The following is a 72,089-nucleotide window of genomic DNA, read 5'->3' as shown; positions in this document are numbered from 1 at the left end:
TTTCTGTTCCTCGGTGGCCTGAGGTAAAACTTGCCTAATTACTCTTAATTTCCTAAGAAAATAAGCATCTATAGGTTCATTTTCCCCTTGCTGAACCTGGAAAATTTCAAATTCCGCCTTATACGCTGGAAGTTTTGGTCTGCTCAAATCTATAGGTAAATCAAATCTATTAATTTGCCTTTCAATTGATCATAATTTAGTGTGTCCAATTGATTTTGAGCTTTTAATTGCAAAACTAAATCCAGAGCGACATCCTGTAAATACATAGGTAACAGTTCTTTTTTCTTCTGTTCGTTCCACGAATGTAATAATGCCAGATGGTCAAAGAGCATAAAGAACCTATCGGGATCCTCCGTCACGTGACCTGAGTATTTAGTAAGATGCGGTACATTAAAGGAAAGACGCGAATTCTGCTCCATATTAAAAGTGTTTTCTGGAAAAGTGTTTTTACCAGTTCTAGTTTGAGGCATAAACAAATTCAGTTCACTAAAAGCACTAACACTTAAAAATTCACATACCTTCCAAAGAAAAAAAGTCCACTTCCGATTAATAAAAATACTGTCCGGTAGGGGAGTATTCAGAGCTTATTCTGAGTCGGTCAAGCCTCTACCATGTAAAACTTTGTGTAATTTCGTCTCATATAAGGAAGAGGTAGAGCAGTTAATAAAAAGAGTGTCCGGAATCGACTCCCACTACCAGTTTTTATTATAAAAATCCACTATATAAGAGTATTTGTACAAAATACTATACAATTTGTTCTCTATTTTAAAAGGGTAAGTAAAAGGTAGTCTTTGACCGAAAGGTCGCAGACTGGATCTCCAACAGAGCCCCGAAGCAGGCAAAGTGGAGTGGAGTTAGGTTCCCAAAGCTCCGAAGCAAGCAGTGGGTAGGTTAGATGGCCAACAGAGCCCCGAAGCAGGCAAAGTGGCTGAGGTTTGGATTCCCAGACAGAGCCCCGAAGCAGGCAATGCCAGGAGAAAGGATAGGCGTAGTCCCGTAGCAGACTAGAGGCCCTGGGATAGGTTACTCCCAAAGTCCCGAAGCAGACAGTAGGAGGGTCACCAGAAAACTGGTACTGAGCTGGATTCTTCTGCCCAATTTATAGCGTCCCTTGGGTGGCGGTGGCGCTTCTGCTTCGATTTCGTCTTCTGCTCCGTGGGAGGGACTAAGTGTCGTCTGCTGGTGATTGCAGGTCCCCCTGGTGGAAGTTCCTCGTGATGAAGCACGTGGTGTTGTTTATAAACACTTTTTTTTTTGATGCATGTATTTGTTTTTAAACAACTTCACATGGGATATTACAATATAATTGATTTACAATTTAAGAATATAAATGATTACTTACTATAAATAATTATGTCCAATACACTGAATTTTTAGCAAATTCTAAAATATGTTTTATCAATGCCTTTATTTATTTCGTTACTAATTTGGAAGCAAAGAAATCGCACTACATATATATATTAAGGGTAAGCTATATTTCACTTAAATTTGTTCTGATTGGTGAAAATTACTATCTCATTTAAAGTAAAATTACTATAAGATTTCAAGACAAGATCATCTTTCCAAGAAATTTCATGTCAAGTATTCCATCCTTCGTGTGAGACATCTTTTCTTCTAACGTCTTCATTCGTTCATAGAAGGAGCTGCAAAGAAGGAATTTTGATTATGAAGAAAGAAGCAATCAAGTATTGTCTCCCGTGTAATAAATCTGTTCTATATTCCCGTCCGAACCTCAGAAAGTTACTTCCATTCCAACGCCAATACTACAGCTGTTTTATCAAAATTATAATTTAACATTTTAGAAGAAGAAGAAAAATATGGAAAATAATGTTGTTAATTAGATAGTTAGAAAGAGGAATACAAAATGTCGAAAGATAATTGATTCAGAAAAAATATGATGTAAGATTTAGTTTGTTGATTTAAAAGTCATGATTTATGTCTCAAAAGCTTGCTGAATTTTGAAAGATGAGAATAGTACATATGTTAGCAGCTAACTTATTAAGCATAAACGAACATAGGTAAATCAAATTAAAACCTATTCACTGTAATCAAATGTTAGCAAGATTTCTAACGAATGTTTTAAATTTGTTATTTGTATCTTTGAGTCCAGCGACAAGTAAAATATAATTATTTCACTCCAGAAAATTAGATTATCTCATTAATATTGATAATTTATCTGTTGGTGAGTAACATGGTTAAAACTGTTTGCGTAAATCAAGTTCGGAGCCATCTTGATGTAACGTAAACCTCTTGTTTATTTTTATGTTTGCCTTTAAGTAAGGATTTAGAACCTTTATATATATATAGAACCCTTATATATATATATATATATATATATATATATATATATATATATATATAACCCTTATATATACAATTAGGATATAGTATACAACAGTTCCTCATCATTTCCCGAGGACTCACGAAGTTCAGTCTTTTACGGATTATTCATTGAGGATCTAGGAACTTGAAAATGGGGTAACAAATTACTTTCATTTACTTGGATTGAGTATAGCCCGCTCCCCCCAGTGATTTTTAACGAATCATAGTGATTCTAACGATTCATATTAGTTCATAATGAATCGGAATCGCATTATAAAGATTTAAGCTATAAATCTTGTGGTAAGGAAGCTTTAGTATAAGTAGTAGTAGGGGTAGTAGTAGTAGTAGTAGCGGTAGTAGCAGTAGTAGTAGTTAGTAGCAATAGTAGTAGTAGTACTAGTAGTAGTAGTAGGAATAGGTTAGAAGCCCCGCAGGGGTTGGTTGGGTTCTGTTCTCGATATAAGTAGTAGTAAGTACTTAGTACTAGTGACTCTCTTCCAGTTCCGGTGACAAAGAACTGGGGGGAGCGGGCTATACACAAGCCATTTACTTATCGACTGAAACTTGTACATGACATACCACCATTTCTGTTCGTGGTGCAAGAGTTAGAACTATCCTCGAGTACGGTGCACTTTATGTGCGCCTCTGTAGTACCCTTGTACTTTATATTTCACTATGTGTGTGTGTGGGGGGGGGGGGGGCTTGAACGCATATTGCATGTCTTGTGCTCGTGGATAGTTCTTACTGTTACATTACGTACAAACGTGATGGTATTTCATGTAGAAGTTGTAATAGCACACATAAGAAACGCAGATCACGGTGTACTCATACTGCATATTCCAGTGTGAGTACAACATGATCTGTGTTTCTTATGTGTTCTATTACCATTTGTACATGACATACCACCATTTCTGTATGTGGTGCAAGAGTAAGAACTATCCTCGAGTACGGAACACGATGAGGAACTGTTGTATACTATTACCATTTAAAAGTCATTAGTAAATAATATGCATTTATCAGACTCTTCATACGATGACGTTATTATTGAATTCTATTATCTCAATATTTCTGGAGAATTGAGGAACTGAAAGTATTAAAAGTAGCATCTGACACTACCCAGGCTGATGTAGATATTAGTTCAAGGATTCCGCCTTGAAGAGTATGAGTTCGAGCTAAATGAACGACGAACCTTTTAGATTTGAAAGTGGCGTTTGAATCTTTGTTAAGAAATTACGTTAATGGCCCAAGTTATTGCCGTCGCCTATATCGTTAGTGATAACAGATGTCCTTATATATGTGTGCGTATTTTTTCTCCATGTGTTAGAGTTTCTTCTACTAAATCTACCTTGTCCACAGTTTCTTATAAAGACGCACAAAATAATAGAGTACATCACCAGGAGGCAACACATACAGGCAACACATACAGGAGACAACACCAGGAGGATCTGGAAACGTGATATCCCGAACCTTAAAAAATAAAATAAGGGTTAAGTTCCAAAGTTGGCCGTCCGTCTCTAGCAAAATTTTGAAAAATTTACTGGAAAGAAATGAATAATTTGCTCGTTTGTGTGCTTGATAATGTATAAGGAGAGCGAACGTTGTGTTTATTTTCTTATATGAGCGGTTCTAAACATGGAACTATTTGGCAAGCGGAGGGAACTACTAGGCGCAAGGTTACTTCATGGTAGGATTATGGGAATGTAACGAGCATTTGTTTTGTAAACCTGGCTGGTGATGTTCAGGAAAATCTATTAAAAGTAAGCAGAAGTAGGTTTAATAAGTCTAAAAATAAATTGTAGAAAATGCGGTAAGCAAATAACTGAAAAGAAACGTGGAGAAAGTTATACTTTTCAATGTAACGGTAAGTAATGTAACGAACATGGATGCAAGGTTCTAGAACGCAGGTGCGCCTTCCCATTTAGCTGTAATAAAGACAGAAAACAACGTGCCCTGCGGGGCCGTAACTCGCCTTCACTCGCTAAGGGTCGCTCGGTAATACTATGTGAATTAAATATTAAACTTTTGTACACAAAGGAACCAATTATTACGCTTTTAGCAAAAAACTAGGCTGGCGACCAACTGCGGAATAAATACCTAAAATAAAGTCTACAGTTCAATCATTGTTTGAAGAAGATTAAGATGACGCTGTGTGTGGTGACTGTGACAAATGTTTTGGCGGGGATTCTTGCGGGTCACCTACTTGGGCCAGTATTTCTGCCACAGCGTCTCAATGGACAGGCTTATCTGGATTTTCTGCGGAACACTCTGACTATGGAACTTGACGTTGTGCCACTCCAAGTACGACAGTGTGGTGATGCATGATGGAGTTGCAGCCCACTTCCGACGTCCCGTCCGCCAATATCAAAACACCACATTCCCCAGCAGATTGGTCGCAGAGACCCTGTTGCATGGCCTACCTGGTCACCTGACCTGAACCCCCTCGACTTCTACTTGTGGAAACACGTGAAAAGTCTCGTGTATGCCGAGTCCCTTCCTGATCTCCAGACTCATCAACAGCATATCCGTATAGCATTTGACGAACTTCGGTTGCAAGATGGACGAATGGAGCGGGTTCGACAATCCATGATGCGACGATTTGCTGGATGCATTGACGAGCAGGGAGGGCGCTTCCAACATCTATAAAGTTTCCAGACCTAAGAACAACAGCTGTGGCATGCAATAAGGTATTGTACGAATGCATGTTTCAATACAAATGTTTGTTTTATGTAGTAGTCTTTCACATTGGATAGTTTCAACTTCTTACACACTATTTTCATCTGTTACGACTAACTTCCATGTTTACGCATTGTAGTTGTTTACATAATATGCTACTTTCTGTTCATTTCATATGACTCCACCTCTCAGGTCTGGTCACTCAAAAACATATTCTTGTTATTACGTAACACCTGCCTGCGGTTAGTTATGCAACCCCACATAGCAAATGTAAATTCCTGCGCCATATGGATAATGTTGGCGATATGACATTTCCGTCAAGAAATCATTGGTTGCTATTCGTCTACCAGTCGAACCACTCAAATTGGAACCCATATTTCGGCAGAAACATGACGGGGATTCCTCACTTACTTTGGGGACTCCATTGCGCACGAATGTCACGCTTGCAGCATAGGCATTTTTGGATAGAGCAGGTTCAGTTTCTTTGACATGACCTTGCCGCCTTAGCTCTGCATTCAGGATAGTGGAGATATGGGGCTTTCAGGCGAGGTGATTCAGTATATATGCTCAGTGATTTTTACACTGAAGACACAAAAGTGAGAAAAATGGTCTTTTTCAGGAAATTTTCCAATTTCTCCCGAATGTACGGATCCAGATTCGATTTCCAGTGGGAGTTCATGTAGTTGGGATCTCACTTTAAGCTGTAGGTAAACACAAACTTTAAATCAACCAGCATGTGTATCACATAATTTGAAAGCCTGTTTCGTTCTAAATACAATGAGTTAAGACCCATAGGCCAAAGATAATTCGGGTTTGAGCGGGAGGCTTCTGAATACTTTTTTTTTAAAAAATACTTGATTAATTTGTTTATTTTGATTTTTCAAAAATGTCTCAGAGGAGTGCGGTGCATCAGTGGTAGAGCGTCACCTCCGATGCCTGGGGTCCATGGTTCGATTCCAGCTCATGCCGTGTGGACTTTCTAGTGGACAAACACCGTGCTCGTGGATTTTACGATTATAATTTCTGACATATCAATAAAAAGACAATTCTTACCATTACTATTTGGGAGCTCGGAGAGTTCCATTGGCGACTAGTCCTGGAAAACATATCTGCGCTCTGCAGAGTCGTAGGTAAATGTCTCCCGTAGATCTACCACCAAATTTTCTAGAACGGTAAATAATAATTTGTGAGCACTTGTAATGTAAATTTGAAATACGATTTCAAACAGCTGTTCACTTATATTGTTATACTAAACAGTTAGTTGTGGTTAAAATAATTATATTAAATTTGCAAGAGCCAGTCTAAAGTTGTTATTTAAGATGTTTACTCAGATAAAAACATATCACAATAAACAGTTCGGGAGATATCATAAACGTTATATACTATACTAACAACATACTTTTCCTAAGAACTAAAAATATCTACAAACAGTGTGTGTACGAAGGGTAATTTTACTTTTTGATATACTCAATTTTGATTTTGAGTTAAACTAAAGTGTTAATTCCTGTATGATAGCACAATTACTTCCAGAGTTAAAAACCTAGTCCTTCGCAGCTTATTGCGGTATGAGATACTGCTCTATACATACCCATGCAAGACATGTGGGTTTGAGATGTTATTTTCCTTTTTAATCTCCTTTTTTCCCTATCACTAATGAAAGATAGATTCTGCCTTTCGTGTTAATGCAAGTAAATATATAGAAATAGAAACAAAATATTTTATCGTATACTACCGCATCAATATTATAAACCTTAGAGTACCAAGCCTAAAATGTTACGTAGAGTACTAGGCTTCGGTCATTTTGACCCAGGCGTGTTTTTGTTACAAAAAAAACATCAAATTTGATTCAGGGAGTTAAAATTTCCAACATCAATGAAAATGGCAATGTGCCTAATTGTTCTTTATATTACAATAAATTTTATACGCTGTATACACTGTCAGTGGCGGCTCGTGACACTTTCAAACAATACCTGAATTATAGTACTGTAACATTAGAAATGTATACATAGAAATATGCTGTATTTGTTAGAAGTAATTCCTGTCACACATGGTATTTTGATTACACGTGACAGCCCTTGCAGAGCGGTTCACTGGTGCAATGTGCTTTGTATACAAACTTGTGGCAGATCACAATTTTGAGGGGTGAAGAATCATGTGGCTTGCTAAAAATAAAACCAGATGTTGTAGGGAACAATGTAGCAATTGCTGAGAAAGAAAGGTACAGCATTAAGTGTAGATAGGGGAAGGGAAGTGTGGGAGAAAACAGCTTGCAAAAATAAAACTTTCTATTACTCTCACCCCAATCAAAGCTCGGTAGAACGAAGAAGTGATTGTTGCAGGTAAAAGAAAAAAATTACCGTTTCAATCAGCAAACTAATAATAATAATAATAATAATAATAATAATAAAATATTTTATTTTTGTGTGCCGTGTTATGGAATACCAAGGCTGGGTCAGATTGACCAAGCTACACCTTCTGCCACATTTTTGGGCATTTTGTGTTTATTTTATATATGAATTAAACTAAAATGGTTTAAAAAAGTAAAAATGGATGTTAATGGAGGAATACCTAAAATATTAGCTTACTACTTCTCTTTGAAATTATAACATTTCTTTATAAAAGATCATCTGGTTCAAATTGACCCAATCTTGGTACTCGAAGGGTTAATATTTCAGTGTTATACACTATATTTTTATTGCTTTGTTCTATCCATAGCAAGAAAGTATGCAAATAATTATTGTCACATTTACTTTAATTTCATGCATAAATTATAAATAAAATATATTTTAAATAAATAAAAATATACATCACTTTAAACTATTAATATTAACGAATTCTGTTTTTATTTAATTGTAATAATAAATTTAAATATTCCTTATCAGTTAAAAATATTTGTGAAGACAGTGTTCCGTGCACTCAGAATAATAACACTAGTTAACAAATTTAAACTTTTTGTTTGTTACATGAGAAAAATCAGCTGATCTTAAAGGAACTTTTTGCGCTGAATTCGAATATGCACTCGGTTTCTCTCCATCACGTACAGTTTTCCCGTAACAGAGGGATTTTCGGGAAATTCCCTCAAAAATTTCCCTTTTTCAGATTTTTTATTCTCCTAGCTCCTGTCCCCTTACATATAGTAACATAGAAATTATACCTAAGTATACCTTGATTTATATTTAGTAAACCCTAAAAGTTTCGTAAAAATCGCTTTGTTCTTTCTAGAGAAATAAATATATTTGTATGTATACTGTGTGCACTGTTTATTGCACCTGATAGTAATGCTTTCAGATCTCCTGAGTTGGGGTAAAAACGATTTGCTTTATTACTACAAACACAGACATAAAAATGAATATTTACAATAGTCAACAACACACTTGTATTGCTCTCTGTAAATTAGAAACGTGTATAAAAATAGAATGTACTACCAACGTTTATATTTTTTAAACGTACAGTATATGTATATCTTAATACATATATATACAATTCTCCAAGTTTTTTCGTTTTGTTCATGAAATGGTTATCAATATTTGTTATCAAATGTAACAGAATGCAAAAGAAAGAAAGAATGGAATACAGACTCATTGTTGACAACAATGAACTAATGCAGTCTGAATTTTCCACTACGGTATCGTTTCCCCCCCTCCCCCCGCGCATTTCTTTCTTTCTTGTGTTCTTGACACCTGGTGAGGGAGTTTTGTACATTTTTATATTGACGTGTGGTTTAACACTACTTCACTTTCAAAGTTGTCTTTGCTGCTAAGAGTGCTTTCATGTTTGATCTTAACGGCATTATACCCAACTAAGACCAGAAGTTTAGTTTGTGATCAGTACAATGGCGTCAAGAGGACGGCGTTCGTGTGTTAACTCACCAAATAGTTTTTGTTATGTGTGTGGCCAGTTTGTAGTTAAAGGACAGTGTAGATCCATTACGCCATCGGTGAAACTAGCATATTATATATATTTCGGATGTCGTGTGGGAGATCAGGACAAAACTTGGTCACCCAACATAATTTGTGCGTCGTGCTACGTCACTTTACTTGCATGGGCCAAAGGGAAACGGAGGTTCATGAAATTTGCTGTACCAATGGTGTGGAGAGAACCCACCAACCATCTGGATGATTGTTATTTTTGTCTCACAGTAGTTAAGGGACATTCTAAAAAAAGCAAATACACAATAAGTTATCCCAACGTTAAATCCGCAATTAGACCTATTCCGCACGGGGATGAACTTCCACTTCCTGAGCCCCCTACCAACTGGGAAGAGATATGGCCAAAAGACACTGATGATGATCATGACCTTGATGAACCATCGACATCAACATGTACATCCAAGGATCCAACGTTTATCCCTGACTGTGTTCGCGAGCCACATTTCATCCGGCAATGTGAACTTGACGACCTAGTCCGTGATTTGCACCTGACAAAACAAGAGGCGGAACTTCTGGGATCAAGGCTCCAGCAGTGGAACTTATTGGATGCAGAAACGAACATATCAGTGTACAGGAAAAGGCATGTTCAATTTTCAAGCTATTTCTTAATGCAAGATAATGTGTGCGTATGTACGGATATAAATGGGTTGATGGCGGAGCTAGGAATTCCTTACGTTCCAGAAGAATGGAGGTTATTTATCGACGCGTCAAAGGTCAGCCTTAAAGCTGTCCTTTTACATAATGGAAATAAAAAACCTTCTATACCACTTGCGCACTCAGTGAAGATTAAGGAATCCTATGACACCATGTCAACTTTGCTAAATCTTATAAATTACAAGGACCATTGTTGGCAAATATGTTGTGATCTCAAGGTAGTTGGTATTTTATTAGGACTGCAGTGCGAAGTACCAATGTTTTTTTATGTTTATGGGATAGCCGAACTGATGACAAACATTATGAAGTGAAGGAATGGGAACCTAGAGTGAATTACGTACCTGGAGAATGCAACGTCAAATACGCTCCTTTGGTAGATCCTAATAAGATATTACTACCGCCACTTCATATCAAGTTAGGACTTATGAAAAACTTTGTCAAAGCCATGGACACATCTGGTGAAGGTTTCAAATATTTGCGAGATAAGTTCCCTAACCTGAGTGATTTCAGCGGGAGTGTTTATTGGTCCCCAAATTAGGAAATTAATGCTTGATGATAGCTTTGACAGCAAGTTAAACAGTGCTGAGCTAGCTGCCTGGACAGCATTTAAGTGTGTAGTGCGCAACTCTCTGGGCAATAACAAAGCTGAGAGTTACACAGAAATCGTACAGGACATGATACAGAAATACAAAGAGTTGGGTCGTAGGATGTCTTTAAAAATCCACTTTTTGCACTCCCACCTCAGCTTCTTTCCTGCTAACCTAGGTGCTCTCAGCGACGAACAGGGGGAAAGATTCCACCAAGATATAATGGCAATGGAGAAAAGGTACCAGGGACGATGGGATCCTTCAATGATGGGGGACTATTGTTGGGGTCTTGTTAGAGAATGCAACATTTCTTACAAAAGAAGGAAGTAGTGTACGTTTTTGTAACCCAATGGAAGTTTCATATATTGTGATAGTTTTGATTGTCTTTTCATGACCTTTTGGTACATTTGTATTATTGTTTATTGTAAATTGTCACACTTGTAAATTATATTGTATTATATTTTATATATGTGTTTGTGGTAATAAAGCAAAACGTTTTACCTCAACTTAAGAGATCTGAAAGCATTACTATAAGGTGCAATAAACAGTACACACAGTATACATACAAACATATTTATTTCTCTAGAAAGAATAAAGCGATTATTACGAAACTTGGAGGGTTTGTTAAATATAAATCAAAGTATACTTAGGTATAATTTCTATGTTAGTATATACAAGGGGACAAGATCTTGGGGTGTAAAATAAACGAAAAGGGAAATTTTTGAGGGATTTTACCGAAAATCCCTCTGTTACGGGAAAATCGTACGTGATGGAGAAAAACCGAGTGCATATTCGAATTCAGCGCAAAATGTTCTTTTAAGAACAGGTATTTCCTTTTATGTAACAAAACCTTTGTTAATCGATGAATAGCCGGACCCCGATGAAACTTGCGAGTGACATAATTTATTACTTCTCGAGTAACCAGCGCCCGGCATGACGTATTTGGCGCATGCGTAGGAGTTGCAGCGAACATGGCGGCAAGCAGTGTGTTTGTGGCTGTGGAGCAGCGGTGGGTAATCAAATTTCTTGTGAAGGAGAAAGTTAATCCAGCTGAGATTTTCAGAAGATTGCGAGCACAGTATGATGAACAAACGATGTCACGGGCAAGAGTGTACGAATGTTGTGAATAGTTTCCCGAATTACGGGAGCTGGTGCAGGCACGTAGCCAGGATTTCGTGAAGGGGGGGAGGTCCGTGACACGAAATACTGTGGTCATCACAAAAGGGGCTCGATCATTCTAAACTATTTTACTGGAATATATATTGGTTCGTTTAGCCAGGATTTCGTAACGGAAGGGGGGGATGATATGAAATTCTGAAGGCCCAGGAGCTCGGTCAATCTAAACTACTTTACTATTAACATATATTGGTTTGTTAGGACAATAAAATGAGGATATGTTGGCAAGTATTTTAATAACAAACTATGAAGAAATTTCGAGCAAAATAATAAAAAAAAAGTATTGAAAAAGACTTTACAATATTTACATCCTTCTCCTGTTTATTCAAACATAACAATTTTCCTTTCGTTATGATCTCAATTATTATAAAAGTACATACTCAATACTGTCTTGTAAACTATCTTCTAATATAAATAAAATAAAGTTTGTTTGTGTGTTTGTCTGTCTGTGTGCGGCCTAGGAACCAGACGAGTGGACCGAGAGTTACCAAATTTTGGTCTGGGGTACCTTGGCCCAGGCCCCAGATCAAGACGAAGCGTTTTTTCCCTTTAATTTCGAAACAGTGGGTCTCAGGGGGGCGTTTACCGGGACATGTAAATGTAGTAGAAAATGATCTATATTTATTTATTTATTTAACAATCACCAGATACAGCTCAGAGGCCATTTTACACTGGATATCCAACAACATTAACAATGGAAAGGATTTGGGAAGGTATCGGCCAGAGCCTGTTTAGTAGGTGCCATCCCGGCATTTGTGTGGTACGACTGAGGGAAACACTGGGAAACAGGATGATCGGCAGCAGGATGGTCGGCAGCGGGATTCGAAGCCACGACCTCCCGAATGCGAAGCCAACGCTCTACCACTTGAGCTATTAGTGTCGAATTCATATTTTTGCGGTCGCTGAAATCAATGGTTAAACTCGGATCGCATTAACTTCCAAATTCACGCTATTCGGCTCCGAGCCGGGGGTCACCGAAGGGGGGTGAGATACCAAGACATATAAAAGTAATCCAAAATGACCGATATTAGTGTCAAATCCATAGTTTTCGCGGTCGCTGAAATCAATGGTGACACTTGCAAATTAGCGATGCCTTGCAAATTTAGTCACAATCGTGTGCGGGCGGGTGGATACCGAGACATGTAAAAAATAGCCCAAAATGACCGATATTAGTATCAAATCCATAGTTTTCACCGTCGCTGTGTTTCGAAACTACATATATTAATCTCAATTTTGCTGTGTGTAATGCATTATTTCATTTATACGGTACATGTATACCGTATGTTTAAAGAAATAAAAACACTGATCAGCAAGAATCAGAAAATGCTTGAAAGTAGATGAAGATATCAAATCTAGATCAATTGCTGGAAATAAGTTTGTAAATCATTGTCTCTATTGACAGAAAGTCTGGAATTATTCTCATGCCAACATATTTTTCTTTCTGGAGAGGAGAAGATCTTGCTTGTCACACTGAGTATGCATTGAAATTGGAATTGAAACATTTGAAAAAGTGTGGACCTAGCTGGGATTTGAACCCGGGTCTACTGAATAGAAATCCAATGTTCTAACCACTTATCTACCGCCTCACTTCGTCTTCCAGCCAAAGTATTAGCTAGTTAAAATCGTTTCATGGAAGACTACACACAAGATACTATGAGAGTATAAGGAGACGTTTCTTGTGTGAGTGTCACAATGACTTACTCGAGATTTCCTTCTTTAACTCAAAAACAAGTTATATAGATCTTCCTCAATGAGAAAAATGTCATGAAATCTTCTTCAAGTTGAGACTACGTCATCATCTTCACCAATAGTCTCTATTTACGTTACAATTCTTCCTCACCTTAACTTCTAATTTCTAAAGAAGAAAATACGATAGAAATTATTTTTACATTCTTTGGATTCTCTCAACACGTGGAGAAATAGAAAGTTCTATGTTTATCTTCATAACTACTACTTTATTCTCTTATCTTCGTATGAGGAATTTGTGACGAAGTGTGAAAGCAGGAAAATACTATTGCAGCGACCCGGGATCGAATCCCGACGTGGCAATTACTTTTTTTACTTATTGGAAGGTATTAGACAATTGATATTGTAATTCTCTTATTTCTTCTTCTTCTTATTCTTATTATTATTATTAACGATAGTTTGAACTGTGTTTTATTAAAAAAATAAATCATCTCATCAAAAATATTTCATGTAAACAAATTGCTTTGCCTCCAGCCTGGTTGACACTTAGGATTAGACTCATCTAGACTCAAGTCTATTCCCTCTATACGAACTCTAATACTTTCATTCTAAGAACATAAAAGTCTCTACATGTTAGTGCAAGAAAATTTCATGATTTGGCTGCTAAGGAACAATGAAGTTGTTAAATATTACGATCTGTGATAATTATATCAATAGAAATAGTTCTGTACCAACATTCATTTTCACTTATACATAGATAAAGTTCATTAATAAATGGGTGCATTCCACATACATTGCAATATATTGCACTAGATTACCAAGATACGTCACAATATCTGGGTTCGCTTCATCGTTCCTTCTCAAGTTGAGCTCGAAAGACGCTACAGTTTATACTTTTTTCTTGAAGCAATTCGATATGTTTTTGAGTGTTGTGTTCTGGACACTATTTGAGTTTTCAGGATAAGACAGTCACCATGCTTAGAAAACGTACTAAATCTTACTCTAATAGTGCCCCATGCCGTAAGCATCGGTGAACCACCGACAGGCAACTAGCGACATCTCACCAAAAATAGAGCTCCTCCGTGGCTAACCGGTTAGCGTACGCGCCTTTGGCGTGGGAGACTCGGGTTCGATTCTCGGCGGGAGCTCATGTGGTTCGGATTCCACGTTAATCAGTAGGTCCACGTCACATATAGCCTTGCTGCTGAACGGGACGTTAAACTCAAAATCAACTCAACTCACCAGAAAATTAGGGGCCTCGCAGTGACGATCCGCTGTGGCTCCACTTCTGTTTTGAAAATTATAAAACCAGCGGCAGAGACGTGACGAAACGCCAGTGAAACACAAAATTGCTCCCCTAAAATATGCTTACTCGCCTATATGCGTGATTTCTTTACATTAAGTTGAGCCTAAAAATACCCGGGGATGGACACGAACCACAAACCTTATGGCCTTATTACATTGGAATCGAACCCGCGACCCTAACATTGTGAAACTAACGCTTAAGACACTACTCTCACATCACTGTTCAAGGAGACACTACTCTCACAACACTTCGCGGCTGGTCTAGCAAACTCCCTGATATGTGCTAAGAGCCGTCGTATACTTTCGCTGTGGGCGCTGATTTTCCACGGCACACCACTGGTCAGGCAATCTTCTTGACTGCAATCTGGTGTTTCAGAACACTTAAATATTTTTAATTAATTGATTTAACGAACCTTTCCCAGCACCATATGTTTCCTAATTTTACTTGTTTCACTCACATTAAAGTTTTCCACTAACTCTCTAAGGACAGAGATAGAAACACATTAACATTAAGGACAGTAAAACTCCCTAAGACTCTTCGCGCGTTCTTCCGTTTCCTAAAATAAAACAATAAAATGTGGTGAAAATGCAATTTTGGGACTTCCGTCTTCTATGTGTTGTCAAGTCTGTAAAACCAAACCAAACAAAAAGTAATATTAATACACAAGACGCTCAACCTCTTAGCATTTCATGACATAACAATTGCATGGATCCGAACAACTCTAGTATATCCGCAAATGATCACTTCTCCTATTTTACCAAATACGTCATGACTTTTCCGACAACTTGATATTTTAAATGTTGTTAATACGCGAAGTTCATTGATTTCGGTGAAATGTAGTATATAGGCTTGGTGTAGCGTGAATGTAACAAAGAAATAAAAAACAATATGATGATATTTTCCTCCTCTAACCCCTTACAATGGATGTGTTTATTCTAAAACAAAAAGACTTGAAATCCAATCAGAAACTTCATAAAATATAAAATATGTATCCAAGTCTCAAGTTTGCAATAATAATAATAATAATAATAATAATAATAATAATAATAATAATAATAATAATAATAATAATAATAATAATAATAATAATAATAATATAAACGAATAACAGAATTACAATACCAATTACGTAAGCAATTCCTTCCAATAATGAAAAAAGTAATTGCCACGACAGGATTCGAACCGGGGTCTCTGCCATAGGAGTTTTGTTTTGCCACTCTGCCACAAATTCCTCATACACAGATACGAAAATAAACTGATAGTTACGGAAGATAAAAATAGTACTCTCTATTTCTATACATGTTGATACAATTCAAGAAATGTGAAAATAATTCTCACGTCTTTTCATCTATACAAACTGGAAATTAAGGTGAGGAAGAATTGTAACGTAAATAGAGACTATTGGTGAAGATGATGACGTAGTCTCAACTTGAAGAAGATTTCATGACATTTTTCTCATTGAGGAAGATCTATATAACTTGTTTTTGAGTTAAAGAAGGAAATCTCGAGTAAGTCATTGTGACACTCACATAAGAAACGTCTCCTTATACTCTCATAGTATCTTGTGTGTAGTCTTCCATGAAACGATTTTAACTAGCTAATACTTTGGTTGGAAGACGAAGTGACGCGGTAGGTTAGCGCATTGAACTTCTATTCTGCGGACCCAGGTTCAAATCATGGCCATGTTCAAACTTTTTCAAAATGTTTCAATTCCAATTTCAACGAATATTCAGTGTAACAAGCAAGATCATTTCGTCCCCGGATAGAAAAAGATATTGGAATGAGGATAATTGGAGAAGATCTGTCAATAAAGGCAATGAGTTACAAACTTATTTCCAGCAGTTTTTCTACATTTGATATTTTCATCAACTTTCAAGTATTTTCTGATTCATGCGTGGTCGATATTTTCATTTCCCTCAACACATAGTATATAATGAAACAATACATTACATACACAGCAATATTGATGTTAGTATATGGTGTTCATTGGACAACACGATCCGAACCATAGAGATTCATCTTAGACTGGAGAACTGTTTCATTAGTCACCTACTTTACAATTTTACCTGCAGAAACACCTGGCTGAGTGCTACCAACTACTGTCAGTGCCGAGAAAATTTTTGTGTAAGTTGGGTTGCATTGCCCAGGCGTTCTCACAGCTGCAAATGATCTGGACCCCATATAATGGAATTAGAGCAGTCATGGAGGAGACAATTTTGTTGGTTGCTGTACAAGTCATCAGTTGGAAATATTGTTCAAACGATAACGTCTGGAAGCGCAGAGCAGATCAAAGAAATTACAGTTAGTTATGGTCTTCCCTGAGTAGTTTTGCTTATTACATGGAGCCGATATGGTGACAGACTGGATGATTAGTTTCAGAATCAAGGCTATATGAGACAGGATTCATTTACTAAGACAATAGAGTTATTGAAATCGCTAGTGAGATTTGTGTTCTAAGAATGTATCCTCACCGGGAAATGAACCTGGAAGCATGCTCATGCAAAGCATGTCTGTTAGGAACTACGTAACAAATTATGGTAAACGTTTTAGATATACGTAAGAATATTAGACTGCTTGTTAACCCGCTCTACCCCACTTGGTTATACCTTCGGTGATTTCTTGTTGTTTTTAAACCTGAAAGGTTTTTGTTCAAGCAATTTTCTACACTGAAATGAAGTTCATGTTTAAATGAGATCCTTCAAAAGTCTTCTCATAGCTCTTTGACAGTTGAGTTAAGACGAAGACTACAAATTTAGTGTAGAAGTAGACTCAAATTATGTTGAAAAGTAACAGAAAAACATCACTCATAAAATAAGAAGCCTGTGATATATGGGGAAACAAAATCTAATTTTCGTACATATACTGTATACCTCAATTTACTGTATATGAAAATATAAATACAATCCTTAGGGTCGAGTGAGTTACAAAGTGAGTTATATAAAAAAAAGTTACAAAGATTGTATTTTTTTATTTTGATATAAAAAATATTCTTACATTTAGTCAAACAGCGCTAGATTCAACTTTAACTCAAATAGATTCAAAAGTATTCTACGAAGCTGTGAGAACATAAATAAACTCGTCATTTTAAACAATTCTCTTACCTGCTGTTTCAGTCACTGTTATCTATCATTGACTATTACTTGTTTAATCAATTTCTTGACTTAGCCGCTCCCGCTCCCACTGAATCTGAAACATAAAAAACTTTATGGTCACTACTAGTTTTTGAGGAGAGTAAGGGAGGATCTTAACAACTTTAAACGTAACATATATTTATATAATTCTTCAAGAGTAGAAGTAAACAAGAATATAGACTTTCCACTTTCAGAAGGACTTGGACCCCGAACGACTACCATATTTATTATCTTCTAGATGGATGGTGCCTACAGCGTCTAATTTTCCGATCAATAACTTGATGTTCCTTATTAATGAAAAAGTTTCGAAGCCGTAGAAAGAATCGTTTCTAAGGAATCTGAACCGTGTAGAACAATAATATCTGGCAACATTGTGCACAAGAATTGCAATCATACATGTCAGAAAAAAAATTCTTGCAGCATCAGCAAAATAGTATCACATACGTTTCTGATGTATATATCATTATTCTCGTTAAGAAGTGCGTTTAAAATAGTATCTATCATAACGTCATCATGGTTACTTGTTTACAATTTTTATATTCATGTGATCTTTTGAAATCATTTTCAAATAATTTCTACTTTATTATATTCTTCCAAGTCATTTGTATAAAGTTTGGATCCAGATTACCTATAACTCTGGAAGATGATAAATATGTTATTTTGTCTAGAAAATACCTATCAATGGAAGCTGAAAAACAACAGGAAGTTTTGAGGTTTCTTAATACCAGTATCATATACCTATTGAACAAAGGGCCCGTTGGAAAATGCCTTCAATTTAGATTTTATGCACAAACACTTAAAACGCCATTACTTGTTCAAGTTGAAAAATAATGCTTAGTGAATCTGTTTGTGTACATTAACTAGGATGGTAGATATTACAAGGTCATCATAACATAGAGTACTTGGTGATAAAACGATACTTCTTCGAAAAGAAAGTACAATGCACGTACAGCGAAATAATATGTACCTTTCACAAACTAAGAGCATCAAATTTAAAAGTGCATTGCCATGTGTGAAACAATCTGTTGCAAGAGAAGTGTGTCAGGCTGATATCCACGGGGGACATGGTTGGCCGGCTCACTAAAGTTTTTCTGGCTCCCTAAAATTTTCACGGTAGGTTTGCAAATGAACTATAAAATGATGATGAGCTTTAGTGTTTAAATAGTCATTTTTTTTCAAATAGTCATTTGTAATGTATCTTACGTCATTTAAGTCTGAAGCATTTTTATTTAGGTGTAATTACCATAAAATGCAGCATAAATTAAATACTAGATCTGATATGGTACAAATATTTTACAATTTATATGAGTAGCGTACCTACTAATAATCTGGGTTTCTGTAGCTTCACCAATATCAACCAAAAAATTAAAGTATAAATGAACTTTTTTCTTTCGTGAAAGTAGGCCTTTAATAAGTACGAAAATAATATCACGAACAGTATAAAATGCAAATAACTTGTCTAAAGGTAAAAACTAATAATAATTTGCCTACTAATAATTTTCTGAATATCATATACAAATAATTTGTTGACTAGATGTATTATATCCATTGCCGGCTCTACCGCATTCGCACGGGGCTGCAATATCTGTCATAAGTCTGGAACTAACTAAAGAAATAATAAAAACTTCTGACCAGAGTATATACACTTGTTTATTAAAAACTAAATTTTAGTGTAACAGTATGTAACAGTGTTGTCTCATGAAGACAACGTTAAGCTGTCGATACTGTTACACTAGAATTTAGTTTTTAATAAACAAGTGTATATACTCTGGTCAGAAGTTTTTATTATTTCCTTCATAAGTATTTTATTTAAAATAAATATTTCTTGTTGGAAACAGACTTCGTGATCATTGTAGTTAAATTTACTAAGCTGACCTTCTATTTGAATACTACATTCATAAATTATGTTTAGGTCCCATTTGTTTAAGTCACATGATCAGTGCTAAAGCAAATGGTAAAATAAATCCCTGAATAAATTGCTTGATTGTTGTCAAATACAAGAACTCAGTTCTCGAACGCCTGTCCCCTTTGGTTAGTTATCTGAGTTCTGATATGAAATCTTCTCTTGTCTTTGTAGCAAATAAGATCGTTAACATTGAAGGTGCAAAACACTTGAAAAAAAAAGCAGATGTAGAAGGAAAATCAAAAAATAAAGATAAAAGACCAAGTTGCACTATAATTGCAAACTGATATTTTGAGATTGAAACTCGATATTGCATTCTATATAAAGCATTACCATCTTTCAGATGTATTTGCTTTATCTTTCACTAACATAATAGATTAATATTTAAAGAAAAAACAGACACAACAAGATCGTATTTGTAGTAAGTATTTAAGCCTTTTTGAGAGCGAGTGTCGATTCCCCCCCTTCGTTGTTCATGCTGGAGTAGCGTACTTAAAATCGTGACTTTTAAGATTTGTTATTTCTGGAGAATAGAGGGAGGTGGCAAATTACGTCATTGCACGGGCGACAAATTGCCTAGGGCCGGCGCTGATGATATGTACTGTACATACAAGACATGTATATAGGATGACATAATTTGAAGTAATGAAGGGTGTCTCAAAATGAATATTAGAGTTTTGAAACTTTGTAGTATCTCTTACAATTAACTTACAATTATAAGTATTATCAAATGAAAGAGCAACTCAAACAGTTTTGTACACACGCATGCCATGCATTGTTCCCTCTGTCTGCCGTTAGAAAGAGCAAGTAGCAAAGATGGAGACTAGAGAGCAGAAAACTTTTTGTGTTTTAATTTTGCAAAGACTGAATCTGTAGTTACAGTGCAACCGTCTGTGTGAATTGAATATTTTGTGCCATATGGCGGAAAGTTTATGGACCTTTCTCGCCTATCGACTCAATGTGTGCTGTGTGACGAATGAAGCTCACATCGAACACTTGAAGCAAAAACTTTGAGGTGTTCTTTTATTTGATGTATTGTTTATAATTGTACGTAAAATGTAATAAGTACTACGAAGACTTAATTCCCCGATATTCATTTTGAAACACCCTGCATTTCTCAGCATCAGTATTGGAACCAAGATGTAAAAAGGAGAGAAAATGTTTCCTTGTAAAGTGATTGTTTACAACAACGATATTATTATTAGTAAAGACTATAATTACTACAACAACACAAGTTACTAGTCAAAAAAGTGTAATCAAATGTACAGCGGGAAACACTTCTAAATGGTACAGCCATATGGAGATTTACGTCTAAGGTGTACCATTTAGAAGTGTCCCCCGCTGTACAATAACCCTTTCGGGCCCAGGTGGCTAAAGTGGCACATTCGGGTGTGTCACTTTTTTAATCCGCTCCTGTATATACACTAATTAAGATATCTGTATATTTTCTTGCCAAATATGGTTGGACCATAGTTTATAATTTTAGTTTCTTTTTCTTCTGTGTGTCGAATTTCCTTCTCAAATTTCACTCCAGTCAAAAATTCGAGAATTTTCGAATTTCGAATTTTCTTCATTACTTTTCCCCCGTAGCTTCATTCGTTGTAGAGAGACCTCCTTAAGACTTGTCAGGTAGATACGTCGGATGGATACCTAATTGTTGACATCAATTGGACGGGCCTGTGTGCAGTGTTGCAAACTACGGAAATTAAAATCTCCTTAAATTTGTGCAAAAAATTCGAAATTTTTGTTATAAACCGTACCTATATGTCCGAGTGCAAGTCAACTTACGCCAGTCGAACATTTGTCCTTACTGAATAAACTCGGGTACATATCGTTACAATGGGGTAATTAGGGGACGCACGAAAAATTCGGATTTAGGTTCTAACTCTTGATTTTCTCCTACTTTTCTGTTTATCGAAATATATTTTTCGTAATTAGAATAAGCGGTTAGCGTACGCGCCTTTGGCGTGGGAGACCCGGGTTCGATTCCCGGCGGGAGCTCATGTGGTTCGGATTCCACGTTAATCAGTAGGTCCACGTCTCATATAGCCTCGCTGCTGAACGGGACGCTAAACTAAAATCAACTCAACTCGTAATTAGAAGCTTTGTTTCTCAAATATCGCCATGATACTTGTAGGATATGTTAGTAATGTGCCAGTGTTTATTTTAAGATGTACCATGTTTAATGTACCAGTGTTTGCGTCTGTCTGATAGCAGTGTTGCCAGCTACGGATAATTTTAATTCCAGATTTGAGGGGAAAATTTTGGGAAAATTACGTGTTTTGTCTATTATATCCCTGTTGTTGGCTACATCGGAACAAACGTACCAGTATCTGAAAGTCTTGTCTTTGCCCTTCACAACGCAACGGAAAGATTCAATAGGATAATTTGGGGAAGTACAGTTGAGGTTTACAGTAGACCTTGTTCTGTAAGTGGAAAGATAACTGAGATTTTTTTAGGCAGACTGAAATATTTTTTAATGACCTGCTTACTTTATTAGACATCGTCACAATACTTGTAGGATATCTTATAGGGATACCAAAGCTTATTTTAAGATAGTTTGTGTGTGTCTGCTAGCACTGTTGTCAGCTACAGAAAATTTTTATTTCCGATTTTAGGGGGAAATTTTGAAAAAAAAAATTTTGTCTCTATTATTTCTCTCTTGTTGGCTACACTCGAACAAACGTACAACTGTCTGAAATCCTCGTTCTTAGCCTACATAGCGCACCATAACAAATTTCGGTAGAATAATTAGGGGAAGTACAGTTGAAGCTTATAATAAGCCACGTTCTGTAAATGGTAAGAAAAGTGTGAATTTCAGAGGTGGAATGAGATATTTTTTAAGCAAGCACCAGAGGTGAACGCTCAACCATTGAGCCACTGCGCCACCGTCGTGGAAGATACAGGAACTCCGTATTTGCCGGGGGGAATGAGTGTGATTGTGCTAGTGCTTGCCAAGGCATAGGTGCCTTGTAGCGAAACCCCGGAATCACTAGAGTATGTTTTTTGGAAGTGTGTCTTTCCTTCGGGTGGCGGGTTCATCTGGTGTGAACGTCTGCATGTTGGTTATGACTGTGTCTCCATATTTCACAAGTTTGACTTCGTGAATGTCTCAATTACTTCATGTTAATAAAGATTGATCCCTACATTGGCAGAGATGGAAGGATACCTCGGACCAGGGTCCACACTAAGTACTCTGAGTGGGCCCTGGACCTCAAACCTGTGTTACCGGGTCAAAAATATATTCCAACCACGATAAGATTCAATAAACGAAGACCCAAAGGACTATCAAGAGGACCGCGTTAATGATTAGTGTAGACTAGTGTGGTTTAGTGTGGTTTGGTGAATGTGGATTAAGTGTCAAGTTAGTGTTCTTAGTGCTCTTAGTGTGCAAAATGGGCAAAATTAAATAAAACACACAGTGTATAAATAATGAAAGAATTAAATATGATCACAGGAGAGAAATCTGAAATAGTAGTTGAAAACCAAGCTCATACAGGGAAAACCTGAAGATAGAAGTCCACCAAAATAAATAAAATTATACATTAATAAAAAATAAATACTAAATAAACATCTAATAAAAATAAACAAAATAAATAGAAACAGAATAAATAAATGAAGCATAAGAAAATTTAAAGAAAAATTAAAACATAACAATCGTAGCCAATATACATGGACTCAACCAAGTTAAATCAAGAAATAACGTATAAATAGTTTTAAAAATTGTAATAATAGGAACAGCTGTTATAACCTAATAATGTAAGTTTAAAATTTATTGAGATTAGTGTCCTCAAACAGTTCTACACAGTAGTACTAAAAGGACGCACTGTAGAGTTGTAGTTGTACATTCCTTTTAGAACTGACGCAAATTTAAAATTTGAGGGGAGTAATAAAATTAATCTTTTAAAGCTAATTCTCGTTGATAAAATCAAGTTTTATAAGAAAGCAATAACGACAGTAAGAAATGAGAGAAAATAAAACGGCCGTAAAACACTTAAAAATAAGCTAGAAACATGGTTGTTTCACTTATATTCTCAGAAATATATTCGTTACTGCCTTACGTCCGAAACGTCACATTTCTATCTTAGTTTCGGCCGAAGCAGTCTTTCACTTCATTGCGCTGGTAATGTCACTACAACTAGGTTGGTCAACATGAGATCAACGCTCAGGGTCATACGCCAGTACGGGTGCCGCGTACTATAACATTACAATTCTTATTATAATAGCTCTTAGAGTGATAATAATCCAATTGCATATAATGAAATAACTACGTATTAATAGAATGAAAACAACTATTTCGGAAAGAAAGAAACGGATTCACATGTACATACCCTCCTTAGTCTTAGATCACTGACCAGTGCAAGTCTTCTCTTAAGTTCGTCCATTTCCTTTTCTTCATTTTTAATCATACGCACAAGCTTTTTCTTGTCTGATACAAGTTGTAATATCTGATCTTCCAGTTCTATCTAAATAGGTATACAAAAACACCAATTATATTGAAGTAGTTATTGAAGAGTAACAAAAACAAATATTAATTACTCTATACAATGAAATAATAAAAGACTTAAGGGGGCAGACTACTAAATATTTTTTCAAAAGCTAACAACTTTTCTTATTTTGTATTTACTTTGTAATAACTTACATAAGATTTTACAAAATAAATTATTTCCAAATAAATACAAATAATATTTAACTAAGAATGCAATGGATGTACCCGATTGCAATGAAATGAGCTGAGCGAGCTTAAACTACGTAATCATTCCTGGCCATTATGCAATAATAAATGCCATTTTTAATTGTTGACAAAAAAATCGCGTGAAAACTTTTTCCCCATGTTAAGTCTATGCAAGCGTTTTTCGGTGATTATTCCTCGATGGTACATCGGATTTTTGATTTCGACCTATGTTGTCACTTAGCACGACATACTCTATCAGCGTACTAAGTTTTCTTGAGATCGCCCAAACGGTCTAGGAAGAAGCGTTTTTCGGTGATTATTCCTCGATGGTACATCGGATTTTTGATTTCGACCTATGTTGTCACTCAGCACGACATACTCTATCAGCGTGCTAAGTTTGGTTGAGATCGGCCAAACAGTCTAGGAGGAAGCGTTTTTCGGTGATTATTCCTCGATGGTACATCGGATTTTTGATTTCGACCTATGTTGTCACTCAGCACGACATACTCTATCAACGTGCTAAGTTTGGTTGAGATCGGCCAAACGGTCTAGGAGGAGTTCGCGGACAACCAAACGGCTAACCAGAGTATAAGAGCTCCGCTTCGCTCAGCTCAAAAAGTAGTTAACAAGGAACACAGATATCATGATAAGTCATCAATTACCGTTCAGTTTTTTTTTCTAGTCTCTGACTTAACCAAGATTTTTGGGTACTTCAAATTTTGGCCACACTGTAATTTCTATGGATGGCAACACTGATTATTGTTCCGATTCGTATTTTCAGGTGTAAAATAACATTATCTATTATTGTGGTAAGTTACCTTTCATTTTCTCTTTTCACCTACGAAAAACGGACAAAATATTTGGTAGTCTGCCCCCTTAAGGAATTTACTGCGGAGAAATGTTAAAAGGCGAAGATATATTAAAATGAAATGAAATTGCCGGAAGCGTTGATTTCTAGCTACATTATTTTTTTAATTCTATTTTTGACAATAATAAAGGAAAATTTAAAGTTAACTGTATTCAATTTTCAGAGGTACGCCACTTGTTGCGGAATGTGAATGGGAAGTTTTACGTTGTGTACCGCGTAGAGGGCCTCAGTTATTTGCTCAGATTACAGTTACTAAACAGCTAGCTAAGGGATAAAAGGATGGGGATGACAACTGATGACCTGCACGGGACTTAAAAAAAATGTTTGAGTATAGATAAAACTCAAAAGATTCAATGTTATAAAAAAAGATACTAGTTTAGAAGGTGAGATAAAGTGAGGAAGGAAAAGATTATTAAAATAAAGCATTGAGAACTCCTATGTGATTGGCGTCATCCTCGTCGTCTGGAATGATGAATCGAATCTTAACAGCTCTTCTACTGTCTGCTTGGAAATGGTAGAAATCGAAGTGAGTTGACATCTAGAACCAAATCCTGTTAAGCTGCTAGGGGTTGGGGAGAACCTACGATGAGTGTTGCTATTCATCTCTGCAAGATGAATTAGATGTTCTCTTAAACTGTTTCTGTGGCGATATACTCTCACAACTATCACCGAAAAAGTGTGGAGCACAGCCGTCTAGAATGGTGTTGAACCTTTCTGTTCTCGATGTTGCTCGTATTGTCTTCATTACGATTACCCCTTGAAAACGTGTTCTCTGCCATTTTATTTGATAGGGACGTTCATTGACTGTTTCTTACAATGAACGAGGAAGTTCTTGGCTAGGATGAAGGGAATATATCGGGAAGAAGAGAAACTAATCTTACATTTATTGGTAGCTTTTGCAATGACAATAAGAATATACATGTTTACTCAAGCTGTCTGTGAATGTACAACGTAAATAAGAGTTTTTCTTAACTGAATTGAGGATTTTAATAATTTTCATATAATTTACTTTTAGAAATGAAAATAAACTAATAAATGATTGTTATTAAATTTAACAATTCACAGCAGGAGCACACATAATTGATGCTTTTTGCACAGTTGTAATAGAAGCAGATGTAGCACAATTGAACCACTGATTGGAAAAAGGGAATAAGTACAATTTTTTGCGATTTTAACCTGAGATAGCAGATGTGTTCCTTTGAGATAGTTACATCGTTGAGTAGAAAATAGGAATGTTTGGGCAACTCTATATGGTCAATGTAGAAGACAAAATATCTCGCTGATTAGAAAAAGGGAATAACTACGTTTCTTATTTCCTTCTTCCAATCACTATAGGATACCACCACAACTGTGAGACTGTGTGTATGTAGACAACCATTAGAGCCCTCTGCTGACGTTACGATACTTCGCATTGTCTTCGCATTGCACAATCTATAGAGAAATATTTGGCCCAATCAGTTACAGATTTACGTGTTTTCAGTGATACAAGTGGTGATCATACAATACCAAAACTGGAATCATACAATGACATTAATGCTTTTCAGTGTGATCGTGTCATAACGGTTTACCACTATACAGCAATATTTGCCTGTCAGAGGTCACAGTTTTTACCATGTGACCGAAAGTTTGTTATAATCAAACGAGAAATCAAACGACACAATCGCATTTATTTACCAGCACAGTATAACCACATGATTACGAATGCAAGAAATACTGATACTCCATTTCAGGTTTACGAAGGTGTAAATGAAGAAATCTTAGATTTTAAACATTGGTGGTAACCGTTTTACAAGAAATCTTCAAGTAGCATTCTGGACAAAACAGTGAAATTCCAAGTAATTAAATAGAGACACTGTTTATAAAGGAGAATCTCTAGGTTATGTGCAAGCTCATAAGTTTATCAATGAACTAAGAACTGATATTTTTCGATTACTCAAAAGTAATGTCACAAACGTTCCACTGCCAACGTCAAAGTCATACGATTGGCAAGTCCCGATCAATCAGAGAAAGATAAACGATTCTTCACAAATCATCAAATGCATACCTGACCAATACAAAAAGTTTTATAGGATGATTTGTTCATGGAAAACCACTGACCAAGAAACTGCAGAAGACGAAGATGCAGACGGATAGGACCCTATGTAAAGGCATTCTATTTTGACAACGTATTTTGCTACGTGTTTTTCCTGCCTGTCTATAGTATTACTTTTCTTGCTGTACAAATAACATGTGCTTTACAAAAAAAAAAAAAAAAAAAAAAAAAAAAAAAAAAAAAAAACGGTGACAATAACACTGTTAGAAGCCTAACATACGTGATAGTGCGGATACATATATCCAAGATTAACATACAACATTGTATTCAGCATGTATATTTTCATAGCCTTCTATCATAAACTGCACATTACATGCCCTACACACAATTACAATTGCGTCCAACTCTAATTGATTGGAAAAAGGGAATATTTTTTTTCCATTTTTAAGCTTATTTAACCAATTGCAGCGCTGCAATATAAGATTCTTCTTCTTGTCTTGTGTTTGTTAGTTCTTTTGCTACAAGTAATCAATTATACACTTTTTGCAACAAGTACAAACAACGCCTCTGGAAGGTTTTTTAGCGTTTTTGAAAACTTAGGTCTGATGCACTTATTCCCTTTTTCCAATCAGTGATTCAATTTCGCTTTCTATTTCTTGAGTATTGGCACTTCGTTTAGAGATACCCTTTCTGGTATTTGATATTAAACTTAGGATAGCAGTATAGATGGCGGTTTTTAATTATTGAAACTTTTGTCTCAGTTAGCATTACGTTCTTGTCTAAAGGACTTTCAAAAGTCTAAATACAGAAAACTTCATTTGATTTAGTTGATATTTCGTTGAATGGTATTCAATTAGTCTCCTTCATATCCTGGTAGAATGTAAGAGGTGTGTGGCAATTCTTTGTCTTGACAATATTGATCTCGTTTCCGTGATTTCTAGTATCGTTTTGGGGGACACAGCGCTCATTGGTACAGCGCCTACCTCTGGTGTGTGGTGTTTCTAGTTCGATCTCCGACCAAGTAAGTTTGTGATGTACACCATCGTGTCGGTGGCTTTTCTCGAGGTATTCCCGTTTCCTCCCACATTCTCGTACCACCGATGTTTTCATCATCTCACTTGTCTTAATCATCCGCCTCCCTTAGCTTAACAGGTATAACCGTGGGATGTTAAACTGAAAGATTTCATCTCATTTTTTCTAGTAACTCTTACACGTAGATTGTATTCAAGAGCTTCTGTTAGTACTGCGAGTTGATTTTAGTTCTTTACAATACAATGACAATCTCCAGTTCGTACCGCTGAGGGAAGCCGGCAGTCACCATGAACCCTTTTCAGAAAGCCTTTTTGCATTTTTAGGAGCATCTCGTTGGTTTCTTGCAGTCGCGAAGGTACACCTAAGCCTTACACAATGTGGTTTCTTTGATGCAACGTATACGCTACTGAGTGTCACACTTCCATTCCCATCGGTGAATATCGATAAGTTGATGAACTCTTTTCCTAATTCCGCCGTTGGCCCAAAGTACAGTTAATCGTTCCCCAAAACATCTAATTACCTAGGTATATGATTAGCCATTCTTTATGGTCGAAACAAATTCTCGCATGGGAATCTTGCAAAGCTTCGCATTAATGTTGTTGGTATGAATAATTTCTGCTTTTCCAACTTAACCCTTTCGAGACAGGGTCGTTTTCGTAGATTTTCACTTAATGAATTACAACTCAAAGACTATTTACTCGATTGATATGGTTGATACCTTGTGTTTTAGAAGGATGTGGCAATTTTATCAAGTAAGTCGGATTGCAGCGTTGCCAATGGGAGGGAAATGTAGAGTAAAAATTCACAAAAAATCCCTAACAGAACTTTAATTTTTTTGTAGCTGGCACCACTGTTGCCACATGGGTCCAAGTCACCTCAAAAAATTTTCTGATGTGTCGACAACATACAGTGAAAATCTGAAGTCGTTGGGTGTCATACAAAGACAGAAAGAAAAAAAATATCTCTCATTCTACACACGAAATTTTGACACTTTTTCCGCCTTAGAAGCAAAAATCAAAAGTTGTGCATTGTCGGCAGCTTTTCTAATTATCCTATTGAAACTTTTTATGATGTGCTGTGTAGGCCGGAGACGAGGCTTTCATATACTGGTACGTTTCTTCCAATGTAGCCAACAAGAGGGAAATTATAGAGGCAAAAGTGGGATATTTTTCGAATTTTTCACCTAAAATCGGGAATTAAAATTTTCTGTGGCTAGAAACATTGCTACCAGACGGACACAAACTATCTTAAATTAACTTTGGTATCCCTATAATATGTCCTACAAGTATCCTGTATCTTGACGATTGGTAATAAAGTAAGCATGCCATTAAAAAATATATTATTCTACGTTCTACCTACAAAAAATCACAATTATCTTTCCACTTAGAGAGCAAGGTCAACTGTAAACTTCAGCTGTACTTCCCCTAATTATCCATTTGAAACTTTCTATGGTGCCTTGTGTAGAACAAAAATGAGACTTTCAGATACTGGTACGTTTGTCCCGATGTAGCCAACAAGGGAGGAAAAGGGATTTTTGGGATTTTTCCGTAAAAGAAGGAATTAAAAATTTCTGTGGCTGGAAATACTGCTACCAGACAGACGTAAACTATCTTAAAATAAACTTTGGTACACTGCTAATATATCCTACAAGTATCATGTCGACGTCTAAGAAACGAAGCGTGTAGTTTAAAAAAATAGATTCTGGTAAATAGAGAAGTAAAAGAAAATCAAGGTTTAGAACCTAAGTTCGAATTTTTCTTGCGCACCCTAATTACGCAGTCAGTACTTGCTTTTGTTCACTAAGGACTGTTGTTCGACTGGCGTTAGTTGATTTGCGTTGGTACGTATGGGTACGGAGTTATAAAAATAAATTTCGAAAATTTTAATTTTTCTACCAAAAATAGGGAAATTTTAATTTCCATAGTTTGTAACAGTGATTTAGGGATGATCTAATTGGTCGCAACAAATAGATATCCATACGAGGTATGTATCTGATAAGTCATAAGTAGATCTCTCTAAAACGAAGGAAGTTATAAAGGGAAAAAAAGAAAAATGGAAATCTGAAAATTCTCGATTTTTTGATTGGGCTCAAATTTGAGAGGGGAATTCGACACTCAGGGAAGAAAATACCATGAGGATACACTATGGACCAACCATATTTACCATAGAAAAATCATCCCGATATCTTAATTAGTGTTCACACAGCAGAGGATTGAATAAGTGACTGCCCCGTATGCGTCGTTTTCAAGGTCGGTCTCATAAGGGCTAAAAGAAATCCTAATCACGGCAGCAAAATCTTTCCTCAGTGATTGATAAAACAAGACACTATACGAATAGATATTAGTTAGCATTACAAATATCATATGAATTCAATTTTACGAATTTAAATAATAATTAAGAGGAAAATAATCCTTTAAAAATAATTTCAGTATTTCATTCACGTCTACGCCTTATAAGGAAGAGAGAGAGATTATGTTACTTAAATTGTCAGATTGCTATTTCTTTACGTGGTGTGGTCAGCAGTCGTTCTGATAACATCAGCACCTCAACTGAGAGTATTGTAGAGAAAGAATACACTCGGGGCTACATGTTGGCAGACAGCATACTCTTAAAATAGGATGTGCGCAGAATTTATCCGCATATCAAAAAGGCATGATTGTGGCTGTTCGAGCTACAGATGCATCAATAACACAGAAAGCGACACTTGTGGAATGCGAAAGTTCCAGTGTAGTGAAGGTGTGCAAACAGTGACAAGAAAATTGGGTAACAGCCTCCAGAGATGGAACTACAGGGGCGTAGGGAAGATCACGCCACGCGGCAAGCGTCATGTAAAACGACACGACTCGTGACAACCAAACGAACCATCAGTGTCTGGGAATTGCGTGACCAATAAATTAGTGGATGTACAATACCCATATTCCACTCAAATATGGAACGTATGCGAATGAAATTTCACAACAGATGATCTACTTGTCATACACCCCTCACGATTTCGCACCCAAGACTTCGTCACACTTGAGCATAGAAGCATGCTAATTGGACCGTGGATAATTGTAAAAGAATGTTTTGCTTCTATGAATCGCGGTTTATACTACACCACTCGGACGGCTGCGTGCATGTATGGCACCAACAACACGAAGCTATGGATCCCACGTGCATGGTACGTACTGTACAGGCAATTGGTTGCAGCTGTATTGTTTGTGGGTGCTTCTGTTTGTATAGACTGGAACTCTTAGTATGGATGGACAACAGTGTGATAGCTGTTGTGTAGCTGCGGGTATTAGCGGATCATGTACATCCTGCAAGGCAACACTCCTACCAACTTAGACAGCATTTTTCAGGACTTCAATATACGGTACTACTGAGCCAGAACTACTTGCTTGGCTTGAGATACTTTTCACGGAGCTGCAGCATATGAATTGGCCCTCTAACTCACCGGATCTCAATTCTATAGAGCACCTATGGGATGTTGTGGAACGTGCTTTTTGCGTCATGGCTCTTCCACCGACATCTGTGGAATCACTGTGGAATATCATCAGGGATATATGATGTCAAATCCCCGTGAAAACATCAATCAGCTTGTAGAATCCATGCCATGCCGTGTTTCAGGCCATTCTTCGAGCAAAAGGTGAATGAACGAAATATTAGGAGCCAGTCGTAACTCAGAGAGCACTCAGTGTATACGATCAGATTATCACATAATTATATATTTAACAAGCCAGTATATTTAACAAGCAGTTTTACTATACAGATCCACAGATTGTAAAATGTACGTACAAAATTGAGGAAGTCTTTAATTTTCCCATTTTATTTCTAGAACAGAACTAACATACCCCATGCTGGCAAGAGCGCCGATCCCGGAGGAGCCGATGCCCCCCCCCAAAGCTCATGTGGGCCCCCTTACTGTATTTACAAATTTACAATATTTGGCATAATTTGAATGCAATTTGTTTTAAAAACCTCATATATGGTTTCTGCATCTGAATGCCCCCCCCCGAATTTACAGAGAAATCGGCGCCCTTGCATGCGGGGCTTCTAACACATTCCTACTCCGACTCCTACTTGTACTATGGATCCGTATTATAAAAGTGCACGGTCAAATTACTTGCATTCGTATTATTAATATTTTATTTTTATTATTAATATTCTTTTTTTGTGTATATGCATATCTTACAAATATGTTGTAGAAGTGAACAGAGATCATGATCCAATATTTGTTTCATTTGAGCTCTGTCAACAAGAAGTTTAGAACTAACATTGTAGAAAGAGATTAGAACTAGGGTGAAATCTGAATTTGGGAAGAAGGAAAATTATAATCCCTTTTTAGCAAAATTAAATCGAATATTTGTATAATAAATAGTGTTGGAAAATTCGTTGTCAGCTTGAATTTGTACGAGGGCGGGGTGAGAAGTTCTCGGCCTGACCCAGAGATGGCACTCTAATCAGCAAAATTATATTGTTCTTGCCTAGGGGCGCTTTTCAATTGTTCGTATAACAAGTGTCAACTTGTTCTTTCAAGCAGTTTGTGTGCAGGCATTGTTGCAGTTAGACGTCTTGAGTGTTAGTTGTGAAAATGGATAAACTTGAATATCATGCTGTAATCAAATTTTACGTTTTGGATGGATTAACCCATACGGAAATTAATCCGAAGTTGACAAAAGTTTGCGGGAACTCTGCCCCTTCCATGTCAATCGTTAAAAGGTGGGCAGCTGCATTTAAACGTGGTTGTACATCCCTCGAAGATGACTCACGTGAAGGAAGGCCGAAAACCGCAACCACACCGGAAACGATCGAAAAACAGACGAGTGAAGGTGGGTGAGATAGCTGAGAGTGTGGGAATATCGGAGGACGGGTGCGAAACATCTTGCACAAAGAACTAGGGATGCGAAAGCTTTGCGCAAGATGGGTGCCGCATTTGCTGACTGCCGACCAAAAGCAAATAAGAAAACGATTTTCGCAGCAATCTTTGGAGCGATTCAAAAGGGATCCGACCGATTTTGTGCAGTGATTTGTGACAATGGATGAGACGTGGGTTCACCACTACACGCCAGAAATGAAACAACAGTCCAAGCAGTGGGTGTAAGCTGGTGGTGCAGCGCCGAAGAAAGCGAAGATGATCGTATCGGCCGGAAAGGTCATGGCCAGCGTGTTTTGGGATGCGAAAGGACCCTGTTAATTGATTACCTTGCAAAAGGAAGAGTAATTACAGGCGAATATTACTCCAACCTTCTTGACCAGCTGGATGCCAAAATTCGCGAGAAGAGGCCCGGCTTGAAGAAGAAGAAACTCATCTTTCACCAGGACAACGCATCTGTGCATAGGGGTGCGTTGGCGATTGAAAAACTGTGGGATTTGCGGTACGATTTGCTCGGTCATCACCCATATTCTCCTGATTTGGCACCATTTGACTTCTATCTATTCCCAAACTTGAAGAAATTTCTTTTCTGGGAAGCGCTTCACATCGAATGAAAAAGTTGAGAGGGTCGTGGATGACTATTTTCACGACCTTCCAGACTCGCACTTCCGGGAAGGAATACTGATGTTGGAGAAACGCTGGACCAAGTGTATTAAAGTTAAGGGAGATTATGTCGAAAAATAACATCATTTTCAAACTGAAATTCGCAGTCTTTCATCGTCAGGCCGAGAACTTTTCACCTCTCCCTCGTATTTACTTAAATAATGATTATTTTACTTCTATGTAAAATACCTGCGGTAAAAAATATTTTCATAAATGTAGTTTCTTTGAAAGTATATGTCTAGTAATCATGAACTCACTTCATATTTGTTTTGTTCAACGAAAGATAGATGTGAAGTTCGGCAGTGATCGTGGAAGTGACAACATCCTCTATTGTGATGTCAAGTAGAGGAAGGGGATTTAGTAAAAGATTCACACTTTACACTGCTCACACACACTTACACTTAACCACAAATACATCTTATATATATATATATATATATATATATATATATATATATATATAGAGAGAGAGAGAGAGAGAGAGAGGTGCCTTTAAGGACCCGCGCCAAGGGCCCTGAACGTGGCCAGTTCGACACTGCAGACAAGGTTAAACTTCTTGTAGATAGATCTCAATTTTGGCTGTTGTGATAGTCAGTTTTAACATTTAAGCCAATCTGGTAAACCATATATTTTGGAGACTAATTCCACATTAATCCGTAAATTATGGATAACCATATCTAGCTTATTAGACTGGCCCAGAAACTATAAGTGGCGAACTTATATATGTATTATATATATAAACTTAATACGTCAGTAGCAAAACTAGATAAGTGACAACGTTATATTTTCTGTACTGAATAAATATGTAGTACAAAGCAGATCCAAAAAAAAAAAAAATACAACAATACTGAGACAATCAAACGTAATCGTAAAGTTACTTCGGGGGCCGATGCTAAGTCCGAAGTTTTAGTGGCTTATGGGACCGTACTGATATGAGCAAGGGAGGTCCGAGAAGACTTCTTTCGGGAAGACGAACTTAGCCTTCCGCAACCTTTTTGGTAGGAAGACTCAAGAAAACATTTGCAATCGCGAAAATTCAACCAAGGCCTGCGCCTCGTGATCCCTGCGGGGCCTCGGGCCCTTGGCGATTGCCAAGTAGACAACATGGCCAGTCCGGCACTGCTTGTCTGTCAAATACTTCAGTAGCAGTGTTAACATGATGCTTACAGCTTATTGACAGCCAGGGACACATAATTGACTGACACGAAACGGTTAAATAACTATCCGAAACAACGAAAATTTTGGTTTTCATGTACACAGAAGAAAATGTTAAGCTTTATGTTACAGGATATGAAGTAAATTATTTATTTCTGTATAATTCTTCAAGGAACTCGGGTTGAATACGAACACTGAGCCTTTCTTTATTGTATGATACAATGGGCAGAGCCACGTTAATCGATGAAATTCGTTCGCCAATTGTTCCAAGGAGCATCATTTCCTGTAACGGTGACATTCCGTGGCCTGCAAGATCCTGTGATCTTAGTGTGTGTGATTTCTTCCTATGGGGACATTTTAAAGGCAAGATGTACCGTACACATCCTGAAACAGAAGATTGAAGGCGAAATCACTGCCATTCTGCGAGATATGCTACACCGAGTATTCTGCAGTTTCTATAACATGCTATTAGTATGTGAACCACGAACGGAAGCACATCATTGCGATGTCATCTTTAAGAAGTAAAGAGATAGTTTGTGACATTTTGTAATGAAAATATAAATGGCATACTGTATACATGCCAGGGTTATGTTCCAACTTTTACAGAAATAAATTGCTTGGTTTATATATGTATATGGAGTGTTGTGAAAATATACAGTAATGAAACTTTTAAGATAACAAGCAAATAAGACGGGCTGGATTATATGCGATACTTTTGGAATAACAGATAACGTACTTAATGTTCTAAATGTTCTTCTCAGGAACATTTATAATATGCTTGTCCAGGAATTCGGTGAAACTCTGCGATTTCCATTATTTATTAACTATGCATTACCATTTGCTTGTTCCGGGCTAGCACTTCGAGGGTATACATGTTTTCCTTTTCTTACGTATTATTCCCAAAATCTGACGCCAAGTACATAATTTCTTCATATTAGTGATGTCTTGTAATTTTCATAGCTTTACTGTTATATTACAATCAATCCGCTACGGTTGACTCCGAAAAGTTCCCGTTTCACTATTAGTCACACCCATTCCATCTTGACCACCAACATATCCCCTCTTCTACAAGTAGTATATCTCGTGTTAATTCGCGATTATTCTATATTTGCTTAACATAGACTCTGTGTGAGGTACCCAATGCTATGACCGAGACTTGAGCATGTATCTTAATGTTGCCTCCTTGGTTGTAAAGTTGTACGCAGGATATCACACCATAAAAAGGCTTTTTTATTATTATTGATGTAGCAGAGTCTTCTGCAAGATCATATCCAGAGATTTTCTGAGGATATTCAAACATCAATTCTCACAACTACAAGGGAAATTTCTTCTGAGATACTACCATGATTATCATCAAATTCGAATACTAAAAAGAGGGTAATATCACCTTCCCCCGTTGTCTAAAAGCCGCAAACAGAAGCAACTGGCAACCCTTACAGTAATTCTGTATGTAATTAACAGAACAAGACAATCAAATTTGAAGGAAAGAAAGGAGTTCCTCACTATGAGCAAGTAACAAGTGTAAGTAGAAATGTTTGAACCTTCAAGTGAAAAGACTAAAGACATATACATTCTGTTTGTAAGAAACACAAATCCATGACCATGTAATTATATACCATTAACTGAATGTACTGTAATATGACAGATTTACCATTGTACTTTTGTGAATTGAGGCTACAACCTTGAAAAATACTTAGCATAAAATTAATAAATTTCGAGAATTATTCTCCATCACCGGCATCGAAAGCTGGAAAATGACTGAACACGTCATTCAATAATATCTATTGCCGAATACATAATAATGAAAATTATAGGAGATGTAGATCTATGGTAATATTTGAAAGAAAACATGAACACAATTTCATTTTCTACAAAATACAGGAGAGCAGGATAGGAGTTAAGGAATTTTCATAATATTCTAAGTCTAGCATTGTCACTGTATTGTTTCGGAGATTTTACTGTACCTTCGTCAGTAGATGCAAGTCCATTCTTTTCCTCCCTCTTGTCGATATTGCTCTTGAAAAATCTAAATTCAAGTACCACGAGTCCCTCCGAGCAAATGGTTTTGTTTCGAAGACGAAGACTCTAATCACGCCTCTTCTGCCTCTTCATTTTCATATAAGGTAAATCCTTAAAGCTCGAACCGTCCTCTCAAAACGTATTTGTCATGTCAGAAAGTGAACGGTAGTGAGGGCGAGTCTTAGACATTAATGCTGGGGTGTCAACCTCAAGCTTCATGAGTGGTACCTTTCTGAGGAAATCGAATTGAAAAAAACCTAACCTCAGCAAATAGAAATACATTGATGAAATCCAAGTTCGAAATAATCACAGGGTTGATAATATTACAAATCCTTAATATCGCAAGGTCTCTAACAAATTTGAAGAGTGCAAGGTGGTCGGTGATTTTTTTCATAAAAGGGTCAATCCAAGCTAAGTGATCGAGAAAAACGGAAAATTGTCGCTCGAACATTTCCAAAAAATAAATTTTTTAAATGAATATTTATCCTATATTAGAGTACTTCAAAACCGGAATTAATTATTTTTTCAACATCGCATGGCGACGCAGCGGCTGCCGCCATTTTGCGTTTTCTGTATTTTAAACATTTATATTGTTTTGAACATCTCAGCATGTGTTTGTCCTACCAAATTGAAAGTTGCTGGACGTCTCCAACTTGTGCAGAGCTAAACTTTTGATCTCTTAACATTTTTGCCTAAAACCACTTAAAAGGAGTGAAATTAGGGCCTTTTAGCAACATTTTTGGATATTGGAGACATGTTTGGGAATTTGTGTGTGCATGTAGTCCGGGATCATAAGTTTATACTCAAAAACTTGCAGACCTGTAGCTGCTCCCAAAGGAATGAAAAAAAATCGTAAAGTTGGAGAATTATGCCAATTTGGCACATTTTACTGTCCAATATCTCCAATGGGCCTGGATAAAAAAAATCTGAAATTTTGGGAATAGTTAGTCCTTTAACATGTTACATTTCAACGATAGTGCTTTTAATTAAAAGCTAAAATATTGATTTATATTTTAATATGATACGAATTAGACTTACCTGTCTTTTTGTTTTTACCCAAGGTGAGAAATTAGATCTTATATTCTCACTTGTATTTTGGCGTTCAACTCTTAAGTCTCTTGTGAATAAATCAATTCTGTATTGTAATCTTCTCAGGGCTGTTTGATGCCTCTCTAATTGTGGCATTTTGCCTGCGTCAAATAAAAATCACAAGAAAGATAAGTATATACGGAAATTACAGCAGAGGGAATAGAAGTTGTGAATAAGTACAAAAAATTTATTCTTTTCTGAAAGAAAAATAGAATTAACTAAGTAACTAACTGTATGGCCTATGGAACCCGAAAGTTCAATGCCGCGTTCACAAAAACTAGTGACTTCTATCCTTAGCCAATTGGATCCAATTTCTATTTTGTATTCCTATTTCTTCGAGATCTAACTTAATATTGTCCTCCCATCTGCGCCTCGGTCTTCCTAATAGATGTTCTTTGCTTGGGTTTCCAGTCAAACCTTTGAAAGTGTAACTACTTTCTTCCATTCTAGCTACGTGACCTGCCCACACTGGGCCTCTTAGACTTGATGACCCTAACGATGTTTGTTGAATGGTACAAATTACGCAGTTCCTTATCATGAAGTTTCTGGCAATCATCATTCCCGTTTCCCTTTGATCCGAATATTCGTCTCAAGATTTTATTCTCAAATACTTCCAATCTACGTTCTTCGCTCACAGTAAGCACGCGTGCATACAACAAAACATGCATGATTGTCATTTTCTATATTTTACGCTTCAAATTCCTCGAAAGAAGACGAAAGATTTTGAACCGAATAATAACACGAATTTCCTGCTTTCAGTAAACATTTAATTTCTTCTTGGATGTGGTTTTGATCTGTTAATATTGTTCGAAGGCATCTGAAAGTATCTACTTGGTAGAAAGCATTATTTGATATCTTGACGAAATTATAATTTGTAGTATTACCATTCTGGCGAACTTCCATGTATTTAGTGTTCGCTGCATTTACTTCTAAAGCCATGGCCCTGCAAGCGTTTGATAGGGCCTCTGCATTTCTTTCTAATGTTTATTTATTTATTTATTTATTTGATTGTATTCTTTCAATCATATCTATATGTTTTCGTGTTGTTGGTGACCAAGACAGAGTCGCATATCCTAATTGCGATCACACAAAACAGAAGTAGAGTTTCATTAACGTAGCATCGTCTTAAAACTCTTTACATATTCTCATAACAAAGCCAAGATTTCTGTATGAATTTTTAACAATTGATTCAATATGATAAGTAAAACTTATTTTAAGATCAAATAGCACTCCTAAATGTTTAATTAAAGTAGGTGTCTCCAAAATAGTTCCTTCAATAGAATAGCCATATTTAATGGTGTTTTCTTTGCGGGTAAAGGAAAGAGTTTTGCATTTATTTACGTTCAACTTAAACTTGTTATTGTCACACCAGTTCTTAAAGTCTATTTGTAGTTTTGTACAGTCTTCAAGCGAATTAATTTTGGAGAATAGTTTAAGGTCGTCAGCGAATAGAAGAGTGTTAGAATAATGAATTCTTCTCCTACCATTCCCTATCAGATTTATATCATCAGCATATGCCATAAACTGGTGAATACCACTCAGCTCTAGGCCTTCGTTGCTATCTTTGATTTTCCTTACAGCGTATTCCAGAACAAAGTTCGATAATAATGGTGACAACGCAACTCCTTGTTTTAGACCATTCTAGAAGTGAAACCCCATGGACAAGAATTTTCTTACTCAGACTTTACTTTGGGATTCATTTAAATATATCTTAATTAATCTAACCAGCTTTTTAGGTATTCCAAATTCTGTAGGAATGTTGTACAGTATTTCCCTCTTAATCGAGTCGTAGGACATTCTAAAATCATTAAGTAATGTACGTACCACAATATTGTATTCCCGCTTCTTTTAGAACATCTGTAACAAACTTAATGTATTAGACTAGTTGAAATACTTTTGTTATATTAACATTAAGTGCTAAGCTATGAAGATTTGTTCTAATTTTTATTTTTTCAGATTGCTGTGTGAACAGCAATAGTAAAATAAATGTAAATAACTACTTTATTCATATTTGATACTTGAATAAATTTGTTAAACATAATTAAATTAAAAAGTGGATGCATATTGTATGGATTGATTGTTCATATCATCGATTCCTGGAAGGGTTAAACAATGTAGACCCGCGACAAAAATCTTTGTGACAGATAATAATGTTTTTTTTTTTTTTTTACCACAAAAGGCGTATCTTTTAGATTTCAGCGTAATTAATTGAATACCTACCAAGACACACAGGCTTCTATGGGAGAAAATGAATATTGTGTCACACTCAAGATTTCTTCAAAAGAGTTGTCCTAATAGAGCCTTAGCTACTTAAGCCTTCATTCGGCAAATTTTCTGTGTTTATTTCTGTATTTTTCTTTTTTAAATTAAACTTTCCGTCCCTTCTTTCTCTCTTCGACCATTATTTCATGTAAGGTGTTATAAGACACTGGGCTAGAAATCCTGGGGTATTGAGTTCAAACCCACTACACGTCAAAATTTAATTTGTTCTTGCAAGGTATATGATGACTTCTCTTTGTTCCAAGTTCTCTATCTAGAGATAAGATGCAAGAATCATGCACATATTAACCGAGAGAAAGAGTAGATATATCTACAATTGAAATATTATCCGAAACATTCATTGATATTCATATTTGATTATGTTTTAATTCATTTTTGTTTATTCTTCTTTTACATAATTACAGTTCTCGATTACTTAGAATATAGCAAGGGATAGTGAATGATAATTACGGCGTGTTACAAGAGAGAAGTCTTATTCTTCTGATATCGTATATGCTTCTAATAAAAACATGCTTGTTATTAATTGGGGATTAAATTACACAAACCCATGTACACACAAAATATGACCATTGGTCATATTTAAAACATATGACATGTTTTCTATTGATGTAGTGGTTTTAGTAAATTGAACTGACATACACTGCATATCTTATTTTTAATCTCTTAGATTGTCTTTCTTTTTTCTTTTTTGTTTCATTTTCCGAACACACTGGAAACCAGTAACATAACTCCAGAAAATATTCTTGTTAGCTTTAATGTGTAAATGGAAAATAATAATAATAATAATAATAATAATAATAATAATAATAATAATAATAATAATAATAATAATAATAATAATAATAATACATTTTATAAAAATAAGAACTACGATGGATTTGCTGATAAAAAAATATTATCGCAAAACAATGATGGAAGTGAAAACACCTCGACCTGATATTTTAATTCATCAAGTTTTAGTACAGTTATTAAAACTGATAACTATCAAAAGTCAAGGTAATGTTGAAATGAATAATGTAAAACATTCAGAGATTTTACAAAATACTGTAACTTGTGAAATGAATGTTTGACCAACAATGACTTTTCCTTGTGTGTCTTATGTTAAATAAGATTTCTTTGTAACTTTTTCATTATAGCAATTGTTCTGTAGATACTAAACGGTGTCTTCTACCCGATTTTTTATTCCTCGCAGAAGCATGGATATTTTTTGCTGTTTGGCACACTGACATTTTTCAAACAAACTAGTGCACTTGTAGGACACCTTATGTAGTTCTCAAGCAATCAAGTTTATCTGCATTGTTGGCTGTTCAACGTTGCAGGATATGAAAATTGAAAGTGTGAATGCACTTTTGCTCGTATACATATAAAATAATTAACTTATTCGTACAATAGTAGCATACCTGAAATAATATTTTCAATCGAACGTCCCTGCGCTTCCAGGATTTTGAGGTCTAGCTCGTATGGAGCGTCAATATAAAGAATAAAGTCTAGGTAGAAATATGAATAATAAGGCTCTTCAACTGGATGGTCAGGTTCAGGATTATCTGGTGATAAATCATCCACTAATGGATTGTAAAAAAGTTGTTCCCTTTGAATAGTTCGATCTCTATTCCGTCGTGACCTGATCCAGGATCTTATTTTCGAAAATACCTGAAATAAAACAAACATATGAATACAAGTATCGAAATAGTGAAGCATGAGTGGCGAAAGATATCTTCTGTTAGTCGCTGTAAACGAAAGATATCTTTAAACTCGTCGATATCACTGTTCGACATTGCATACAAAATTCACAACTATTGTTGACTAAGCTCGACGAAGTTAAACTCCGAAAACCAACCGTTGAATGTTATACTTAGTTCATCCACAACTTTATTGATATATAACATTGAACGTTGTTCCTACAACAAACATTTTCACTGAAATTCATTATGAATCTCATTCAACAGTTGAACTTTGTTGGTGAACACGGCCGTCAATTGAACTTACTCGTAGCTAATTATTATTAATTTAAAAGAGAGTTTTTCGGGACTGAAGAAGATAAATTGTCGTACAAGAATTATAGCATTTTCTCCAAATGCATCAGAGAGCTGAACTGAAGATTCTAACAATAAAGATCTGCGCCTTGAACCAGATGAAGACCATGCTATACCATATATATCATTCAGATACGGCAACCAAAACTATAGTGAAGGAAATGGGGTATCAAGTGATGAAAGCGAATATCATAGTCAGAGACAGTCAGCAGTTCTTGTACACTACTTACAGAATGCTCCGGAGGAGGCTAAAAGGGAAGTCTTACTGGGGATGTACTTGAACCTGAACCCACAAAGTGGGGGTGATGTATAAATTTCCTGAAAGCTTGGATCAAGGTAAGATCAAAACCTGTTACCAAAATTTGGAAGGTTAATGCATTCCGCTTGGGGGCAGCACTTTAGTCATTGTTCTTAAAATCTTTCAGCGTGTCCATAAAGTCCGTTGGAATCTGAAAAATCTGAAACGGTGAGACAGATATGAGAACAGAAAAAAATTCTTTCATCACTTCAGAAGTACAACGTATCAAAGTAACGACGTCTTTGTCTCGGTATTTTTTGAACAAGTTATAGTATTTAGGGAATGTATAAATAGAATATTTATTTTGATGTAAAATAATGTTTTTCCTTAGTTTTTCTAAGGTATAATTTGAGATGTCAGGTACAGATGACAATCGACATTATGTATCTAGTTCAGTCAGTTACGGATCAGCATATTTTACAACGATTGAAGTTAATTTCTTTTCTTTTTATCAATGTCAATATTCCGTGCGAGTAAATCGATAACTTTTTGTTTAGTGTACTTTCATTTGCGTTTTATGTAAGCTGCTATCTCCATACTTTTTAAATAAAAAAATACTAGTTTACGTTTTATTCCCAATCATTTATTACCCTCACAATTTACAAATAATATTTTTATATAAACCGTTTCTAATCACTCTATTAGGATCTTGAGTTTCCTCTCTAGAATAGTTGGAAACAATGGAGAGTTTTATCTAGATGGTATAGATGGAAGAATATTAAGTTCTATTTACAGAAATACATATAAATTAACCAGGAAAGTTCTGTTGCTTTTTCACTCACCACCTTCGAACATCGATATGTCACCTAAGATGTACCTGGAATATCAAAAATAGTCCTCATCAGCGTCGACGACCTTCTGCCAACGTTCTGGAAGGGCATGGATTCCGTCGCGGTAGATCTTGGTGGACCGTGAAGCGAAGAAGGTATTAAGTGCATTATGCACTCCTATTAGGGATTTGAACTGGCGTACTCTAGGATGATTGTCCAAATAATGGAACAATTAATAATCGGACGGTGCAATGTCAGGGAAGTATGGTGCATGCAATAGAATTTCCCTCCAAGGCGTAGAATGATGTCCCGGGTCATCCTAGACACCTGGGGCTTAGCATTGTCCTCTAACAGGAGGACACGTTTGTGATTCGGAAGTGCTGGCTCCAGAGATTTTAGTCTTTCTTGAACACGGCTCAATTGCTGACGGTACACAGTTGCATTGATGCTCTGACCAGCTGGTAGCATTTCTCGATGCACGATGCCGCCTGCAGTCCACCAAACACACAGGAAAACCTTTGGAACCAGTTCATGGTATGCTAACTAATGATGACGTCGCCGTGAAGCTTCGTACAGGACCCACTTCTCATCACATGTCAACATTCTGTCCACAAATGGCTCCTTCCTCAGACGAGGAAGCAAAGAAACACAGGTGTCTGCTCGCGTTGCCTTCTGGCCCGGAATCAAATCATGTGGAATCCATCGAACCAACTTTAAGTGCTTTACAAGTTGATGGAGGTGCTGCCGAATGGTTTCTCCACTCACACTGAATTGTAGTCCCAGTTCCTCACATGTTTGGTCACTGTTCGCTTCAATTGCTGCTGAAGATCTTCATTTTGTACATGTGTTGGTCTTCCGGCACGCGGTGCATCTTCGAGGGTTTCGTCACCGTCCTTAAACTTGCTAAACCACCACTGCACTGTTCGCGTAGTTAAGACACTCTCATCAAAGACTTGGCATATCTTCCGCTCCACTGCAGCAGCGTTTGATTCCAGTTCGAACTCGTACAGCATACTTAAGACGCTCTGTGGAGGTCCCTTGTTCACTCTGTCCTTACTCAGGTTCACGGTGTAACTACTACAACCGGGTAATATGTTGGATATAGTCACACCAACGACTGACCTTCGCCTTCTCTCGATTTGCATTCAACTCAAGCTGTGAAAGCCAATTGAACACAGACCTCCACAAAATGCGACAGAACTTTTTTGGTTACCTTTTTATAATAAACATTTTCATTAAGTTTTATTTTTTGTTTTTTCATATGGTGCGCGTATGACACTATCCATAAGAACTTCTTAGGTTTGGCTACAGATTATGAAGTAGGATATGTTATATACTTTTAACCATATCAAGGGTCAAAGAGTGTTCCTCTGTCAATGTAGCAGGAGTTTGGGCTAAGATCAGCGTAGTTCTTGAAATGGATAGACGACTTCTTTCTGATCTAAAACCACACAACTTTTATTTTCGATATTTTTTTTTCACAACTTATCCTTTGCTCATGAAACTGTCAAAATGGGATTCGTGGTACAGAAACAATAGGAGAGAATCGCATAGCAAAGTGCCCGTTGCCACACAGAAAGTTACATAAGAAAGAACCTAGAGAATCAGTGTATTTCATCGTCAGTGATCCATTATGTATAATGAAATAGAACAAAAATAACATAGTAACAATAGCGTCCAATTGTCAATCAGGAAAGTAAATAGAGTTGGTACTGTTTAAAACAAGAGAATTAAAGTAAAATCCAAGTTATCTATCATGCTGTTGTACCAAAGTATAACACTTACATGGGAGGAGTAGACGAAAGTGTAGATGCTTTCAGACTAGGTTCTGACTTTTCTCTACGTTTTCATTGAACCTCTGCCGATGAAAATTACCCTGCCCCTGTAACCTCTCACAAACTCAATCCTTAACAAGACTCGCGACTTCTCTCGCGAGCTCAGTTCTTAACGAGACTCACGATTTCTAATGAGTGACGAGATTTCAGGGTAAGACTATGAGGGAAAAAAGGCTCTTCCCGCTATTTGCTTTTCATCTAAATGCAGCCTGTCGAAATGCCTGGCAAATTCATCAGGTTTATGTTATATCAATGTTAGCAAGGAACTAACCGCAGGAGTACTGTTAAGTGCTTTTCCATTGAAGCATGCCTATCCAGCGAAAGTGAACAGTACACATAATGTTCTGTTCACATCTGAGATGTACATTATGTGACAAATGCATAGAATTCTGTGCAAAAATTTAATGTTCAATTACATAAAAAACGCTGGTACAACTTTCATTCAGTCTGTACAGTTAACTTCAATGCCAGTAGCAAATTACTTGTGAGGATATGTCAATAAATTAAAATATTAACAACTATTACAATTGTTTTTGTAATATATTAGAATAAAAAAACGTTATTATTGTAATGCCTAAAGATATCACAAAAGGTGATATTTTGAGATTCAGCATACCCCTTATTTTTGATTCGATTCAACTTGCAGCCATATGTTATTTCCTTGTTCTCTCAAATAAATAATACGTTCAATATGAAATAAATGGGGTATAGCTTTTGGGTAGTATGTTGGAAAGAGTCAATATTATATAGATACATAATGTTACAAACATTTCTTATATGTTTCTTTAATACAGATGGAGGAATTTTAATTTTTCTTAAATTTTTTATCACTGTCTGGGATTACACGCCTCAGATTTTGATTGTGCTATAACTATGTTTTCTTTATACACATTAGTCCGCTGGCATACTTTTGAAATAACGTACAGTATCAGAATTGCTTTCAAAATGTTCTTTTAGCTGATTCAAAACCTATTTTATAACTAGGAAGCATTCTTATTTTGATGAACTTCGGAATACAATTTGTGATTGCTTACTAAACTTCTCGCAAATGTGCAAATGTATGTTATTATATCAATATAATATATAGAGTACCTAAAGCTGAATTTCAAGATTCAATTTTATTCTAAATCGCTTCATAAGGTATAAATAAAGAATAATAGCATAAGGAAGAGGTAGATGCTGTGATACTTATCTTTTAAGAAAGGAGAGATTTAGGTGAAATACTTTTGCCACTTATCTTTTGAGCATACCGTCTTGAAATCGTCAAGTATCACTAAAGAATATGTATGTTAAGTATTATTTTTGTTTTTTTTATATAGATGAAAACTGTTTAAGCGCATTTATTCTACTATCTTTACTAAGGTTTGCTCTTGTACTGTTATATATCTATTGCATAGCAGTCATGTACTTGTTGCAAGAGAGAAATATGTAGAGTACTATTTAGTCGAATACGTATGAAGACAAAATACAGAATAAAGTTGATGAGGCCTTACCGCCACGAGAACAAACCCTTCCATACCCTCGACTAATCAGGAAAAATGTTCTCCAATTCCACGTATAAAACCTGGATTCTGGGGATGAAGGTTCTGTTCTAAGAAATTAACGGTTAAGAAAATTCGAGTGAGGTGCGCGGATGAAATTTTGAAAGATTATATTATTGTATGACAGAATTTATCATTATCATTATTACCTTATCCTGTGTTACGTATCTGTAATTTAGTATTTTCTTTCTCTTCTACAAACTTCTAAATCAAGTACAGAAATACCGTTTAAAGGAAAGAGAAAACTTATTAACGCGAAAACTATGCTATTGGAAGAAAAGGTTCAACTTACGGTTCCCATGCTCGATGTTTGAGGAACTCTTGACTGTTTTATCTTTTTTATATATTTTCTGTTTTCAATAACTTCAATATACTTCTGTCTTCAATAAAAACTTTAACCACTCTAATCGTTGTTTAGTTACTTTAATATTACATTGTTGTCTAACAATAGCACAATATTATTTATATCTCTAAATGCAGTAAAACTTGTTTATTTAAATTTGACAATTATAGTTGAAAATGAACAATTTAATCAACTTATAACTCATCATTAGAGACCAGTTTTTTAAGCATTTAAAACCTGGAAAAGAGACAAGCAAATAGGCACGTTCAATTTAAAAAATAGGCAGTAAAGTAGGCACTAAAATGTAACTCGAAATAATGAAGATATATACTCAATGCATTTAAAAAATAAATTCAAATTATAGATAATGTTCAAAGAATAGAGAAACATACCGGTACCTCTTTGTTAATAACTTCTTTTGCTGTATATATAAAAACGAAGCTTGACATGCATTCTATGTATATTTGGTAAATACATTCTAAACAACACTTTATAACTACACATAACAGTTCAAGTTTTAATAACTTTATCAGTAAACATAGCAGTCCAAAGTTCTAGGGCATTTTATCACTACAAACAGCAGTTCGTAACTTCAGTTCACTATACTTTAAAAAGAACGTTAATTCTTTTGTGTATATGTGCAATGCTGGATCATACTGTGCCATTGCTTTCGGCGACATTCTTTTCTTGTAGCAGAGTGAAGCTTGATCTTGACCTGCCCATAAGTTAGTTTCTCTTAATCTTATATTTCTCGGAAGAGGCAGAATCTTTTCTTGAAATACGAAATCATATATTTTTCCCAATTAAATCTTACCTTGAAGAAAATGTATAGAATAGGCAACATTAGGCACTAAAGCAATTATTTAGAGAGTAAGAGGCGAAATAAGATAATAGGCAAAACAAAATTGGCTTAAATTCAAACTATAATCCCCCATATAAACTTTAAAACTTTATTTTTCATCTTATCTTTAATATTAAAGAATAGGCATTTTGCCTAACCCCCGGTCTCTACTCACCATGTTATACTTGTAAGCTCAACGACAATTTGGCGAAATGAAGTCGTAGGTCAACTGATGTAGGCTTTACAGTAGAGTGTAAGTATCTGTTTTTGTTAAAGCTAGCATTAACAGCTAGAGATTTTATATTTGAGTAAAAATTGAGAGTGTTAAGTACTACTAAGTTTAATACATCTTCAGATGGATCTTCAAAAACATAAACACAAATTTCAATATCTGCATCTCTGAAAGTCCCCCTAGAAATTAATTTTTAGGACACAATTCTCCACTTGAAATATAGGCACAAACATAGGATACGTTCTTCTCGAAAGCAGAAAAAACTTCAAATTTTAATACATTCTTATCGAGGCATTTCTCTTCTGTGAACATCCTATAAAATCCTTTCAAATATTCTATTAGCAAGACTGACCCCATACGCAGATGAAATTATTGGAGATTATCAGTGAGGATTTAGACGAAATCGATCAACTATCGACCAAATATTTACCTTTCGCCAAATACTCGGAAAAAAGTGGGAATACAATACCCCGGTGCATCAACTATTTATTGATTTTAGAAAGGCGTACGATTCGGTTGGGAGAAAAACATTATACAACGTTCTTACAGAACTTGGAATACCAAGAAAGCTAATTAGATTAATTAAGATATGTTTAAATGAATCCCAAAGTAAAGTCCGGGTAGGAAAATTTTTGTCCACGAGCTTTCACGTCGAAAATTTCCTGAAACAAGAAGATGCGTTGTCGCCATTATTATTTAACTTTGTTCTGGAATACGGTATAAGGAAAATCAAAGATAGCAACCAGGGCCTAGAGTTGAACGGTATTCACCAGGTTATGGCATATGCTGATGATGTAAATTTAATAGGGGATGATAGGAAAACAATAGAAAGAAATGCAGAGATCTTATTAAACGCTTACAGAGAAAACTAAATACATGGAAGTGCGTCGGGACCGTAATACAGCAAATTATGGATGCGTTAAAATATTAAATAATACTTTTGATAAAGTGGATAGTTTCAAATATCTAGGATCAATATTAACAGACGAAAATCATGTTCACGAAGAAATTAAATGTCGACTAAAAGCAGGGAATTCGTGTTATTATTCGGTTCAAAATCTCTTGTTGTCGCGAATTCTGTCGAGGAATTTGAAGCTTAAAATATACAAAACGATAATCATGCTTGTTGTTCTGTATGGTTGCGAAACATGGTCACTTGCTCTGAGGGAAGAACATAGACTGAAAGTATTTTAGAACAAGATCCTGAGACGAATATTCGGACTCAAGAGGAACGGGAATGGGGAATGGCGGAAACTTCATAACGAGAAACTACATAAGCTACATGGTTTACCCAACATTGTTAAGGTCGTCAAGTCTAGGAGGGTTAGGTGAGCGGGTCATGTAGCTAGAATGGAAGAAAGTAGAAACGCTTTCAAAGTCTTGACTGGAAGACCAATCGGAAAATGACCATTAGGAAGACCTAGGCGCAGATGGGAGGACAATATTAAGGTGGATCTCGCAGAGATTGGAATAAAAGGTAGAAACTTGATGCAGTTAGCTAAGGACAGAAGTCAGTGAACTTTCGTGAACGCGGCATTGAACCTCCGGGTTCCATAGGCCATAGAGTGAATTAGTTAGTTTTTATAATAAGACAAAATTTCATACATGAAAGGTTCATTCCCTGTGTGTCTAAAGCAAGTGTCTTATAAGCGCAACGATATGACAGGAGAGCAAAATGCTACACCAGGAGCCGCGAGCTTATTGTGCATGTTAACAGTAATAAAGCAAGTATGTGCAGGGTAGCCAAAAAGTCCCTTTACATCTGGACTTATTTCATCCGTACGTTAAGAATACTTTTGCAGGATGAACGCATTACTGACGCACTAACTACTGCACACGTTTCCTTTCGGCTTGACGGACGACCAGAACAAGGGCCATCCAAAACACTTCCCAGACGAAAAGGTTTATTCTCCCATGTGATCAAAGCTGACGACTTGGTGGCTACTTACTGAACCGTTCACGAAACCTATACATCACCTACGGCATATTTTTGTTGTTGTACTTCCCTTAATGAACCCACACACTTCCCACTAAGTGCTCCTCCATAGAGAAGTAAGTGATATCTGCCATTGCTGTTCACGAAACACGGATATACCAGACAACTAACTAGTCAACGCACAGATTTTATTGTCATCTGTCCACGGGCAGTCACGTGGTAGTTACGCGGCAATCATATAGCAATTCGTGTGAGGACCAATGTTTCCATATCAATGGTTAGGATGGAAGGTTCAAATGTTTACAACTTACACTGCTAGACGCATTTAGTTCACACATCCACAAAACAAGATAACGCAACGCTGTGTCGCTCTTTGTCTCAATAGACATAAGGAATATGACCGCTCCGGTTTTGTAGTGTTTAATGAAAACTAACATATGCGAAAGAAAACTCTGGCGAGCATACAGTTACATGCGCCACAAGAGGAAAGCACTATCTTAAGTTGCTACCCAAAAATTTGGGAAAGCAATATATGTATACACAACTACAAAAGTACATTCCCACCTGCAATAGCAGGCAACCCAAAAAGCAGGGTTGTTGGGGTGGTTGAGAATTAGAAAGGTGTTGCATCGAACCACAATTTTCTTTGGAAAATATTAGTGTAGCAAACAGCAAATAACAGAATAAAATAAATTGTTGAGAATGACGATTTTATTATTGTGAAGGCAATGGATGACATAAAAAGTTACAAAATAATCTTACTTAAGCAGTTCAAACAACATGAATGGTAAGAAATAGATATAAGAGAAATGCAGTTTCTCTCCTTTTTCCAAAATAGATCTCGTAAAAAAAAGGTTAAATAAAGTAAAGGATTAATACAAAAGCCTAACAGCATAAAAACAAGCATCCACACGAAACAGAAGGAGACAAACGCAGAACAAGGGACATGTATTTTGGGACAAAATCTTTGACTCTGCCTAGGAGCATGTCTGCATGTAGTGGTCATAAATGAATTTTCCTCAATGAGCGGCCCCAAAGGCCAAAAGGGATGGAAAGGAACAAAATTTTTCTTATGATAAATTCGAGGTCAAAGTTCGAAGCACGTGTTTTCGACAGGTTCCTTTTGTTTCCTTTTTTTCGGAACAGAAAAGTTTTTGAGGCTAAGAAATTACAGTATATAATATTGCAAATTTGGAAGTGCATTTATTTACATTGCAATTTTTAGAAATAAAAGAACTGTCATTAGAATACGTTATTGTAAAAATTAAGCTTTATTTCTTAACCCATCGCGAGTCTTAGGGACCCCTATACCTCGGCCCCCGAATATCGATATCGAAAATTTAAGATGTTGATATGTCGATGTCGATATATTTACGATACCGAATGTTGATATATGTTAATATCGATATCCACGATATCGGTATATCGACACGTCGCAGCACTAGATCAGAGAAAAGATGCTTGAAATATACTGGAATCAACAATCGACATCTAAATACATTCCTCCATTTCTGTACCCATGGTTGCGGGGTAACGGGATGAACCCGAATAAAAATTTTAAGCCAAAACAATTTGTTAAAATAAAAGTAGTTATACTTTCACCTTAACAGAAAACTATTACTGTAATTTACCTTTTATTTTTGTTTCTAATTGTCAACATAAATCAACGACAGTTCACATACTTTATAGTAATATACTCTATAATTTTTCACAACTAAGCCAACTTTAAGAAGAAATTCTAGTGGTATTAAAGTGGAATCTTCTATAAAATAATCATAATTCATTGTCTTTATTTCTATCAGTACTTTTGTCACAGACTGAGAGCTACAAGACTAATAGATCTAGAAATAAGATATTACATTTTTATTTTCTCTCAGACTAAAAGACTTCTGCATGTTGCTGTGATTGTCACTTTTTAAATATAAGTCCCCTATTCGGGGTGATTCTGGGTACCTGTGTTTTGAGGTAATCGGTACCAGAAAGAGCAAATTTGTCGACTCTCAAATCTCGACACTTTGTTAAAAGAAATTTCACATTTCATGTTGTTATCTCTTCGTTACAAAAACTCTTCTGATTATCTTTATTCCTGGTGAATTACTGAAGTAATGTACTCCGCATAAAAGAAAATACAAGGAAATAAAAAATGCGACAGCTAAGCCGTGAAGCAAGGCCACCGAATATAGACCTTCTTATACCATAGTCGTGTCTGGTAAAGAGACTTCTCTCTCTCTCCTCCCTTCCTCTCTCACAAACTAAAATCAGCAGCAACGTGAGCACAATTCTAGTTTCGAAATGTGCATGTATACACGTCTCCAAAAGTGCATTACCATCTGGAATTCTCCTTTTCCTGCAATAGCAAGCAAACCAAAAAGCTCAAAGGTTGGGTTGGTTGCGAATTCGAAAGGCGTTGGAACAAATCTCAATTTTGTAACAAATATATCAGTGTGGCAAAGTGCAAATAAGAGATTAAAACAAATTGTTAAGAATGACAATTTTATTATCGTGACGGAGTTAAATGACATCAAAAGCCAAGATGGATAGCAAGAAACAGATATCAGAAGAAAGCCTTTCTCTCCTCCCACAAAAAAGAATCTCACAAAAAAAGAAAAAGTTACATACTGTAAAAGTTTAATATAAAAGCCCCACCCAAAATTTTGAAGTTGACACCTGAAAGGCAAGAACAACTGAACCGAAGTAAATTAAATTCTGATCAGATATTGCACACGTAAAATGAGGAAATACGTGTTTCGTATTTTCCTGAAAAAAACTGTTGAGTGAACCGAGGCGTTGAGTGGCGGGAAGTGTGGACCGAAGAGAATGAAATTGTATGTTGATATAGGATATGTAAAATATGGCCTTTCGTGTTTCACATAGTGTCTTGTCTATATCCGATTTTTTTCAAATTTGGCAGATCGACTACAAGCACAAACAGTTTAGCGTATTTTATGGTATTTCAGGAAGCACCTTTAACCCGTACAAAGTTTTTGCGCTTAAACAAGAACATGTGTCGATTTATGTCCAGTTTGCTGTTGATCTGCCAAATTTGAAGCAAAACGGATAGGGACACTTGAGAAACACGAAATGCGTTATTTTACAAGGGGCTATATAATATCTACACTCAATTTCATTTGCTTAGGTCCAATCCTTCCTGTGGTATTACGGTAATATTTACATTTTTCTGATGAGGCCTAGGGCCCAACACTGTCTTTCCTCAAATATTAAAACACGTTTAATTTATTGTTTTCCAAATTGTTCCTATACGAAGTTTCGTTCCAATTCTCCATATTCTTTACGAACTTTTGACGTGTGCTTATTTGCACTTTTGATATTTCGTAATCAACGGTTTAAAAGGTCCGTGACTCACTCAACCGTTTGTTTCTTTTTCAGGAAAATTCGAAATCTAATTATCTCATTTTACTTCTACAATATCTGTGCACAATGTCATTCAATTCGGTGCATTTCTTCTTGCCTTTTGGGCCTCAAATTTCAAAGTTTTAGGGTGGGGGCTTTTGCCCCCTAAAACCGTTTATCCACAGAAAATAAAAAAAAACATATTCGTTTATTTTTTGCGTATTTTCCCTACACAATCTGTCGTACGAATTCATCATGTCCTTCAAGCACTCCTGACATACTGTTATTAGGACTTGAAATTTCACGATCTAAGTTTTGCTCGGGTCTGGTTCCCACCTAAACGTTTTTTCTGACGAAAATAACCCGTATTCCCTCATTTTATGTCTACAATATCTGTGCACAATTTAATTCACTTCGGTTCACTTCCTCTGTCCTTCCGGGCCTTATTTTCAAAATTTTGTGTGGGGGCTTTTGCCCCTTAAACGGCTTTTCCGTAGAAAATAAAAGAAAACGTTTTGGTTTATTTTTTGCGTATTGTCCCAACACAATGTGTCGTTCCAATTTTTCATGTCCTTCAAGCACTCCTGATATACTGTTATTAGCACTTTTGATATTTCACGATCAAAGTTTTGGAGGGGTCTGTGTCCCACCTAAACGGTTTCTTTTTTTTTCAGGAAAATAAGAAACCCGTATTTCCCACGGTAGCGACGAAGAAAAATTCGCCTCTAGAGGGATAAATGGCTGAGGTCTTTTTAATTTGGCCAATCAGAGCTCCTTTAATCGTGTATATTCGACAACAGCAGCTTTGGATTAGGTAAAATTCACTCGCCATGTAATTTTATTATAAAATGACGCGTGTCTGTTTACTTTATTTCAGAGTTCTCCCATTTTAACTTTCTAATGATCGGCGACAATTTCCTCTTAAGAGGACTGAATACCGCTGCCATTTTAAATATGCTCCCGATTGATTTATATGGGAAACTATTCCACTTTTTGAGCCGAAACGAGACGGAATTTTAAGATTATGATTGCACTAATTTCTTCTGTGTAATTATTAGGTTGTCTGTACCTTAGTGAAAATTAATTTATTTGGTACGCAAATTTAATATTATTTAAAATAGAAAGAAAACTGCGCTAGTGAAGATCAAAAGCATTTGGTCTATTTCTGCTTGGAAATTGAGAGAAATGAAAACAGTTAAGGACAAATTACATTATCTTAGAACAACGTATGATGCAGTACTAATTTAATAACTCTTGAACTATCACTTTGACGAAGCAACGTAGGGGAGGGAAGGGGGAGAGAAATTTAAAAGTGATCAAAAATGACTGATATTAGTGTTGAATCCATAGTTTTCGGGCCCGATGAGACAAACAGTAACACTTCTGATGCTGTTTCAATCCATGTTCAGCCCTAATAGTTGGGGAGGGGGAGGGTACAATGAAGGAGAGGGGATAAACATTTAAAAATGGTCGAAAAGGACTAATATTAGTGTCGAATCAATACTTTTAGGAGTAGCTGAGATTAACAGTGACAATTCTGATGACGTGTGCCGCAGCACGGAGGAGGGGAGGGGAGACATCTATATATATAAAATTGAAAGTCACTATGTTTGTGACTAAATCTCCTGAACCGCCCGGCCAATCTCGATCAAATTTGTAACATGAATGAGTTTCAAGGTTAGGCTGGTTTTAGGCTATTCTCTTTGATGATAGAACAGAGGGTTGGGGAGGGGCTATAAAAATATAAATAAAACTTAATAACTCCTGAACCACTCGGCCGATCTTAATCAAATTTTCAACATAGATGAGGTTTAGGCCTGGGATCCTTTTTATGATTTAAATTTGACGGAGCAACGTAGGGAGGATAAGCAGGGGAGATATATAAACTCAATTTATATAAGACTGAAAGCTACTATATTTGTAACTTAATAACTCTTGAACTATTTGACTGATGTCAATCAATTTTTCAAGATACATAAGGTTCGGATCTACAAACATTTTTGTAATTTCACTTTAACGGTAGATTCTAGAGGAGGGGAACAGGAGGGGGGCGTATAAATAAAAAAATATAAAACCTAATAACTTTTGAACCACCCAACCAATCTCGATAGAATTTTCAAAATATATCAGCGACTGGCTTTGAATATTTTATATCGTTTCACTTTGACGAGTCAGCATAGGGGAGGGGGAGGGGAGATATATGTAAAACAAATTAAAATAAAAATGACTGCCTTTGTGACTTCATCACTCTTGAACCACCCAACCAATCTAAATCAAATTTTCAACATACATGAGCTTAGGGGTAGGGATTACTTTAGGCTATTTGCTTTGACGAAGCAACGTAGGGAATGGGGAGAGAAATTTAAAAATGATCAAAAATGACCGATATTAGAGTTGAATCCATAGTCTTTGGGCCCAATGAGACAAACAGTTACACTTCTGATGCTGTTCCAATCAAAGTTCAGCCCTAATAGTTGGGGAGGGGGAATGTACAATGGAGGAGAGGGGATAAGCATTTTAAAATGGTCGAAACTGATTAATATTAGTGTCGAATCAATAGTTTTAGGAGTGGCTGAGTTTAACAGTGACAATTCTGATGCCGTGTGCCGCAGCACGGGGGAGGAGGAGCTATATATAATAATAATTAAAAATGACCAATATTAGTGTCTAATACATAGTTTTCGGGATTATTCTGATGAACTGTGACATTTTCGATCCGGTTTAAATGCAAAATTAGCTCCGCAACTTGCTGGAAGGGGAGAAAGTGATATATAAAATGATCGATAATGGCCACTATCAGTGTCGAATTTATAATTTTCTGGGTCACTTAGATGGACAGTGGTACTTTCGATCCCGTTTAAATTCAAATTCAATACCACAGCTTGGGGGAGGGGAGGAAGAGATATTTAAAAATGATCGAAAATGACTGATAATTAGTGCTGAATCCACATTTTTGGGGGATCGCTGAGATGAACAGTGACACTTTCGATGCCATGGCCCACAACATGAGGGAGGGGGAAATATACATATAAATGACTGAAAATGACCAATCTTGGTGTCGAATCCATGATTTTTGGGTTCGCCGAGATGATCAATGAACTTTTCGATGCTGTTTAAATTGATACCATTAAAAACGAAAACAACATACTTCACGGGTACTGAACACATGAAATACGGAGTTGTGCATTTAAATTTTCATTTCAACCCAGCGAAGCGGGTAATATATTCTAGTAATACTAATAAAGCTCGGGTACTGTCCTTTCTCTATTTGAAAACCACCTATTTTTTAAAATCTCTTTCCTATATCTATTACTGGAGCTATCAGTATATTTTTTTTCTTGTCCTTATACAACACCAAGGTTATAAAGGGAGGTCTATTTAATGTGGGTTCGAAGCTTGAATCTGATAGGCCGTTCCCAACCATACTACCTCGCCTCCAGAAAAACTGGATTACAGGGCAGAGTCCAAAGCAAGAAATTTATCTCTCTTTTGCCAAAAAGAAAACTAGTTTGCATACTAGTCATAGCACATGTTTAGATATTTTTCAACGAATCTGTGTGAGCCGCGACCTGCAAATGACACAGGACTGAAAGTTGAGCTTACTCCAGGAGTCGAATCTGGCATAATTCTAACAAAAAATCCTAATGACTGACTACTTTAATGCTCATATTTCATTCTCATATAAAAATTTAGGGTGATCCCGGCCCCTTAGACTCTCCGTGGATATAGGCCTGTGTGACCCCTCACCCTCGAACACAATTTTCTGCGAGAAAGCCTCTATTCTTCCTTTTATCTGTCTAGTTCACAGAAAACATGAAAAACAAACTAGATTGGAAATGATTGACATGTTGCACTGCAGACATATTTCGTACCGTTGTTGATTTTGGGAGGTTTTCCAGGGACAAAATTCCCCTCGGAGTTATATCTGCTATGGTGCTCAATATGAGTTGAGTTGATTTTATCGTCCCTTTCAGCAGCGAGGCTATATGAGACGGGAACTACTGATTAATCGTGAAATCCGAACCACATCAGCTCTTGCCGGAATCGAACCCGGGTCTCTCACACCAAAAGGGCGTACGCTAACCACTTAGCCACGAAGAAGCTTGGAACTCATATTAGTAAAGAAGAAAGAACATTATGGGAATTTCAGTGCAGACAACTAAACATGACGACTGTTAAATGAGTATTTTTCATCTTGAAAAAATGTGATAATGGTCAATCTTATTTGATAATGTCATTTTTTTTACAAAAAAATAGCATTTTCTTTTCTGTAACTCACTACAGTATACAAGTTAAATTTCATACAGCGTGCAAAAGAGGGGAAGGGATTACAACCTACGATGGATAGACTTTGCTCCCTACCCGAGGAACAAAACCTTTCTTGTAAAATTCAGCGTTGCAAAGAACCTCTGTAATTGACTGATAGCTACACATAAATTGACAGAATGAAACTCTTAATTTTAGTACTGAACCTGCCCTCAGGAGAAAAAGCAAGCTGCCTGCAGGTGTGGCTTTTGTGCCTCGTAACATTGTGTTTAAGAAAAACAGACACAAGGTCAGTTGTCAGTTGCTTAGTTCTTTGTAAAACAACTGATAAGACTTTTTTGTTTCATATTGTTGTTTGAAGCCTCGTTATTCCTTATAAAAACAATATAACCAGATTCACGGAAGCCCACAGGAATTGCAGTAGAAAGTTGAAAAATATCTTTATCATTCAGATCCTGTATTATTATTATTATTATTATTGAGCTGAGCGAAGCGAAGCTTTTATACTCGGGTTAGCCGTTTGGTTGTCCGCGAACTCCTCCTAGACCGTTTGGCCGATCTCAACCAAACTTAGCACGCTGATAGAGTATGTTGTGCTGAGTGACAACATAGGTCGAAATAAAAAATCCGATGTACCGTCGAGGAATAATCACCGAAAAACGCTTCCTCCTAGACCGTTTGGCCGATCTCAACCAAACTTAGCACGCTGATAGAGTATGTCGTGCTGAGTGACAACATAGGTCGAAATCAAAAATCCGATGTACCATCGAGGAATAATCACCGAAAAACGCTTCCTCCTAGACCGTTTGGCCGATCTCAACCAAGCTTAGCACGCTGATAGAGTATGTCGTGCTGAGTGACAACATAGGTCGAAATAAACAATCCGATGTACCATCGAGGAATAATCACCGAAAAACGCTTCCTCCTAGACCGTTTGGCCGATCTCAACCAAACTTAGCACGCTGATAGAGTATGTCGTGCTGAGTGACAACATAGGTCGAAATCAAAAATCCGATGTACCATCGAGGAATAATCACCGAAAAACGCTTCCTGATTACGTAGTTTAAGCTCGCTCAGCTCATTTCATTGCAATCGGGTATATCCATTGCATTCCTAGTTAGTAGTAGTAATATTATTATTATTATTAAAAGTGCGTGGGAACGCGGGGTACCCCGTCCCCTCACATCCCAAAAAACTGTGTACGGCGTCCCCCAGTTCCTAAGCAATTACAATGGGCAAAGATATGCATGGGGGACGGAGTGACGTCATGCCGCTTCCTACCGTCCCCCTACCTTTTCAGATGATTCCCTCCCATCTCGCATAATCCCACCCCGCCTAACGATTTTCAGCTACTTATATCTCCAAGATAAGAATGTCCACCATTTTAAGCGAAATGGGAATTCCCATCTTACCTAATCCCATCTCCCCTAAAATGGCGGTAGGATGCAAGGAGGGAATTTCTGTACTAAAGAGGGAATATCTGTCAACTACAATGTAAATATATAATAAGTACTATACAAGAAGAAAGCATAGGGGGAAGGAGATTTAGTGAATTTAGTTCACTTTTGGTTTGTTTTGGGAATACTGGAAATTGATTGGCAAACAGAAGCTAATCAGAATCAGGATAGAAGTAACACCGACAACGTTTGGGAGCTGATTCCTGACACCAAGATAAGACAACCTGGGTGCACAAATGCTTCCTTTTGGTGCTATGACCAGCCAAAAACCTGTCGGAAAAATGCCCAAAACAGCCGTAATTCGAGAACAAAATGTCGGCTCGAAGTCGGGGAAAAGGAATGTATATTATTTTTTAGCCATAGCTTCCATTAATCACAGCTCGATATGTTACAGGGCAGCACAAAGGTCACCCCAAAGAAATTGAAGAATTATTGGGATATTTTATGAAACGTTGACTGAGGCAAGTTAACTACAATTAAATACGATATTTCAACTAACAGGAATCTTAGAACACGGACCAAGTTACAAAAACATCGTTAAAATTATAAAAAAGGGGAAGATGCACACATTTGGTTGATCCACTTTGTCTCAGTATAGTATTGGCTATCGAGGAAGAACTGAAATGAAGTCCATAAAGTTTAAATGTTATGCCTTTTAGGCTAATGAAGACAGAGAGATGACGCATAGCTATGGGGTAGCGTGTGCGAGTTTCGCATAGGAGGCCCGGCTCCGATTCGTGGCAGGAGTTCAAATCTCACGTTAATCCGTAGCTCCATATCTCATGTAATTTTGCTACCGAAGGGATGCTGAACTGAAATCTGATCCAATAATAGAGAGAGGTAATAGATGGAAGCTATTTTTTGGGGAAATAATTCGTGAAATGAGAATGTAGGAGAAAACAGGATAATCCCGAGAGATCTCACGGGTACGATGGTATCCACTACAAACTTTTATAGTCTGGGATCGGACGAGGTCCATCCCACACCAGAAGTAAGCGCTCTATCACTAAGTCACCCTGCCTCTACTTTGGAGGAAACACTATGATTCCGACAGATGTATCGATACACTAAATATTAAGTGTGATAAACCAACATACAAAAGGTACAGACGGTCAGAATATGGGATTCCTGGAGTTTCCTTCATGCGACAATGGTAAGTACGTTTTTCCATGTCAGTTATTCTTAACTGGATGCCCGTGTCTCTTAGGGATTGGGAGAGGACAGGGTGACTCAATGGTAAACGTGGGGCCTCTGGTTCGATCCTCAGCCAAGAAACTTTGTGGGGGACACCATCGTATCGTATGTGGGTTTTCTCGGGATACTCCAATTTCCTTCCACATTCTCATTCCATCATATCTTCCATCAACATTCACTTGCCTTAATCATTGTCTCCCTTAGCCTAAAGAGCATAATCGTGGCTCGTTAAAATGAAATACTTCATTTCATTTTACAGGGGTTGCTTACAGTTTGTCGGTTGGTTACATTTAAGATAGTTATTAATAGGTTGTAGGTTGTATTATTGATACTATTATTTGTAAGAAAGAAGGAGTCTATGGGGCTCATAATTTTCGAAAGGCTGAGAGCTACAATCGTACGTTGATTGTAAAAAATGCTAAAGGTACGAACTAAATTCGATTTGTGAGTCCTTTAGCATTATTAGTCGTATTACGGACAAGAAATAACTCACATATCTACAAACCAAGAAAGGTAAGAGTGAAATTTGATATTCGACAGTGAAATATAATAATATACAACTTGGATATCCAATTTCAACGTTAGTTTTCTTGGCTTTGGATACGTTCAACTTACATCTGTTTTCGTAATAATCCGAACTTTCAACATACAAGTATCAGTCTCCTAGATTTTCGTAAATAACTATGAAGATTATCCTAAATCTAACAAATAAGTATCAATAACGATCACTAAAGTTCATAATTGACTTTTGAGAACATGCTGGCCCCAACTGATATATCACATCACTACCTTTCCATTTCCAAAATTATCACAGATTTCAAAATGGCGGATTTCAAGATGGCGCCGGAGGTTCGTGATCTAATCTGCCCATTCTTCTTTTGTCAATATGTGAAACTACCACCGTTTGCATTGTCCATCTTTCACTATTTTCCCGATTCAACAGTTTATTTGGTGTATTTCAATAACATAGAATAGCCCTTCTCCCATCAATTTTGACCCCCCTCCGTTTCTTATGACGTTCAGCCCTTATTACTTTGCACATATACATATTTCCACATCCTCTATCAGTCGCATTGCGTCTCATCCCGCAACTCGATTCATCCATTTGGACACTTTACTTGTCAGACAAATTCTTATTGATGGAGGAACAGGAAAAATAAATGATTGACAAGTAACACTTCCCAAGTGTAACACTGCGATTTTGATAAAATTTGGCAGGTAGATACTACACATAAAATAAACGAATAAGTGTATTTTAATTTTCTGCTGTAAAACTGTTTTAGGGGGCAAAACCCCTCACCCAAAATTTTTAAAATTGACGCCCGAAAGACAAAAACAAGTGGACCAAAGTGAACGAAATTGTGCACAAATATCGAAAACGTAAAATGAAGAAATGCGGGTTTCGTATTTTCCTGGAAAAAGGGGCTGGGTGGGGCCCGGACCCCTCCAAACCTTTGATCACGAAAAATCATAAGTGCTAGTAACAGTGTGTCAGATGTGTGTAAAGGACATGAAGAATTACAACTACACTTTGTGTATGGACAATACGCAAAAAATAAACGAATACTGTTTTCTTTATTTTCTGCGGAAAAACGATTTTAGGGGGCAAAAGACCTCACCCAAATTTTGAAAGTTGACGCCCGAAAGGCAAGAAGAAGTGAACCGAAGTGGATGAAATTGTCCACAGATACTGCAGACGTTAAATGAGGATATGGGTTTGGTATTTTCCTGGAGAAAACGGTTGCGTCGGGCACCGACCCCTCCAAACCTTTGATTACGAAAAATCACAAGTACTAGTAACAGTATGTCAGATGCGTGTAAATAACATGTAGAATTGCAACATAACTTTGTGTATGAACAATAGGCAAAAATTAAACGAATGCTTTTTTTTATTTTCGAGGGAAAAAAGCTTTTTAGGGGCAAAAACTCCCGTCCAAAATTTTGGAATTTGACCCCGAAAGGCAAAAAGAAGTGGACCGAAGTGAATGAAATGTGCACAAGTATTGTAACGCACGAAGCAACGGAGTAATTAGTACACGAGAGCAAATTGACTCATCTGCTGCACTTGCCGTGATCATTTTGGAAGCGACCATGACTAATGTGGCAGATATGAATTACAGTATTGAATAATTTTACGTCGTTATTGAGTTTATATGTCATTTCGAATTTTTATAGTCCTCATCCTTTTACTTGAATTCTCCTATTGCAATTTCAATAGCAGCTTGTGTTGTCTTTATTCATTCATTTAGTACGTTCTTGCAAGATTTGGTTATTAGGGATGGCCAAAATTTTTCAGAAAATTTATTTTCCGAAATCGGAAATTTCACTTTCCGGATTTTGGAAAAAACGGGATTCGGAAAAATCCGGAGTTTTCCCGAAATTGGGATTTTCTAAATTCCGGATTTTTTCCGAATTCCGATTTTACTTTCCGGAAAGTAAAAATTCCGAAATTGGCCATCCCTACACTTTATCTAGGTTCTGAATTAAAACATGGCAACGACGGGTACTTACAGCAGGTTTGTATCTGAATGAAATTAGAAAGTGGAATATATGATAACAGCAAACCTGTAACGTGGTAATTTAGTTGTTTTTGTGTTATTTTTGATTTTATATGCTTCAGTCTTGATGGGTTAAAGGTTTTCAAGTTAAGACGAGTCTTAATACTGAAGTTTTCCTATTGATTGTACACACTCGCGTATTATTATATAATATAGAAGTAAAAACTGTCTTCAAGGGAACGGATGTCTCTCCGGTTTTAATTATTAAATAAGATAGTTGTAGAAAAATCGTAGAGAAGAGCACCAAAGGATATGATTTTAAACTAGCAGGCAAGATTTTTCTTCTTATTTATTACTCAAGTAGTTGCTTTCCTCGTCTGCTTACGATTCCGCATTGGGTTCTTACATAGCCTACCTCAGTCCATTCCAATTTTTAAAGTGTGTAAAATTACATCAGTAAAAACTGAAAAAACATAACATAAACATTAAGTAAGAACTGAACTGCGTCGTGACTTTCACACACGTGAAGCTCACTGTTCGTACTGCATGATGTGTCACCATCTTACAATCACTTGAGTAGTTAATCATAACACTGACGAAGATTCCAGCACTAGTGGAAATAGAGATGATTGTTGAAGAAAATAAAATGCGCACAAAATGTAATTTTTATTGCTTCCTTATATACTAACAAGAAACTTACTGTTGTATGTGTTGACGTCAGTGAGCGAGTACCGAGCAGAGAAAATATAGATTTGTAAATGACCTTGAAATGAAATAAGTACCTTTCCTTGCGTTGATGTTAATAGAATTATTTTGGGAGTATTTGTGAGGACTCCCTGATACTAAGCTATTCAAAGTGTACTTAGATTTTTCAGTCTCAGGATACCGTTGAAATTGGTGTATATAATGTTTGTGCTCCAATTATTGTAAGCTAATATTAAATTTGTTTCATATTATCCGTCCAATGCTATGACATTCCATAAGTTTTGTACTCATATTCAAATCTTTTTTGAGGAATTTTATCATTAGGAGTTTATTTCTAAGGGAAAATGCGGCGATTGGTATTTCAAAGTGTGTAACTTCATCGCAATTTCTTCATTTACAAGATATTGAAAAAATGTATCTCAGATATTCTCCATGTGGGTCGATGAGAAAGAATTACATGCACACTCTTTAAAGTATCTGATCTAATCTTAAGGTAATGCTGCCATAAATATTATGGCAGGTGCTATTACATAATCAAAGAATAATGTACTTAATAATAGAATCGAATGTTAAATAACATTAAAAAAATAATATTTCAATTTCTTTTAGTTTGTGGTCGCAAGGTACAGTTCGCAGCAAAAAACCTGCAACATGAACACGCAAGTTTATTGTGAAACGACGAAATATTTTGCTCCAAAATAAATGTGCAGGGGAGGACGCCAAGGTTTCTCTGGCGTGATTCGTGCCACTTAGACGTTATTTTGATTCCCTGCGCTGTTATGGGGTAGTTTCACAATAAACTTACACTTACACATGTTGCAGGTTTTTTGCTGCGGGCTGTACATGAGAGTATTTATTTTTCACATGTGGTAAACATATGTATAGCGTACATGTAGTCAACATTTTGCTGTTGTTTCATTGCTGTATATTGAGGTACTAACTCGCTTTCGTAATGATTACTACGAAAATCATGTAATATTACATTAGAGCAATCATAATTATCAATAGTGAAAATGAAGTTCTTGCCTTAATGCGTCATTATCCTTAGTCTAATCTGAAACTGTTTCTATGGATATTACCGTCATTATTAATTGGTGAGTTTTCGTGGAAGAAACCTCTAGCAGTCTAAGAAAGATGTTTTACAAACAAGAAGGAGGATTATCAAGACCTTACTAATTACTGTATATTTATTACAACTGTAACTTAATCGTAATAATCATGTGTTAACAAGTTTGGTTATTGAAATTGGTTTTAGTTGGTTTATTGAAATTTAGCATCCTTTTTCAGCACCGAGGATCTATGAAACTGACATACAGTGTAAAGTGGATCGGAAACCCTTTGAATGCGCTTAAATTTCAGTACTCTAAAACCGAGAATCGAACCCGGGACCGCGGACACCAAAGACACGCGCGCTGGTCGCTAGACCAGCAGGTAGAGCCAGCTATTAACAAGTATCTAAAAAATTTTACTATTGGATTTCCCGAAACAGTTTCGGAATACATTAAGAATAGTGACGCATTGTAGTGAGGATTTTATTTTCATTACTAACAGTATGCGTCAGTTATGTAATCTGATTTATTAGTCATTACTGTCGCTCACCTTGTTTACCAAAAGTTGAAGTGCAAAATAGCGATAGTATTGTGCCTCATATAAATTTTAATCTTCTCCTCAAAACAGTGGATAGATTGGTTAAATTTTGAAGTGTTGATACACTATTAATCATAGAAATTTTATTTGCTCCTAATACCAGAAATATGAACTAATATTCGAATGTCACAGAAAAATTTGTTTAGACTGGCAAGGACTCGAACACCTTCGTAGTTTGAAATACAGTGTCAAAAAGAAAACGATATTAGTAATGCGGAGAGTTTCTACCCAAGAGAAGTGTGTTATATAATATATAGTCAGTTTGTTCAGACACTATTGACAGAAAAAAAAATATTGAATGGAAATTATATATACACTAATTACATATCAATGTTTTGTTCATGAACTTACATGATAGAACTGATTGTTTTGACTTCTTTTATATTTTATAAATGTGCTTTTTATTTCTGCTTTGTGTGTTTCTAAACACAATTCAAAGTGAAAATACATTGATCATACTTGTTCTTTCAGTATACAAGCTGTATTTCGTTCTTGTTTTGAGTACCTAATTTCCCCTTTACTTAGGTGAATGAAAGTTACGTTTTACAGTATGATATTACGTTCTAATCTCATGTAGTTTAAGTTATACTTGTTAAAATAGGATTGATACGTGTTGTCTTAAAAAGAAATGAAACCGTGTATTGCACATGTCTCCTGATGGTAACTTAGTGTACTGGTATGAAGCTTGCTACAACTTCACGTTACTTTACGCAAGATGGAGTCACAATCTAAGTACTCCAGAATTGCGCTAATTTTCGGAAAGTTATCGTTAAACCAAGTTAACGAGCAGCTAGATTGTTACAAAAATGCACAAGAAACACCAGTTTTGAAATGTTCCGTCCAGAACGTAATCAATATTATTTGGTCTAGGAATTAATTCGTGCGGTTTTACAAAAGATGGCGTAACTAGCTTATTGTCCCATAGTTTCGTTGATCCAAACATGCGTTGAAAACTACTGTCATTGAGCATCTTGTTTAGTATATGTCAGTTGCTTGAAGCGGAAACAACAACATTTTTTCTTCAACTGAAAATGGCGCATTTTGTGCCTGATAAAGTGTTTTTGCGGGGAGTTATTCTTCATTGCTTTAACATGGAGAAAAGTGCTACCGCAAGTCATCATATTTTAGTGGAAGTGTTTGGTGACCATGCTCTAGCTGAGCGAACGTGTCAGAAGTGGTTTGCACGGTTTAAAGGTGGTGATTTCAGCTTGGAAGACCAAAAGCAATTTGGACAGCCAAAAGAATTTGAAGATGAAGAATTGAGAGCATTGCTTGATCAGGATTCGTGTCAAACGCAGGACGAACTTGCAGAAGCATTTGGAGTTGACCAAACAACAGTTTCCAAACGTCTCAAAGCCATAGGAATGATTCAAAAGATGTCTTATTGGGTTTCACATGAATTGAAAAGAAAGACGTTGAAAGAAGAAAAACCGTTTGCGAATTGCTGCTTCAAAGACAGAAAAGGAAGGGATTTTTGCATCGAATTGTAACTGGTGATGAGAAGTGGATTCATTACGAGAATCCTAAACGAAAAAAGGCCTGGGTGAAGCAAGGTGAACCAGGTCCTTCACAACCGAAACGAGATATTCATTGTGCAAAGGTTATGCTGTATATATGGTGGGATTTGAAACGTGTGGTGTACTATGAACTTCTGAAACTTGGTGAAACTATTAATGGACACCGCTATCGACAACAATTAATGCGTTTGAAGCAAGCTCTGGCCTGAAAACGACCAGAATGGAATAACAGGCATAATAAACTTATTTATCAAGATGATAACGCTCGACCACATGTCGCAAAACCGGTCAAAACCTATTTGGAAAATGTCGGATGGAAAGTGTTACTCCACCCGCCATATTCACCAGACACTGCTCCGTCTGACTACTACTTGATCGATTGCATGAATAACGATTTGATTGGACAGCGGTTCAGTTCTTCAGAAAATATCGAAAAATGGATCTTTGATTAGATTGCGTCAAAAGATGAGGAATTCTTTCGACACGGAATCCGTAAATTGCCTGAAAGATGGGAGAAAGTAGTGGCTAGCGATGGACAATATTTTTGTTAACGTATTCATTTACTTTGTTTTTGAAATAAAGCTTCAATTTTTATTAAAAACCGCACGAATTAATTCCTAGACCAAATACTTTGTATAAATATATTTTAGATGTGTATATACACTTATATTGTAACTATTTTTAGGATTATATTTTATTATATAACTAAAAATTCGTTTTTAAACACGTTACACTCAATGTAGATCTATTAAGAATTATAGATAATGTGCTGCGTTTACATGTGAATGTTTCAACTTACAATTTTATTCAACGTAGATCTAAGATCTGAGATTGTGAATCATATTTGAGGGATGTTTGAAGTTGGTATTCACAGTTTATATAATTATATTGTGGATTATGTTTAAGTAATGTATGGAATTGATGTTTACATTTTGTATAATTATATTATGTGTTGTTTATTAATATAAATAAATTGTAAAATATTCTTCAGAGGTTAAAATAGTAATTTTGATTAATTCCTTTAACTTTTTTTTTTAAAAAAAAAGACAAATGCACCTGTTTTTTTTTTTTTTTTTTTTTTTTTTGCACGCAAAGCAAAAAATTAAAAATAAATTTGATATGAACATGATTCTCTTTTCTAACTGTACAATCCAAAAATCACATATATCTTTTGGTATACGCACCACAGTGTTTAGGTCTTTGTAATGGTTGTAATGAAAATATGACACACACATTGAAAAAAAAAATGTAATCAAAATTTTGCTGTGCCAAAGCATGTTTTTCATTTTCATTTCATTTTGTTATAATCTTCGGAATTGCAACTAGGCAAAAGTTAATGTAATTGCGTTATGAATAAAGAACAGTTTTTTAAATATAAAATGAATGGAGTAACTTTAGTGTTCCATCCGTATATTCAAATCTACACGCGTACATTTTGGAACACTGGCTGTTTTCGTCCTCAGTGTTTTAAAAATATCATAACATGTTCAGCAATGAAAACAGTCATGATTTTTTGAAGCGTATGCTTTTGCATTTAAAATCAAAACATAATACCCAGTAAAACATTAGAAACGAACTTTCTTGTCATGAATAAGCCTTCTGATCATTGATTCCAAAGATTTCCAGATTTATATTATGAAAGGTATTAGAAATCTAGAAATAAACTTAATCATATTGAACTTCTTCATATTTCCTCATACATCAGGATTTTAGTATATTTTTCCAGCTGTTTACCTATTCATATCTGTATTGTTCACGTGGCAAATGCTGGAGTGGTGCCTAAATATAGTGTATCGGGAACTTAATTAAATATGTAGATAGATTGAACTTTAGGTTACTGTATTTTGTTGTAATGGATTGAGAATACCTGGAAAGTTTCGAAACTTTATCCTGATTACCCGTAACTGATTCTGGTTTGCACATTCAACTCCTCTGAAAGACATGAGATTGGGCCACTAAATAGGACATTAGCTCTGTTTTGTTAAACACATTTTGTGTAATTTTCGGAAAGATTTAGAACTTGGTTTTCATCCAAGGCTGTTTTTTCTGACCATTCAACAGCAATTATCAGGGCCGGCGGAAGGGGAAAATATCACCCGGGCAAATAATCCATATGGCGCCCCTACAACCCATTGGTATTACTGAGTTTAAATTTGCTATGCTACCTTACAGATAGCTGCTTTTAAAGGATAACTCCTTGAACTCTATAACTATAACTATAAGAATCAATTATCAAACTGAGTAAGATCTTAACTGTTGTCAGTTAAATACACAGAGTAAGTTTTGGTTAACGATATACGAAACAATTATTTACACATGAGCATGCAAAATATTCTACGTCACTGATTAGAAATTTACAGAATGATTCAATAAACAACGATTTATATAAAATTAAGATTGATGATGCGATACAGCATTTATTTACACATTTTTTCTTTTGCTAACTGTACATAAAAATTAAATTCTCTCCGTATTCATTAACAACTTTGTGTTGTGAAAATCATCAAGAATCAGCGCATTCATAAAATAGATGCGAATGCATTCAAATTAGCTGCCCAAGCCCGAACACTTTTTTTTTTAAGTCACGTTAATCGTATTGGATAGAAACATAATCTATATGGTATTACACTGGTACATGTTACTTATTTACGATAAGTTTATGAAATAATGGGTCTATTGCAAAATTTGTGATAGCGAATCTCCACGGGGATCTGTTAACTGTAACAATCATACATTTTAACTCTTCAGAATTCTAGTTAGTAGACGATACTACTACTACAATACTACTACTACTACTACTACTACTACTACTACTACTACTACTACTACTACTACTAATAATAATAATAATAATAATAATAATAATAATAATAATAATAATAATAATCACTGGCACGGCAGACCAATAGATCCTGGGCCTGCTCCAACGCCATCTGATAGCGAGTGGTAAAAATTCATCCACCTGGGTAACAGAACGGGGGTCAGCCAGTCGTGTCACTAGCCGCCAACAGGCGTATCAGGAACTTTGCAGGCAAAGTGACCGTCATATCTTTATTTATGTGACTCCCCAGTTTTCCTGCCGTTGAAAAACAGAAAGTCCGGGGATTGGACCCAGGAGCACGTAGACATGAGTCCAACGCTTCAACCTCTAGACTATGGAGGCCCTCTACTTAATTAATAGATGAATGATTGAAATACAGCTAAAGTTGGTTAATACACATCTAACGAGTAAAAGTCTTATCGCTTTGGTACATGTATCAAGCATCAGTGTTGGTATAGATTGTAATTATTGCTACTTATATCAATGGGGAAAGAACTTTCTTTGAGCCTGGAGTTCACCGCCTATCTGAGAGGCCGCCACCCTACCCACCCCAGCCTGCTAAGACGCTACGTGTGTAAACACCTCTTCTCTATTAAACGTAATAAAACGAAAATACGTTACGTAATGTAGGCCTACTTACCTGTACTGTGTTGTTATCTTCTTGAATATTTTTTGTTTTCTTGCTGGTTTCCTCATTCTCTGGTTCTACGTTTTCATTTCCATTATTGTCTGTTTCAGGATTACGAAAGAATTTCTTTAATGCTGCTGTCTGTTTCTCATTTTCAGCCGCTAATTGTGCTCATCTTTTTCTGTATACATTTCCAGAAGGCTTCTTTTTTTTCGACATGTTGAAGAGTCGAAATTCAGGAGACAAAAGAAGAACACACACACCATGAAGCCTGCACCACATGTATGTACATGACTTCTGATTTATAATTTTCTTTCACGAGACATTTGACAGTACAAACAGGACTAATTTTTATTGGCTGCCGATAACTCAATATTGTTTGTGTGTATTGTTAGAGCGGCCGACATAGCTTTGTCCCAAGGAGTGCAATTGTCGGCACCGCGGTGGTTGTAAGTGTCAGAGTGTGTTATTGTTGCTCAAAACTCCCAACTCTCAACAATAGCCTTTAGCTTTTTCAGCGGAGATTTTTTTTATAGACAAATAAGATGAAGGGATGAAGGGATTTCCTTTATAGGAGATTCAAGAAGAAACCGGGGTTGTTATAAAGAGTGAGGCCTATGGCAAGAGGTAGTTAACCAATGTTGCTACACAATTTATGAAAAAGTTAATTTTTAGTTCACCGTTTACAATAATATAAATTTAGCAAGGATTTTGGCGCCCCACAAACTCCCCTAAAATTTGGCGCCCCGGGCGGTTGCCCGGTTCGCCCGGCCCTTCCGCCGGTACTGGCAATTATGTATACCTGCCTTTTTTACGAGCAGCTTCACTTGTTTAATCCGCAGAGTCCAAAACGATTCTCTAATAATAATTATGTTACCTGGGTTGAGGATAAAAGGAATGTCATTCCTTATTGTACCTTTACTTTTACATATAAAAACAAATCGTGGGTGGAAAGACAAAGATTGTATTTCTTACGCTAGCAGAGCTAATGCTGACATGTCCTGTAAATTTTTCAGATTTTGTTTGTATAAATTTTATATAAGACCAAATAAAATTTTATATCTTAGTTCCATGCGTATTATTTTAAAAATAATCTCAATAATGTATTATAGTGCCATAATATTATAAGTTCCACTAAGGTGTTATAGTGAAGTGTTATATCCATAGGCACTTAAACAAAGTTGAAAATTTTGTAAATTAATGTATACCAGGTGCTGAAATAATGGCGACAATAGAGGTAGCCATCTTGAAGGGAAACTCCAACGAAATAAAGAATGTCTAATAAACATAGTGTTAAAAATGTGTGCTTCAAAGGGTATAACTTGCCGAAAATGACAAAAAAATAATCTTGAAAGCTCCATAGATCGAAACGAAAAATAAACTTTAAAGCTCCATAGATCGAAAACTATGGGACCTGTTGTAATTGGTTCAAGGAATTACTTACGAACTAGTACGTACTGTATTTAAATAGTCACACATCAAAATACTCTGGTACCGGCGCAACAAATTGTAGTTTAAAGTTAGGGTACGGAGAACACTTTTTAAATACCAGTTAATGAGTAAATGTCAGTATTCAAATAAATGACACTTAAAATAATTTTGTTTCTCTGTTAGTAATCGTAAACTACTAACATTAAATGTAACAGCCAATATTATTTGCAGGAGTTCTGAACCTATACACAACATATTTCGTCTTCAAAGAAAAGTGGAATCAAATTTCGATATTAACATATAATTTGGGAATATTTTTGAGGACATATTGAGTAACTTGCTTCAGTTTAAGGATAAAAAAATATAAAAATACTACGGGAAGCACGGTGGCTCAGTGGTGCAGCACTTACCCCTAGTGCGTGGAGTCCCTGGTTCCATTCTTGGCCCAGTAAGTTGGTAGTGGACAACATCGTGTCCGTGTGTTTTCTCGGGATACTCCCGTTTCAACCCCCATCCTCATTCCGCCATTTCTTCCATCATCATTCACTTGCCTTAAAAATCGTTTGCCTTAGCTTAAAGGGCACAAGCATGAGACGTCAAACTGAGAGATTTCATTTTATCGTACAAAAATATGTCAACATCTTATAGTTCAGCAATCATTTGGATTTGGAATTAATTAGGACCGTAATCTTTATTGTCAATATATAAGA

General features: G+C 36.2%; 1 protein-coding gene across 1 annotated transcript; it reads right to left on the bottom strand.

Moving 5' to 3' along the window:
- Positions 1-17,477: 17,477 nt before the first annotated feature.
- On the bottom strand, positions 17,478-46,813 carry LOC145669876 (uncharacterized). Its single transcript, XM_081738222.1, has 5 exons — positions 46,805-46,813; positions 41,436-41,685; positions 37,705-37,856; positions 23,699-23,833; positions 17,478-17,519 (listed from the first exon to the last, which is right to left on the bottom strand). The coding sequence occupies exons 1-5, from the start codon at positions 46,811-46,813 to the stop codon at positions 17,478-17,480; spliced, it is 588 nt and encodes a 195-aa protein (XP_081594348.1).
- Between the last annotated feature and the right edge of the window lie 25,276 nt (positions 46,814-72,089).

The sequence above is a fragment of the Thermobia domestica genome, chromosome 14 (assembly GCF_964235325.1).
Source record: "Thermobia domestica chromosome 14, izTheDome1.hap1.1, whole genome shotgun sequence".
NCBI lineage: Eukaryota > Metazoa > Arthropoda > Insecta > Zygentoma > Lepismatidae > Thermobia > Thermobia domestica.
Note: the sequence above shows the minus strand (reverse complement) of the source record. Positions and strands in the feature narration are given on the sequence as shown.

Excerpts from the sequence above, each read along its gene's own strand:
- LOC145669876 (XM_081738222.1), bottom strand. Across the intron at positions 37,857-41,435 it reads GATTGAAAATATTATTTCAG|GCAAAATGCCACAATTAGAG; the intron begins GTATGCTACTAT and ends TATTTGACGCAG. Across the intron at positions 23,834-37,704 it reads GGGTAAAAACAAAAAGACAG|ATAGAACTGGAAGATCAGAT; the intron begins GTAAGTCTAATT and ends ATACCTATTTAG.